At 38.0% G+C, this 72,089-nt stretch overlaps 1 protein-coding gene and 1 pseudogene across 1 annotated transcript; both read left to right on the top strand.

Annotated features, from left to right (window-relative positions):
• Positions 1 to 22,955: 22,955 nt before the first annotated feature.
• LOC110290157 (olfactory receptor 8H1-like) lies at positions 22,956 to 23,899 on the top strand (annotated as a pseudogene).
• Positions 23,900 to 42,613: 18,714 nt separating this feature from the next.
• Positions 42,614 to 43,561, top strand: LOC110290510 (olfactory receptor 8H1-like). Its single transcript, XM_085830160.1, has one exon. The coding sequence runs from the start codon at positions 42,614 to 42,616 to the stop codon at positions 43,559 to 43,561; it is 948 nt and encodes a 315-aa protein (XP_085686286.1).
• The last annotated feature ends 28,528 nt before the right edge of the window (positions 43,562 to 72,089 follow it).

A 72,089-nucleotide genomic window follows, 5' to 3' on the forward strand; every position in this document is an offset into this window, starting at 1 on the left:
ATCCCTGTCTTGAAAACAAACAAACAAAAAAAAAAAAACAAAAAAAATGTCTAAGTAAAATATTTCCAAGGTGATCTGGCCATAATATGTGTACTGAGGTGAGATACATATGGAAAGCCAATCTTAACTTTTCAGTCATCTGAAAAAATCAAGGTCACCAATTTGTCAAATACTTGGTTGCTGGTTTATATAAACTGCCTTGTCTGTCAATGATACATAATATTTACTGGGCAAATATCAATGGACACATGAAGTCCTTTGCAGATGCAATACGTATAGAATAATTGACTTTATCTGGTACAGTAAATAATCTCCTGAAATTCTATGGTATGTGGATGTCCTTAGGAAAGAGTCCCTGACATATGGAGATGTAGTTGATTTACTCACAAATTTTGATTTAAAAAATTTTAGATGGGTGGGTGTCCCCATCCCTCCACTAGGGACCATGTTTATCTACTGAAAGTTGTCTCTTCAGGTTCTATCTCCTTGCTACTGGGTTTTTCTGTTAATGTCATCCCCACTGGAACCTGGGAACCTCTACTACCCCTGGCTTCTGGAATTTTCCAGTGGTTCCCCAAGTCCCCCCCCCCACCACCACTGCTACTTATTTCTATTCATTCTCCTTGCCCATTAGATTTCTCTCCTGTCTTTTCATATGCCTGGTCCTGCCTGCCTTTTTTCCATCCCATCACTTATCCCACACAGGTCGCTACATTCCTCTGTCTCCTCTAATTATTTTGTTTCCCCTTCTAAGTGAGTTTGAGGCATCCACACTTTGGTTTTCCTTCTTGTTAAGCCTCATGTGGTCTTTCAGTTGTATCATGGGTATTTTGAGCTTTGAGGCTAATATCCATTTATCAGTGAGTACATAGCATGTGTGTTCTTTTAGGCCTGGGTTAACTCACTCAGGATATTTTCTAATCCCATCTACTTGCATACAAAGTTCGTGAAGTTGTCATTTTTAATAGTTGAACGGTATTCTGTTGTGTAAATACCACATTTTCTGTATCCATTTTACTATTTAGGGACATTGTTTCCAGCTCCTGCCTATTAGAAATAAGGCTGCTGGGAACATAGTTGAACATGTGTCCATGTTATATATTGGAACATATTTTCCAGAGCTATTTCAAATTTTCTGAATATTTTGCATGATTGATTTGCAAATTCTTTGTACCAGCTTACAATCCCATAATCAATGGAGGAATGTTCCTCTTTATCCACATCCTTGCCAGCATCAACTGTTGCCTGAGTTTTTTTATCTTAGCCATTCTTATTGGTGTGATGTGGAATATCATGATTGATTTGACTTGCATTTCCCTGATGACTAAGGAAGTTAAGCATTTCTTTAGGTGCTTCTCTTTCATTCCAGATTCCTCAGTACTTCTTTCATAGGATTTTTGATGTTGCTCATGTATACTATCTAGTGATAACTTGACTACTTCCTTTCCAATTTATATCCCTTTGACCTACTTTTGTTGTCTAATTGCTCTAGTTAGAACTTCAACTACTATATTGAATTAATAGGAAGAGGGTGGGCAGCCTTGTCTTGTTTGATTTTAGTGGGATTGTATCACATTTCTCTTCATGTAATTTCATGTTAGCTGTTGGTTTGCTGTATATGGTTCTTAATATGTTTAGTTATGTGTCTTGGCTTTCTGATCTTTCCAAGACTTTTAACATGAAAGTGTGTTGTATTTTCTTGAAGGCTTTTTCAGCATCTAATGAGAGTACCATGTGATTTGTTTTCTGAGTTTGTTTATATAGTGGATTATGTTGAAAGACTTTTGTATGTTGAACCATTCCTGCATTCCTGGGTTGAAGATTCTTGATGGTGGAGAGTACTCATTTTGATGTGTACTTGAATTCTGTTTGCAAGAATTTTATTGAGTATTTTTGCAACGATATTCATAAGTGAAATTTGTCTGAAGTTCTCTTTCTTTGTTGGGTTGTTGTATGTCTTAGGTATCAGAATGACTGTGTTTTCATAGAGTGTATTAGGTAGTATTCCTTCTGTTTCTATTTTGTGGAATAGTTTGACAACTATTGGCATTAGGTCTTCTTTGAAGTTCTGCACTAAAACCAGTGATCTTGGGCTTTGGGGGAGGGGGCTTTTTAATGAATTCTTTCATTTCCTTAAGTGTTAAGAGATGGTTTATCTAGTTTATCTGATACTGATCTAGCTTTTGTACCTGGTATCTGCCTAGAAAATTCTCGATTTCATTTAGATTTTCCTGTTTGGTTGAGTATATGCTATTGTAGTAGGATCTAATGATTTTTTAATTTCCTCAGTATCTGTTGTTGTTCTGATTTTGTTAATTTGGATACCTGTCTCCATGCCCTTGAGTTAGATTGGCTAGGGGTTTATCTATCTTGTAGATTTTCTCAAAGAATCAGATCTTAGTTTTGTTGATTCTTTGTATAGTTCTCTTTGTTTCTAATTGGTTGATTTCTGATAGGAGTTTGATTGTTTACTGTTGTCTATTTTTATTGGGTGTGTTTGTTTCTTTTTCTTCTAGAGCTTTTAGATGTGTTCTTAAGTTTCTAGTTTTGGATCTCTCCAATATCTTTCTGAGGTTACTCAGTGATTTGAATTTTCCACTTAGCATGGTTTTCATTGTGTACCATAAGTTTACTTATGGTATTCCTAATTATTTGTTAAATTCTAGAATGTCTTTAATTTTTTTTTCAATGTGACTTTTTCTTTATTGTAATATAGAATAATGAAAATCTCCAAAGAACTGGAAAAATGTGTAAATGTTCCCACTGCTCCCTCTGTGGTATATCAGAAATGTTTTTAAAATGTGAAAACATTGCAAAAATTTAAAAGCAAGAACTGGTTTAAAATATTAAAATATTGTCACAATTTGAAAGCTGCAAATACAGTATAAGAAATGATGACCCAGAATTACAAATCTGTAGATTTTTCAGCTTTTATTTTTATTTTTTTATCTTTTTTATTACGTATTTTCCTCAATTACATTTCCAATGCTATCCCAAAAGTCCCCCATACACCCCCCCAATTCCCTACCCACTCATTCCCATTCTTTTGGCCCTGGCGTTCTCCTGTATTGGGGCATATAAAGTTTGCAAGTCCAATGGGCCTCTCTTTCCAGTGATGGCCAACTAGGCCATCTTTCGATACATATGCAGCTAGAGAAAAGAGCTCCGGGGTACTGGTTAGTTCATCATGTTGTTCCCCCTATAGGGTTGCAGATCCCTTTAACTCCTTGGGTACTATCTCTAGCTTCTCCATTGGGAGCCCTGTGAACCATCCAATAGCTGACTGTGAGCATCTACTTCTGTGTTTGCTAGGCCCCGGCATAGTCTCACAAGAGACAGCTATATCTGAGTCCTTTCAGCAAAATCTTGCTAGTGTATGCAATGGTGTCAGCGTTTGGAAGCTGATTATGGGATGGATCCCTGGATATGGCAGTCTCTAGATGGTCCATCCTTTCATCACAGCTCCAAACTTTGTCTCTGTAACTCCTTCCATGGGTGTTTTGTTCCCAATTCTAAGAAGGGGCACAGTGTCCACACTTTGGTCTTCATTCTTCTTGAGTTTCATGCGTTTAGCAAATTGTATCTTATATCTTGGGTATCCTAAGATTTGGGCTAATATCCACTTATCAGTGAATACATATTGTGTGAGTTCCTTTGTGATTGTGTTACCTCACTCAAGATGATGACCTCCAGGTCCATCCATTTGGCTAGGAATTTCATAAATTCATTCTTTTTAATAGCTGAGTAGTACTCCATTGTGTAAATGTACCATAATTTCTGTATCCATTTCTCTGTTGAGGGGCATCTGGGTTCTTTCCAGCTTCTGGCTATTATAAATAGGGCTGCTATGAACATAGTGGAGCATGTGTCCTTCTTACCGGTTGGGACATCTTCTGGATATATGCCCAGGAGAGGTATTGCTGGATCCTCCGGTAGTACTATGTCCAATTTTCTGAGGAACCGCCAGACTGATTTACAGAGTGGTTGTACAAGCTTGCAATCCCACCAACAATGGAGGAGTGTTCCTCTTTCTCCACATCCTCGCCAGCATCTGCTGTCACCTGAATTTTTGATCTTAGCTATTCTGACTGGTGTGAGGTGGAATCTCAGGGTTGTTTTGATTTGCATTTCCCTGATGATTAAGGATGTTGAACATTTTTTCAGGTGCTTCTCTGCCTTTCGGTATTCCTCAGGTGAGAATTCTTTGTTCAGTTCTGAGCCCCATTTTTTATTCGGGTTATTTGTTTTTCTGGAGTCCACCTTCTTGAATTCTTTATATATATTGGATATTAGTCCCTTATCTGATTTAGGATAGGTAAAGATCCTTTCCCAATCTGTTGGTGTTTTTTTTTTTTTTTTTTTTTTTTGTCTTATTGATGGTGTCTTTTGCTTTGCAGAAGCTTTGCAGTTTCATGAGGTCCCACTTATCAATTCTTGATCTTACAGCACAAGCCATTGCTGTTCTATTCAAGAATGTTTCCCCTGTGCCCATATCTTCAAGTCTTTTCCCCATTTTCTCCTCTATAAGTTTCAGTGTCTCTGGTTTTATGTGGAGTTCCTTGATCCACTTAGACTTGACCTTAGTACAAGGAGATAGGAATGGATCAATTCGCATTCTTTTACATGATTATAGCCAGTTGTGCCAGCACCATTTGTTGAAAATGCTGTCTCTTTTCAACTGGATGGTTTTAGCTCCCTTGTCAAAGATCAAGTGACCATAGGTGTGTGGGTTCATTTCTGGGTCTTCAATTTTATTCCACTGGTCTACTTGTCTGTCACTATACAAGTATCACACAGTTTTTATCACAATTGCTCTGTAGTAAAGCTTTCAGTCAGGCATGGTTATTCCACCAGAGGTTCTTTTATCCTTGAGAAGAGTTTTTGCTATCCTAGGTTTTTTCTTAGTCCAGATGAATTTGCAGATTGCACTTTCTAATTCGTTAAAGAATTGAGTTGGAATTTTGATGGGGATTGCATTGAATCTGTAGATTGCTTTTGGCAAGATAGCCATTTTTACAATGTTGATCCTGCCAATCCATGAGCATGGGAGATCTTTCCATCTTCTGAGATCTTCTATAATTTCTTTCTTCAGAGACTTGAAGTTTTTATTATACAGATCTTTCACTTCCTTAGTTAGAGTCACGCCAAGATATTTTATATTATTTGTGACTATTGAGAAGGGTGTTGTTTCCCTAATTTCTTTCTCAGCCTGTTTATTTTTTGTGTAGAGAAAGGCCATTGATTTGTTTGAGTTAATTTTATATCCAGCTACTTCACTGAAGCTGTTTATCAGGTTTAAGTGTTCTCTGGTGGAATTTTTAGGGTCACTTATGTATACTATCATATCATCTGCAAAAAGTGATATTTTGACTTCATCTTTTCCAATTTGTATCCCTTTGATCTCCTTTTGTTGTCGAATTGCTCTGGCTAGGATTTCAAGTACAATGTTGAATAGGTATGGCGAAAGTGGACAGCCTTGTCTAGTCCCTGATTTTAGTGGGATTGTTTCAAGCTTCTCACCATTTACTTTGATGTTGGCTACTGGTTTGCTGTAGATTGCTTTTATCATGTTTAGGTATGGGCCTTGAATTCCTGATCTTTCCAAGACTTTTATCATGAATGGGTGTTGGATCTTGTCAAATGCTTTTTCAGCATCTAACTAGATGATCATGTGGTTTTTGTCGTTTAGTTTGTTTATATACTGGATTACGTTGATGGATTACTGTATTTTGAACCATCCTTGCATCCCTGGGATGAAACCTACTTGGTCAGGATGGATGATTGTTTTGATGTGTTCTTGGATTCGGTTAGCAATAACTTTATTGAGGATTTTTGCATCAATATTCATAAAGGATATTGGTCTGAAGTTTTCTATCTTTGTTGGGTCTTTTTGTGGTTTAGGTATCAGAGTAATTGTGGCTTCATAGAATGAGTTGGGTAGAGTACCTTCTGTTTCTATTTTGTGAAATAGTTTGTGAAGAACTGGGATTAGATCTTCTTTGAAGGTCTGATAGAACTCTGCACTAAACCCATCTGGTCCTGGGCTTTTTTTGGTTGGGAAACTATTAATGACTGCTTCTATTTCTTTGGGGGATATAGGGCTGTTTAGATCATTAACCTGATCTTGATTCTGAAAGAAGAAAAGCTGAACTCTTCCTGAACCCTTCAACTCAAAGTCCTCTAGTCCTCTTACCCCTCCCATCCAGAGACTGTTCTCGGAACACTCCTGAACTTCTCACCCCAGAAGTCCGACCCCCTCCCAATTGAAAACTGTTCCAAGAACATTTTTTTTAGATAAGAGTCTCCTGGAATAAACCCAGTCCAAAACCCTCCCAACTTAGGACTGTGCCAGGAACATTTTTAAGATAAAGTTTTGAACAAACCTCAGAATACTCCAATAAATCAATATACATTGCCAAAATATAGGACACGACCCCTTGGTTGCGAAAAGGCCCTTAGAAAGTCCCTGGAAATAACCTTTGGCAGAACTCTTTAATGACGCACATTTGTACTTTCCCTGCCCTGTTCCCCCCTTACCCTTCTCCTATAAAAGCCTGTGACAAGTCTGGGCCAATTGTCGATTCTCCTCTGCACCTTGCTTGGTGTAAGAGTTTCGACCCCAGAGCTCTGGTTCATGTATTTGCTTGCTGTTGCTTTATAAAATCTTACTCTCTACATCTTAAGTTCGGTCTCAGTGTCTTCTTGGGTGCGCGGCTGTCCCGAGGCTTAAGTGAGTGTCTCCCTTTGGGAGTCTTAGAGTCTTTCATTTGGTGCGTTGGCCAGGAATCAGCGCGACCACCCAGAAGTCCTGAACCCACTCAGAGGTAAGATTTTCTATTCTGCTATTCTGTTGCGGTCTGGTGTCTGTGTTCTGTTTGTTTCTGAGAGGCCAGGTAGGCTATTCTGCAACTGGTGCGATCGCAGTTTCGGTTTTGCAGACGCTCAGTGTGCAATGTGCACAGTGAGACCGCGCTCTGGGTAGGAGCGTAGGGTGTGGACAAGGACAGACGTGTCCACGTGTCCACCGTCTGTGCGCCCTGGGAGATGTCCCAGGAGGACAAGGGGAGGACCAGATACGTCTGGTGAACCCCTCTGGAGACCGGGTGGGTCTCAATTTGGTGCGAGATCGTGGGTTCGAGTCCCACCTCGTGCCTCGAGTTGCGAGATCGTGGGTTCGAGTCCCACCTCGTGCTTTGGTTTTCTCTTTGTCTGTCCAGTCTCGTGTCTGCTCTTGTCGTGTCTGCCATTATTCTAGAAATGGGACAATCTACCTCCTCTCCCCTATCTCTAACCTTGGTGCATTGGGGAGAGGTGAGGGAAGGGGCTCACAACCAGTCGGTGGAGGTTAAGAAGGGTCCTTGGCAGACCTTCTGCACCTCCGAGTGGCCGACATTTGGAGTGGGCTGGCCACCAGAGGGTGCTTTTGACTTGTCACTAATCGCTGCCGTCAGGCAAATTGTTTTTCAGGAAGAAGGAGGTCACCCTGATCAGATCCCTTACATTGTGACTTGGCAGAGCCTTGTTCAGTTTCCACCTCCGTGGGTCAAGCCTTGGATTCCAAATTCTTCGAAACTGACGGTCGCAGTTGCCCAGTCCAATGCAGCCGAAAAATCCAGTCCCTCAGCACCCCCCAAGATTTATCCAGAGGTTGACGACCTCCTCTGGATGGACTCCCAACCTCCCCCTTATCCCCCACCCCAGCAGCCGCCTGCAGCTGCCCCGCCGCAGGGACCAGCGGGGGGAACTAGGAGCCGCAGGGGCAGAAGCCCTGGGGAGGAGGGGGGGCCAGATTCAACAGTCGCCTTGCCACTTAGAGCACATGTGGGAGGGCCAACGCCTGGACCTAATGACCTCGTTCCTTTACAGTACTGGCCTTTTTCCTCTTCTGACTTATACAATTGGAAAACTAACCACCCTCCTTTCTCAGAAAACCCCTCTGGGCTCATTGGGCTTCTTGAATCACTTATGTTCTCCCATCAACCCACTTGGGATGATTGTCAGCAGCTCTTGCAGGTCCTCTTCACCACGGAGGAGAGAGAGAGAATTCTGCTGGAAGCCAGGAAGAATGTCCTGGGACAAGACGGGACCCCCACTAGCCTCCCCAATCTCATAGATGAATCCTTTCCTTTGACTCGTCCTAATTGGGACTATAACACTGCGGAAGGTAGGGAGCGTCTCACGGTCTACCGTCGGACTCTAGTGGCGGGGCTCAAAGGGGCTGCAAGGCGACCTACTAATTTGGCCAAGGTAAGAGAGGTCCTTCAGGGACCAGCGGAGCCGCCCTCTGTTTTCTTAGAACGACTAATGGAGGCTTATAGGAGATATACACCGTTTGATCCCTCTTCAGAGGGTCAGAAAGCAGCTGTGGCTATGGCTTTCATTGGTCAGTCTGCTTCTGATATTAAGAGAAGGTTACAGAGACTAGAGGGGCTCCAAGACTATACTTTGCAGGATTTAGTAAAAGAAGCTGAAAAAGTGTATCATAAGAGGGAGACAGAGGAAGAAAAGCAAGAGAGAGAAAAGAGGGAGCTTGAAGAAAGGGAGAATCGGCGTGATCGCCGACAAGAGAGAAACTTAACCAAGATTTTGGCCATAGTAGCAGGTGCAAAAGGGGCAGAAAGAGGACAGTCAGGGTACCTGGGCAACAAGGCAAGAAGACTTCCAAGAGAACAGAAACTCCAACTTGAAAGAGATCAGTGTGCATGCTGTAAAGAGAAAGGACATTGGGCTAGAGATTGCCCCAAAAGGAAGCCAAAAGAACCCAAGGTGTTGACTATGAAAGAAGACTAGGGAAGTCGGGACTCAGATCCCCTCCCTGAGCCTAGGGTAACACTTTTGGTGGAGGGGACTCCTGTTAATTTTTTAATAGACACAGGAGCAGAACACTCAGTTTTGACTAAACCGTTAGGACAATTAGGAAGCAAAAAGACTATGGTAATAGGAGCTACTGGCAGTAAATTTTACCCCTGGACTACTAAGAGAGTTTTGGAAGTAGGAAAAAATCAAGTAACTCACTCTTTTCTTGTGATTCCTGAATGCCCTGCGCCCCTTCTGGGACGAGACTTGTTGACCAAACTTAAAGCTCAAGTCCAGTTCACCTCAAAGGGACCAGAAATCACCTGGGGAGAGACTCCTATAGCATGTTTGGTTTTAAATTTAGAGGAAGAGTATCGCCTCCATGAGCAGGGTCCCAAACAATTGCCAGACCCTGAATGGCTATCCACTTTTTCTGGAGTATGGGCTGAGCAGGCAGGGATGGGATTAGCTAAACAAGTGCCTCCGGTCGTGGTGGAGTTAAAAGCCGATGCCTCCCCCGTCTCGATCAAGCAGTACCCTATGAGTAAGGAAGCTAAAGAAGGCATCCGGCCGCATATTCAGAGACTGATAGAGCAAGGAATTTTGGTGCCTTGCCAATCTCCTTGGAACACTCCTCTCCTGCCAGTGCGGAAGCCTGGGACTAATGATTATCGACCAGTGCAAGATTTAAGAGAGGTTAATAAGAGAGTGCAGGACATTCACCCTACTGTTCCAAATCCTTACAACTTATTAAGTTCCCTCCCACCAGAGCGGACTTGGTACACTGTTCTGGACTTAAAAGATGCCTTTTTCTGCCTCCGATTACACCCTAATAGCCAGCCACTGTTCGCTTTTGAGTGGAGGGACCCAGAAGGAGGATATACAGGTCAGCTAACTTGGACCAGGTTGCCCCAAGGATTCAAGAACTCTCCTACTCTTTTTGATGAAGCACTCCACCGTGACCTTGCGTCTTTTAGGGCGCAGAATCCTCAGATTTCTCTCTTACAGTATGTAGATGACTTGCTGATTGCAGCCTCAACTCAGGAACTGTGCCTTGAAGGAACCAAGAGGCTCCTGAATGAACTGGGTGAGTTGGGGTATCGGGTATCGGCTAAGAAAGCCCAGCTATGTCGCACTGAGGTGACCTACCTAGGGTACACCCTCCGGGAAGGAAAGCGGTGGCTCACCGAGGCCAGAAAACAAACTGTGATGCTGATCCCAACCCCTACCACCCCGCGCCAAGTACGTGAGTTTCTGGGGACAGCGGGCTTCTGCAGACTCTGGATACCAGGGTTCGCAACACTGGCAGCCCCTCTATATCCACTTACTAAAGAAAAAGTCCCATTCACTTGGACTGAGGAACACCAAAAAGCCTTTGACAACATAAAGGCAGCCCTGCTTGCAGCCCCCGCTCTGGCTTTGCCAGATCTGACTAAGCCTTTCACCCTATATGTTGATGAGCGGGCTGGAATAGCCCGTGGGGTTTTGACTCAGACTCTGGGGCCCTGGAAGCGACCAGTGGCCTACTTATCTAAAAAGCTCGACCCAGTTGCCTGCGGCTGGCCCTCCTGTTTGAAAGCCATTGCCACAGTGGCCCTGCTTGTTAAAGAAGCTGACAAGCTTACTCTGGGTCAGCATGTGACTGTAATTGCCCCTCATGCTCTGGAGAGTATTGTACGTCAGCCCCCTGACCGGTGGATGACTAATGCCCAGATGACCCACTACCAGAGTTTGTTGCTAAATGATCGAGTAACTTTTGCTCCACCTGCCATCCTCAATCCTGCTACCCTCCTCCCCTTGGCGGACGACTCCACTCCTGTACATCAATGTGCTGATGTCCTGGCTGAAGAAATTGGAACGAGGAGAGATCTAACTGATCAGCCTTGGCCGGGAGTGCCTGCCTGGTACACAGATGGCAGCAGCTTTGTGGTGGAGGGAAAGAGAAAAGCAGGAGCAGCGGTAGTAGATGGAAAACAGGTAATTTGGGCGAGTGGTCTTCCAGAAGGGACTTCGGCTCAAAAGGCTGAACTTGTGGCACTAACCCAAGCCCTGCGGTTGGCTGAAGGTAAGGCGATTAACATTTACACTGACAGCCGTTATGCTTTTGCTACAGCCCATATCCATGGGGCCATCTACCAACAGAGGGGGCTACTTACCTCGGCAGGGAAAGACATTAAAAACAAAGAAGAAATTCTAGCCCTTTTAGAGGCTATACATATGCCAAAAAAGGTGGCTATTATCCATTGTCCGGGCCACCAAAAAGGGCAGGATCCTGTGGCCCAAGGAAATCAGATGGCTGATGTAGCAGCAAAGCAGGCAGCCCAGGGGGTGATGGCTTTGGCAGGAAAGAGTGGGCCTTTGTCAGGACCCTCACCAGTGACTCATCCTAATTGTAATTGTATATTCTGTCAGAAGCAAGCTGCTCTAGAAAATGCAGTCTTGGTGGAGGGAGGTGAGCCCACGCCAGAACCTCGTCAAGAGGCACGCCAGGACCAAAAAGAAGAATATGATATCAGGGAGCTCATCTGGACTGTGGACCAGCTTCCCTATTTTTCCCAAGCGCGTATCAAGCTACCTGCCAAAGAGGGAAGAGAATTTGTCCAGAAACTGCATCAATTCACCCATTTAAGGGTTGACAAACTCCTGAAACTTATTAAAAATTCCAGATATCAGATCCAAGAATTAAATAAGGTGGTGCAACAGGTAGTAGAGTCCTGTCGAGCTTGTGCGCTCACTAATGCTGCCCGGCCTTATAAAGAACAAGGAAAGAGACAACAGGGGGATCGCCCAGGAGTTTACTGGGAAGTAGATTTTACTGAAATTAAACCAGGAATGTATGGTAACAAGTACCTGCTGGTATTTGTAGACACTTTTTCAGGGTGGGTAGAGGCCTTTCCCACCAAGTCTGAAACTGCCAAGGTAGTGACTAAGAAGATCCTTGAAGAAATCCTACCCCGGTTTGGGATCCCTAAGGTAATTGGCTCAGACAACGGGCCCGCATTTGTTGCCCAGGTAAGTCAGGGATTGGCCACACAATTGGGGACTGATTGGAAATTACACTGTGCTTATAGACCCCAAAGCTCAGGACAGGTAGAAAGAATGAATAGAACTCTAAAAGAGACCCTAACTAAATTAGCTATTGAGACCGGCGGTAAGGACTGGGTGACCCTCCTTCCCTTTGCGCTCCTTAGGGTCCGAAACACACCTGGACACACACCTTACTCCTTATGAAATTCTACATGGGGGACCACCCCCCTTAACTGAGTCTGGCGGGACATTGGATCCCTGTGTTGACTCTTCCTCACCCTCTGCTCTGTTTACCCATTTAAAGGCCTTGGAGGTTGTCAGAACACAGATCTGGGACCAGATCAAAGAAGCTTATGCACCGGGGACTACAACAGTGCCCCACGGGTTCCAGGTTGGAGATTCGGTCCTCGTCAGACAACATCGAGCCGGCACTCTCGAGCCTCGGTGGAAAGGACCATATCTGGTGCTGTTAACAACCCCCACAGCAGTAAAGGTAGACGGAATCGCCGCCTGGATCCATGCCTCCCATGTCAAGAAGGCTCCTAGCCAGGAAAGAGGCAACCATGAAGACAACTGGACGGTGGCAACTACTGACAATCCTCTTAAACTTCGCTTGTGTCGCAGGCGCCACCCTAAGCCTAGGGAACCACAACCCTCATGCCCCAGTTCAGCAGTCTTGGGAAGTGCTTAATGGGGAGGGAAACATTGTATGGGCAATCACTGCAGTCCTTCCCCCTTGGACTTGGTGGCCTGATCTCACTCCTGACATCTGTAGATTAGCAGCAGGATCTCCCAATTGGGACCTTCCCGATCATACTGATCTTGTTAAACCACCCCCTGAACAGCAGTGCGTTCCGAGTGGGATAGGGAGCAACTATGGATGTTCAGGGCAGTTCTACCGAGCTAATCTTAGAGCTGCACATTTTTATGTTTGCCCTGGTCAGGGTCGGAACAGAAGGCTTCAACAAGAATGTGGAGGGGCATCAGATTATTTTTGTGGTAAATGGACATGTGAAACGACAGGGGATGCCTACTGGAAGCCTTCCTCTGACTGGGACCTGATCACAGTAAAACGAGGTAGTGGTTATGATAGGCCGGACCAAGGAGAAAGGAACTCCTATAAATATCCAGAGAGTGGGTGCGCTCTTAAAAACAGCCCCCCAGGACCATGCAAGGGTAAATACTGCAACCCCTTACTTATAAAATTCACCGAAAAAGGGAAACAAAATCGGTTAAGTTGGTTTAAAGGAAATAGGTGGGGTTTGCGCATATACATTCCACCAAGAGACCCTGGGTTCATTTTTACAATCAGGTTGACAGTAAAAGAATTGGCAGTAACCCCCATAGGGCCCAATAAAGTCCTTACAGAACAGGGTCCCCCAATAGTACCAGCTCCCCCACAAGTCCCGGCTGTACCAGTTCCACCAACTCCACAGCCCAACACAGCAAGACCTTCCCTAGGAACTAATACTTCCCTCATGAGGACGACCTTAGTTTCCCCATCGTCCCTAGACACAGAAAGCCGTCTGGTCAGTCTAGTCCAAGGAGCTTTTTTGGTGTTGAATAGGACTAATCCTAATATGACTCAATCATGTTGGTTATGCTATGCCTCTAGGCCCCCTTATTATGAAGGAATTGCTCAGATCAGGACTTATAATACTACTTCAGATCATTCTCAATGCCTATGGGGGGAAAACAGAAAGCTGACTCTGGAAGCAGTTTCAGGAAGTGGGCTCTGTTTAGGCCAGGCGCCTCAGGATAACCGGCACCTTTGTAATCAGACCCAGAACATCCAGCCTAGCAAAAGTGGTCAGTACCTGGTGCCCCCCATAGACACAGTATGGGCTTGCAATACCGGTCTCACTCCTTGTGTATCTATATCTGTTTTTAATAGTTCCAAAGATTTCTGCATTTTAGTTCAGCTTATTCCTAGACTCCTGTATCATGATGATAGCTCCTTTTTAGATAAGTTTGATCATCGGGTCCGCTGGAAAAGAGAGCCCATTACCTTAACTCTGGCAGTACTTTTAGGATTGGGAGTAGCAGCGGGAGTTGGTACAGGGACCGCTGCCTTAATTCAGACTCCCCAATATTATGAAGAACTACGTACGGCTATGGATATTGATCTTAGCACTATAGAACAGTCTATAACCAAATTAGAAGAATCTTTAACTTCCCTGTCTGAAGTAGTACTGCAAAATAGGAGGGGATTAGACTTATTATTCCTTAAAGAAGGAGGACTTTGTGCTGCCCTAAAAGAAGAGTGTTGTTTTTATGTTGATCATTCAGGAGTAATCAAAGACTCTATGGCCAAACTTAGAGAACGCCTAGATATGCATAAAAGAGAAAGAGAAAGCCAACAAGGATGGTTCGAAAGCTGGTTTAATAAGTCCCCTTGGCTCACCACCCTCCTCTCCACCATAGCAGGACCCTTAATTACACTTATGCTTTTGCTCACTTTTGGCCCCTGCATTCTTAATAAGTTAGTGGCTTTTATCAGAGAAAGAATAAATGCAGTACAAGTTATGGTATTAAGGCAACAATATCGAGTTCTCCAGGAGACCGGTACCCAGCTCTAAGATTAGAGCTTTGTACTAAAAGAAGGGGGGAATGAAAGAAGAAAAGCTGAACTCTTCCTGAACCCTTCAACTCAAAGTCCTCTATCTAGTCCTCTTACCCCTCCCATCCAGAGACTGTTCTCGGAACACTCCTGAACTTCTCACCCCAGAAGTCCGACCCCCTCCCAATTGAAAACTGTTCCAAGAACATTTTTTTTAGATAAGGGTCTCCTGGAATAAACCCAGTCCAAAACCCTCCCAACTTAGGACTGTGCCAGGAACATTTTTAAGATAAAGGTTTGAACAAACCTCAGAATACTCCAATAAATCAATATACATTGCCAAAATATAGGACACGACCCCTTGGTTGCGAAAAGGCCCTTAGAAAGTCCCTGGAAATAACCTTTGGCAGAACTCTTTAATGACGCACATTTGTACTTTCCCTGCCCTGTTCCCCCCTTACCCTTCTCCTATAAAAGCCTGTGACAAGTCTGGGCCAATTGTCGATTCTCCTCTGCACCTTGCTTGGTGTAAGAGTTTCGACCCCAGAGCTCTGGTTCATGTATTTGCTTGCTGTTGCTTTATAAAATCTTACTCTCTACATCTTAAGTTCGGTCTCAGTGTCTTCTTGGGTGCGCGGCTGTCCTGAGGCTTAAGTGAGTGTCTCCTTTGGGAGTCTTAGAGTCTTTCAATTCAACTTTGGTACCTGGTATCTGTCTAGGAACTTCTCCATTTCATCCAGGTTCTCCAGTTTCGTTGAGTATAGCCTTTTGTAGAAGGATCTGATGGTGTTTTGGATGTCTTCAGGATCTGTTGTTATGTCTCCTTTTTCATTTCTGATTTTGTTAATTAGAATGCTTTCCCTGTGCCCTCTAGTGAGTCTGGCTAAGGGTTTATCAATCTTGTTGATTTTCTCAAAGAACCAGCTCCTTGATTGGTTGATTCTTTGAATAGTTCTTGTTTCCACTTGGTTGATTTCGCCCCTGAGTTTGATTATTTCCTGCTGGCTACTCCTCTTGGGTGAATTTGCTTCCTTTTATTCTAGTTCTTTTAGGTGTGTTGTCAAGCTGCAAATGTGTGATCTCTCTAGTTTCTTTTTGGAGGCACTCAGAGCTATGAGTTTTCCTCTTAGAAATGCTTTCATTGTGTCCCATAAGTTTGGGTATGTTGTGGCTTCTTTTTCATTGAACTCTAAAAAGTCCTTAATTTCTTTCTTTATTCCATCCTTGACCAAGGTATCATTGAGCACAGTGTTGTTCAGTTTCCAACTGAATGTTGGCTTTCTATTATTTATTTTGTTATTGAAGATTAGCCTTAGTCCATGGTGATCTGATAGGATGCATGGGACAATTTCAATATTTTTGTATCTGTTGAGGCCTGTGTTGTGACCAATTATGTGGTCAATTTTGGAGAAGGTACCATGAGGTGCTGAGAAGAAGGTATATCCTTTTGTTTTAGGATAGAATGTTCTGTAGATATCTGCCAGATCCATTTGATTCATAACTTCTGTTAGTTACAACTGTGTCCCTGCTTAGTTTCTGTTTCCATGATCTGTCCATTGGTGAAAGTGGTGTGTTGAAGTCTCCCACTATTATTGTATGAGGTGCAATGTGTGCTTTGAGCTTTACTAAAGTTTCTTTAATGAATGTGGCTGCCTTTGTATTTGGAGCATAGATATTCGGAATTGATAGTTCCTCTTGGATTTTACCTTTGGTGAGTATGAAGTGCCCCTCCCTGTCTTTTTTGATGACTTTGGGTTGGAAGTCAATCTTATCAGATATTAGAATGGCTACTCCAGCTTGTTTCTTCATACCATTTGCTTGGAAAATTGTTTTCCAGCCTTTCATTCTGAGGTAGTTTCTATCTTTTTCTCTGAGATGAGTTTCCTGTAAGCAGCAAAATGTTGGGTCTTGTTTGTGTAGCCAGTTTGTTAGTCTATGTCTTTTTATTGGGGAGTTGAGTCCATTGATATTAAGAGATATTAAGGAAAAGTAATTGTTGCTTCCTGTTATTTTTGTTGTTAAAGTTGGCATTCTCTTCTTGCGGCTGTCTTCTTTTAGGTTTGTTGAGGGATTACCTTCTTGTTTTTTCTAGGGCTTGGTTCCCGTCCTTGTATTGTTTTTTTTTTTTTTTTTTTTCTGTTATTATCCTTTGCAGGGCTGGATTCGTGGAGAGATAATGTGTGAATTTGGTTTTGTCGTGGAATTCTTTGGTTTCTCCATCTATGTTAATTGAGAGTTTGGCCGAGTATAATAGCCTGGGCTGGAATTTGTGTTCTTTTATTGTCTGTATAACATCTGTCCAGGATCTTCTGGCTTTCATAGTCTCTGGTGAAAAATCTGGTGTAATTCTGATAGGCTTGCCTTTATATGTTACTTGGCTTTTTTCTCTTACTGCTTTTAGTATGCTATCTTTATGTAGTGCATTTGTTGTTCTCATTATTATGTGTCGGGAGGTATTTCTTTTCTGGTCCAGTCTATTTGGAGTTCTGTAGGCTTCTTGTATGTTCATGGGCATCTCTTTCTTTAGATTTGGGAAGTTTTCTTCTATAATTTTGTTGAAGATATTTGCTGGTCCTTTGAGTTTAAAATCTTCATTCTCATCCACTCCTATTATCCGTAGGTTTGGTCTTCTCATTGTGTCCTGGATTTCCTGGATGTTTTGAGTTAGGATCTTTTTGCATTTTCCATTTTCCTTGATTGTTGTGCCGATGTTCTCTATGGAATCTTCTGCACCTGAGATTCTCTCTTCCATCTCTTGTGTTCTGTTGCTGATGTTCGCATCTATGGTTCCAGATTTTTTTCCTAGGGTTTCTATCTCCTGTGTTGCCTCATTTTGGGTTTTCTTTATTGTGTCTACTTCCCTTTTTAGGTCTAGTATGGTTTTGTTCATTTCCATCATCTGTTTGGATGTGTTTTCCTGTTTTTCTTTAAGGACATCTACCTGTTTGGTTGTGTTATCCTGTTTTTCTTTAAGGACTTGTAACTCTTTAGCAATGTTTTCCTGCAATTCTTTAAGTGAGTTATTAAAGTCCTTCTTGATGTCCTCTACCATCATCATGAAATATGCTTTTAAATCCAGGTCTAGCTTTTCAGGTGTGTTGGGGTGCCCTGTACTGGGCGAAGTGGGAGTGCTGGGTTCTGCTGATGATTAGTGGTCTTGGTTTCTGTTAGTAAGATTCTTACGTTTACCTCTCGCCATCTGGTAATCTCTGGAGTTGTTATAGTTGTCTCTGTTTAGAGATTGTTCTTCTGGTGATTCTGATTACCGTCTATCAGCAGACCTGGGAGACAGGCTCTCTCCTCTGAGTTTCAGTGGTTAGAGCACTCTCTGCTGACAAGTTCTCCTCTTACAGGGAAGGTACACAGATATCTCGTGTTTAGACCTCCTCCTGGCCGAAGAAGAAGGCCCAAAACAGGACCTTTCCCAGATGCTGTGTTGCTTTGGCAGGTCACAGAAGCTGTCAGCTTCTGTGGTGCACACTCTCACCTGTGCAGACTAAGTTCCTAAGTTTGGGGGAGTCCCGGATCCAAGATTGAGCTCTCTTCTCATGAGGTAGAGGGCTCCGTGCAGGGTGGGACCACTGTCCTTCGGTTGGGAGGGTGCTAGATGTCTGCGGCCCCAGAAGGGTGCTGCCTCAGTGGCTCTGTGGCTCCCACCTGTCCCAGAAGCTGTCTGCCTCTGTGGTGCACACTCTCACCTGTGCAGACTAAGTTCCTATGTTTGGAGGAGTCCCGGATCCAAGATGGCACTCCCTTCTCCTGAGGCAGAGGACTCCTGTGCAGGGCGGGCCACTGTCCTCCAGCTGGGAGGGTACCGGATGTCTGTGACCCCAAAAGGGTGCTGGCTCAGTGGCTCTGTGGCTCCCACCTGTCCCAGAAGCTGTCTGCCTCTGTGGTGCACACTCTCACCTGTGCAGACTAAGTTCCTAAGTTCGGAGGAGTCCTGGCATCAAGATGGTGCTCCCTTCTCCTCACGCAGAGGGCTCCTGTGCAGGGCGGGGCACTGTCCTCTGGCTGCCCTCTTTTATTTTTTTTAATTTGCATTTTTATTGGGTATTTCATTCACTCATAATTCAAAAGCCATCCTCTTTCCTGATTTGCCCCCAAGAAACCCTCTATCCCATCCCCATCCCCCTGCCTCTTTGACAGTGTGCCCCTACCCACTCACCCAACTACTCCTGCCTCCCCGCCCTTACATTCCCCCACACTGGAGCATTGAGCTTTCACAGGACCAAGGGCCTCCTCTCCCATTGATGCCCAACAAGGCTATCCTCTGCTACACATATAGTTAGAGCCATTGGTCCCTACATGTGTAATCCATGGTAGGTGGTTTAAACCCTGGGAGCTTTGATTGGTTGACATTGCTGTTCTTCCCATGGCACACCAAACCCCCTCAGCTCCCTCAGTCCTTTCTCTAACTCATTTATTGGAGACCCCATGATCAGTTCAATGGTTGGCTGCAATCATCTGCCTCTGTATATGTCAGCCTCTCGTAGAGTCTCTCAGGATACATTGATATCAGGCTCCTGTCAGCATGTACTTCTTGGCATCCACAATAGTGTCTGCATTTAGTGACTGTATATGGGATGGATACACAGGCAGAGCAGTCTCTGGGTGGCCTTTTCTTCAGTTTTTGCTCCATACTTTGTCTCTGTATTTGCTTCCATGAGCATTTTGTTCCCCCTTCTAAGAAGAATTGAAGCACCCACACTTGGATCTTCCTTCTTCTTGTGCTTCATGTGGTCTATGAATTGTATCTTTAATTTATTTCTTCATTTCTTCCATGACAAAGTTATCTTTGAGTAGAGAGTTATTCAATTTCCATGGGTATGTGGGCTTTCTTTTGATTTTGTTGTTATGAAGATCAACCTTAGTTCATAGTGTTCTGATAGAAAGCATCAGATTAGTTCAATCTTCTTTGGTATGTTGAGGCTTATTTATTGAGGACTTACATAATCAATTTTGGAGAAGGTACCATAAGGTGCTGAGAATAAAGTATATATATTTGTTTTAGGGTGAAATGTTCTGTAGATATATTAGTTTCACTGAGTCTACCCATTGTTGAGAGTTGGGTGGTGATGTTTCCCAGTATTACTGTATGAGGACCAATGTGTATTTGAGCTTTAGTAAAGTGTCTTTTACAAATTTGCGTGCCCTTGCATTTGGGGCATAGATGGTCAGACTTGAGAGTTCATCTTGGTGGACTTTGCATTTGATGAGTAAGAAGTGGTTTCAAAAATTTTGGTTGAAACTCTTTTTAACTGGATATTACAATGGCTACTTCACCTTGTTTCTTGGGACCCTTTACTTGGAAAAGTTATTCCAGCCTTTTATTTTGAGGAAGTGTCTGTTTTTGTCACTGATGTGTGTTTCCTGCATGCAATGACATGCTGGGTCCTGTTTATGTATCCAGTCTGCTAACTTATGTCTTTTTATTGGTGAATTGAATTCATTGATGTTGAGAGATATTAAATACCAATGATTGTTGTCTCCTATTTTCATTGTTTGTGGTGTTATATTGTTTGTTCGTTTCTCCTCTTTTGGATTTGTTGTGTGATGTCGGATGTTTAGATTTATTGGCGTTTCATGGTTTATGTTGTAGTTTTCCTTCTCTTACCCTCTGTAGGGCTGATTAGTGAAAAGATAACATATAAAGTTGGTTTTCTCACAAAATATTTTGGTGTCTCCATCAATGGTGACTGAGAGTTTTGCTAGGAAAAGTAGCCTACACTGATATTTGTGTTCTCTTATGGTCTGAATAATATCTATCCAAGATCTGGATTTTAGAATCTCGGTTGAAAAGTCTGGAGTAATTCTACCTTTATATGTTACTTGGCATTTTCCCCTTATGTTTTCAATATTCTTTCCTTGTTCTGTGCATTTAGTGTTTTGATTATTATGTGACAGGAGGAATTTCTTTTCTAGTTAAATATATTTGCTATTTTGTAGGATTCTTGTATGGTTGTGACCACCTATTTCTTTAGGATAGGGAAGTTTTCTTCTATGATTTTGTTGAAGATGTTTTCTGACCCCTTGCATTGGTAATCTTCTCTCTCTTCTACTCCTATTATTCTTAGGCTTGATCTTGTTATTGTTCCCTGATTTTCTTGGATGTTTTGGGTTGGCAGCTTTTTGCACTTTGTATTTTCTTTGACTGTTGTCTCAATATCTTCTATAGTCTCTTCCACACTCAGATTCTCTCTTCTGTACTTGTATTCCGTTGGTGATGCTTGCATATGTTATTCCTGATCTCTTTCCTAGGTTTTCCATCTCCAGGGTTGCTTCACTTTGTGATTTCTTAATTGCTTCTATTTCCATTTTTAGATCTTGGACTCTTTTGTTCAATTCCTTCACCTGTTTGATTGTATTTTTCTGTACTTCTTTAAGGGATTCATGTTTTTCTTCTTGATGGGTTTCTACCTGCTTACCTGTCTTATCCTGTATTTCTTTAAGGGAGTTATTTATATCGTCCTTAAGATCCTGTTTGATATTGATGTAATGGTATTTTAGGTTGGAGTCTTGCTTTTCAGGTATATCCACGGTTTGCTGTAGTAAGAGAACTAGGTTCTGATGAAGTCACATAACATTGTTTTCTCTTGCATATGTGTTTATACTTGCCTATTGCTATCTGTTTATCTCAAGTGTTTACTGGCCTTGCTGTCTGTGACTAAATTCTGTTCCTCCTGTGAGCCTGTGAACCTGTGAGCCTGGTTGTAAAGGAGATTCTCTCTGACAAGCTGTCTCTGCCTGTGGGAGGGGGTGTGCACCACTGGCTCTGCCCAGGGTCAAATTGTGGGCTAGAGGAAAGATGTGTCTCTGCTGGGCAGGGCAGATAGTGTCCACCTCTGCTGGGTCCCATGGGGGTCTCATCAAGTATTGGGGCAGGTTTCTGTGTCTCTTCTATGAGCCTGGTTGTGTCAGAGCATATGGAAGTCAAGCTGTCTTGATGTGGGAGGGGTCTGGAGCTCTGTCTTTGCCCTGAGCTATCCACTGTAGGTTTTGTAGTGGTTACTAATTTTAAACTTTGTGTCTCACCTGTCATGTTTAAGGAACTGAAAAATAAAATATAAAATAAAATAAAACAAATTAAAAATAAAGTCTAAAACATAACTAAGCTGAGATTTTCTTGTATAGTTTATTGTTTATAATGCATGCATCTTATTATTATAGAATCATTCTTCTCAAGATAAATTATATCTCATTAAAACCTTATAAATGCAATATTGAGAATATAACTGATAAACACAAATACCTTTTAAAATTTCCACTCTTCTGAACTAATAAAAATAAGTGCACATACAACTCTACAATGCAATTATATCATTAGAAGGAAAGATTTGGTCATTCTATTCACTGTGGGGCTTAGAAAAGGAAATCTCTGGCTCAATTATTCCTGGAACTTTGGTTCTCAACAGCATGCCAATCTTTCTTAGAAATTAGTCTCTAAGGATGACCACAGGTTTGATTATGCTCAGCACCCTTATGCAAATTTGTCTAGAATTATTAGGTTAAAAAAGACATAGACTACTCTACTTGGACTTATAGACGGTACTAGAACTCATTTGACTAATAGCTACTGTGGGACCTTGTACTCCAACAAGATCTGAATAATACCTTTTGGCTGATGTGTTTTATCTTTCTATTTTAAGAAAATGAATACACAGATATTTGGAAATAACAAGGAAATCCATACTTCAGAAACATTCAGATCCTTAAACCTATGTCCTCTTTTATTTTTGAAAAAAATTCAAAGTTGTCAAAATTTTAGGCCTATGATATTAAAAGGTCTATGATTGCTGTTTCCTAAAACAAACAAACAACAACAAAAAATTGGCCCACAGTAAGTATTGTGAAGGTAGAAGGTCTTAGAAGAGTTAAAAATAACACAAGGTGTTTACCCTAAGACTGTTTATACACACTGAGTTTGCAGATTTGTCAAGAACTGTCAGGATTTCTGACAAAAATGTGTTAATAACATGAGATTCTAAAAGTTATTGTTATATTTTAAAAGTGAATTTTAAAAGAAAGATAATCTCAAGCCCCAACTGAGATTATCTTTGCATCATAAATTGGCACATATTTTACAGGAGCCAATGGGACTTCTGTAAAAAATGATATAAATTACATTTGAAGAAAAAGAAGAGCAAATGTTAACATTAAAATGGTTTTCTAAATTTCTTTTTCTGTTTATTAAGTATTTTGATTAAGTTTCAAAAGCTAATTATAGAGAGCAATGCAGGATCACAAATATGCTTCTGCAGTGAAATTATGTATATATACAATCAAGAAGTATTTGAAATAGTAATTTAATACTTCTCATTAGTAATTAGTATTTTTGTACCTTGTTTCTCTTTGAAAATGAAATAATTCTATTGAAAATATAAAAGATCTATGATTTTTCTTACATAGTAATTAAGTATCATACTTCTATTTTGGAATTAGTTTTTAGTAACAATGTAGAAATAATATTTTTGACAACAGAAATTAATTATAAAAATAAAGAAATATGCATAAAATATTTTATTGAGATTTACTTAAGTATCATTTTAATTTCATTTTAGGGTAGTTTGCAATGAATACCTTGAATTATACATTTAAGCCTGATTTCATTCTCATGGGACTGACTGATTCCAAGGAGGTTCAACTGGTCCTATCTGTGCTTTTTTTCCTGATATACCTGGTCACTGTTCTGGGGAACATAGGCATGATACTGATCATCCGTCTAGATGTCCAGCTTCATACTCCAATGTATTTTTTTCTCACCCACTTGTCATTCCTTGACCTGAGTTACTCTACTGTCATCACACCTAAAACTTTAGAAAACTTGCGGACTTCCACTAAGAATATTTCTTTCATCGGCTGCTTCACTCAAATGTACTTTTTTGTCCTTCTGGCAGCTACTGAGTGTTTCCTTCTGTCTTCAATGGCCTATGATCGGTATGTAGCTATCTGCAAACCTCTACATTATTCAGTCATTATGTCCAAAAGATTCTGTAGTGCCCTCCTTACTGGGTCATATGTGTTTGGAGCTGTAGATTCTACTGTCAATATGTTATGCATGGGTACACTGGATTTCTGCAACTCCAATGTCATCCATGACTTTTTTTGTGACACATCCCCACTTTAGCCCTCTCATGCAGCAACACACATGATATTGAATTCATTATATTCATTTTTGCTGGTTCCACTCTACTGTTATCCCTTATCACAATATCTGCATCTTATATGTCTATTCTCTCTACCATTTTGAAGATCAGTTCCACTTCAGGAAAGCAAAAGGCCTTCTCAACTTGTGCCTCTCATATCCTGGCAGTTACCATATTTTATGGCACTATGATCTTCACTCATTTAAAATCAAATAAGTCTTTCTCTTTGGGAAAGGATCAAGTGGCTTCTGTGTTTTATACCATTGTGATTCCCATGCTTAACCCACTCATTTATAGTCTCAGAAACAAAGAAGTAAAATGTGCTATTGATAGAATTATAAAGAAAAGAGAAAAAGATCTCTACTATTAAGGCAACAATTATGCCAAAGGTCAAATTTCCTTTGTTCACATTATCCCCTTGGCTTCTATGCCTTAACAATAAGAAAACATTTGCATCTTCTTATATTTGGAAAGTTTACATTACACAGAACTCAATTGAAATTATTAGATTTAATTTTGTATAGTCTATATAATAAGACACCCATTTGATTATTATCAAAGTGACCACTATGCCAGATAAAATCCTCTTATAACATAAAATAACAAAGTTCACTGGGTATTTAATCACTAATTCTTCAGCAACAGAGAATAAGAATTCCAGAACAATGTGGTAAGATTATGTATAAAATTATTTGAGAATATAATAATAAAAGTCATCACTTAATACTGCAAAACTTGCATTTTTGCCATATATTAATGCACATTACTTTACATGAAACAATCCTTACTTTTATGCGAAAGCTATAGATTGATGTTTTAAAAATTATTTTCAGTTAAACTGAATAACAAACATAAATATCTGAAAAAAATCAGTACTTCTAAAGTTTAAATTCCAAATAAATTATTAAAATAGAATTAAGTTATAGCCAAGTATTGTTTGCAACTAAAAACTGACATTTTTACCAATAGTCACACTGTAATAATTATTGACATTCTAACACATGTTCTTCTTAGTCTAATAATGTGAATACACACATTTGTATGACAAAGATGCATAGTTTTGCTATTTTCTCCATACTTTGATTCAGCATTTTCATTTATCTAAATGATGTATGTACTATTGGAAGTACTATGCAATTTAATATAAAAATGTCAATTATTTTATTATCTCTTAGGCAATTCACATTGTCAGTGAATGTGTAATCAGTACACTATTCTCATCTTGCATTGCTTCAAATATGATATATTGTAAATTTATCATGTCACAAATCTGCATAATCTAAATTCTTTGTATGTGTTTCTGGTGTTTTAGAAACACAATCACTTTGATAAATATCAAAAATTTACTTGCTCATTGTCCTTGTTCTGTTTAATTTTTCGTTATTTAAAATAAAATTTTAAGATAAGAGAAAATCTGTGAAATGCAATTTTATAGATAAAATACAGTTGTTGAGACCACAAAATAACAGCTTTTAATATCTACACTGGATCTGTCATTGGATGATCCCCTCAAATTCCAAACATGAAGAAAGAAATTGCTGAGAGGGCCCTAACCTTCATTGCTAAAGAATTTGGTTTTGATAAAGTTAGGAAGGGGAGATCTAATGCCGTGAATTTAATACACACTTGTAAAGCTAAAAACTGCAATGTATTGACCCAATCTAGCTGTCATGACATGACTTTAATTAAAGATAATTAGATATATCTATAGATAGATAGATGATAGGTAGATAGATAGATAGATCGATAGATAGATAGATATCTGTATGTGTGTGTGTGCACGCGCCAATGAAATTTTTTAAAAATTGAAAATTTTGAAAACTGAAAGCATGTAATATAATGAGTAGTATACCTTTTATTAAATTTAGTTAAGATATTTTTGACACAGAATTGACACAGAATATATATTTGATTACATGTCATAGATATTTTCTTATATTTTCTTTTATTATTATAAATTTATCTTCATAAACTCTAACTACAGTGAAAATTGTCTTTCTTTTATCTAAATATTATTTCAGAAATAGTTCCAGATTCCAAATATTTCATTTTTGTTTGTAATCTTTTGTATTGAATACCTTAAAGCTTTTTTAAGCCACTAGATATAACTTATGAATCATTGAATTGTGTGTCATTGTTGGCTATTAATGTAAAATTATATTTAGGTTTTTTTCTAAATTGCTCTATGTATTTTAATCTATGTGAAAGTATTCTACTTTAATGGATAATACTCTTACAATTTTTCATGTGTTCCAACTACCACCATTTAATTAAATCTCCTAAATATCTATATATTCATACAATTATCTCTTATAAATGTTGGCTTTCGCCTATATCAATCACATAGGAAAGTATTATTAATTTCTTTCTTTGGTATCTGTGTTGTCCAGGATCTACACATAATTTTACTCTAATTTGTTCATGTCTATGATTAGAAATACAAATTAAATTAATTAATTTGTTGTTTACTCGTTAGTTTGGCTTATCACTAATTACCAATATGCTGTCTGTCTTTTTATTTTTCCTCTATTTTTTTTAATATGTCATGTCTCACTGATCCTATAACTCACCAGTAACCCTGGGATCACTAGCTTTCTTCCTATCTCTGATTCACTAATGTGTAGATAAACATACACATACCTGGCACAATGTTTTACATGGTAGTAGGACTTATTAGTCCTTCATGGTTACATGGAAAGCAGTTCACAGATAAATACATATGCTGTGCCCTCATATATGATATATTTGAGCTAGCATTACTTTATTGTCAATATTTAGGGAACTTATATCATCCATTTGTTTATTATATCTAACTTGAGGAAATTGATAAGCTCTAGTTGAAATAAAATTATCTTCTAGTCTTTATAATATATGACAACCCATTTTTAATGTGATTATAAAATTATAATTACTGCTCTATTTGAATACTTCTATTTGTCCTGTAATTTCATTATTGTATTCTTGCATGTTCTACTCATATTAGATGCTGAAATAGTCTTAGTATAAAAGTTTTTATCACTCAGGATTGTTCTAGATACCCTGGATTTTCTTGTTTTTCAATATAAAGATGAGAATTGTTCTTTCAAGATCTGTAAAATATTGTGTTGGAACTTTAGAAGTAATTGAATGGAATCGGCATATTGCTTTGGTAAGATGGCCACAATTTACTATGTTAATCTCTGACTGTTTCTCATTTGTATATAGGAGGGCTACTGAAATTTTTGATTAACTTTTTACCCAGCCACTTTACTGAATCTGTTTATCACTTGTAGGAGGTCTCTGGTAGACTATTTGGTGTCATTTATGCGTACTATTTCATCATCTGCAAATATCAATACTTTGGAATAAAGCCTGCTTTATCATGGTGGATGATGTCTTTGATGTGCCTTAGATTCTGTTTAAGAGTATTTTACTGAGGTTATTTTACATAATTGGTCATAGGGGAGATTGATTTGAAATTATCTTTCTTGGTTGAATCTTTGTGTGGTTGAGTATCAGAGTCAATATAGCCTCATAGACTGAATTTTGCAGTATTCCTTCTATTTGTCTAACCACAATAAGAGAAAACGCACCTAGTCATACTGAAACTTGATATCCAAAATTATGAAGACTTCCCTAGGATGCGTTCTCTTTTCTGAACAGAAATAAGGAACTGATGGACTGGGGTTGGGGTGTGAAAAGGACATAATTGGAGGAAAGGGAAGAAAGGAAGCTGTTTTTAGCATGTAAATTAAGTAGATGAATTAACTTAAAAAATAAAAGAAAAAGAAAATAACTCAGTTGTGCAAGCCTAAGCCCTCCCATATCCCGATATTGAGACAGGAGATGAGAAGTAAATGCCAACATTGCTATGGAGTTACTGGCAATTATTAGCTTATGGGACAAGGGAAGTCATTTTCTGTAAGCGCATGATCCCTGGTAGGTCAAACAAGACTCCACTGGAAAACTATGCATGCAAGAACATTTGAGCATCAAAAATTGTTCTTGGCGTGTTATTTTTTAAAAAGACACACGGGAAAATGGTAAAGGGTGAGTGGATTTAGGAAGACTTGCAAAGGGCCGAGTATGATCAAAACACTCGTACAAAATTCTTAAAGAACTAATAAACTTATTTCTAAATATAGCTCTGATAGAACACTGGTAAATGGTAAAAATCCCACTCAAAATAATTAAAAACAGATTTACAGCACTTCATTGAAGTGAATTTAAATATAGTAAAATAAAAATAAAAAGTTTATATCATGATTCTTTGTGAACCAGGGAAACATGTGGCTCCTTGGACCTAATGGGGATGACTTTAGCTGAATGCTTAGAGAAGGAGGGGATAGAACCTGTCGAGACCCCCTTCAGTAGATAGGCACAAAGCCTGGTTGAGGGATGGGGCCACCTATCCATCTCAAAGTTTTTAACCCAGAATTGTTCCTGTACAAAAGAAAAACAGGGACAAAACATGGAACAGAGACTGAAGGAAGGGCCAACAGGGGTCTGTCCCACCTGGGGATCCATCATGCTTGCAGACACCAAGCTGTGGTCAAGAGGCACTTGTTGACAGGAGCCTAAAGTGGCTGTTCCTTGGGAGGCCTGGCCAGCAACTGACCAATACAGATGTGGATGCTTGGAATCAACAATTAGGGTGAGCTCAGGGAACCTGGTGGGGGATCTGGAGGAGCTGAGGGGAATTGCAACCCCATTCAAAGAACAATAAAAACTGGCTTGACTACCCAGTTCTTCCAGAGTCTAGACCACCAACCACAGAATGTACCTGGAGAAATCCATGTCTCCAGATACATATGAAGCAGAAGATGATCTTAACTGACAGCAACGGTAGGGAAGGCCCTTGGTCCTGGGGAGGACTGATGTCCCAATGTAGGGGCAATGCTGAAGCGGTAGGGCAGGAGAGTGTGGGTAGGTCTGGGATAACCCTCATGCAGGCAAAGGGGAGTGGAGAGAGTGGATGTGGGATTGGGATATCATCTGAGATGTAAACAAATGGAATGATTAATATATATATTAATATATATTATATAATAATATTATATAAAATATATAATAATATTTTATATATTATATAATAATATATAAAAATTAATATATATATATATGCTTAATTTTTAGAGAGACTTTAATGTATTTGGAAAAACGTTGTTGCTTCAAAAATTCCTGTACTAGTTGGATGTGGTATGATATGTTTGTAATCCTAGCACTTATACTTCTGAGGAAGGAGGATTCTCACTCATATGACAATATTCTAGAAAACTTAAAGACCAAAAGGACAGATTGCACAGAGAAAGTACATGTCTTAAAAATAATAAGTAGTAATAATACAAAAGTCAAGCAAAAGAAAAGAAGTTGATGACTAGATAATCATTTAAAAATGTATTTGGAGGACTGGCATTGAGGCTTAGAAAGTAAAAGTGCTTCGAAGCAGATGAAGGGGTCTGCAACCCGATAGGTGGGACAACAATGTGAACTAACCAGTACCCCCAGAGCTCATGTCTCTAGCCCCAATACAGGGGAACGCCAGGGCCAAAAAGTAGGAGTGGGTGGGTAGGGGAGCAGGGTGGGGGAAGGTATAGGGAACTTTCAGGATAGCATTTGAAATGTAAATAAAGAAAATATCTAATAAAAAATGAATCCATGAAAATAAATAAATACATAAATAAAGCCTTCAAACCTAAAAACAAAACAAAGCAAAAACAAAAACAAAAAAACAAAAAGTGCTTATCACTGATACTCTTGACCCACAAGATTGTGAAAAGTTTACACTGACATATATCATGCCATGACCATCATATGCAGGATGCTGTGTGATCCTGTATACCTCCTTCCTCATACTGAAAATGTAGCAAAAACATGGAGCAGGAAAATGGGAAAATACGAAATAGTATATACTGTTAAGGGGTGTACTAATGTTTCCATAATTGGAATATGAGCATAGGTTAATCAAGAAAAAGAAAATTATAACATAGTCATAGTATATGAGAGCTAGATATTACCTAAATCCAACAGTCATCAACGTCCATAACCAAGTACTGAAACCGTCCTATGAGTGGGTGAAAGTCTGGCATAACATACAGAGGAGTGTTCTTTAGATGGTAGATGGCCAAATCAATTTTTCCTATAAAAGAATGCAAGAAGATTTAAAAATATATGTTATATAGTAAAGTGATCAAAAGTAATCTCTAGTATACCAAAAATATCAGAATACAGATAGTATTGTGTGCTCAATATGATGTAATTTTAGAGATAAACATGTTAAAAGGAGTTTAGCAACAGTTTTAGTTTTGTTTGAACTTTGCATGCATTTTATTATTTTAATGAATACATTTGATATAATCATGTTTTGATTTAAAAATTTCTTGATGACAAATTCCCTGCTCCATTTTTGATTGTCACTGAAAATGTAACTATGTTTATGTTAGAAAAACTGCTCTCTTCCACTCTAGTCCAATATGCTAATTTGATAAGTATATACCATTAATCTTATATTCCATATATTCTTGTAGTTGCTGCCAAGGTATATTTTGTCTCAACCTACCACACCAGGAAAGATGACAGAATGATCATGTACTGTATATTTATGCTCTAGACAAAAGTAGATACCCTGAATTATCCCTTGAACTCTGATTTTTGTGTAAGGATACATAATTCACCCAAAAGTTATATCTCAGACTCAAATAGTATGCAACAAGTATGAGTGCATATTCTGCAGAAATCTATCATGAGAATTCTACCATTTGTTGAGATGGAGACAGATGTGTAAGCATTTCTTGTTCAGTTTAAAGCCTGTTAAGGAAGTAGTGGGTAGCCGTTGTCTTTCTTTTTCCTGATGTGTTGGTTTTTATCTCCAGGAGTATGGATGCCTTCATGATTGGTGAAGGGGATTTTGGGATCTTTCCAGAACTGATGCTGATAGCTATACTTGGCTCAGGCTAGGTGGGGGGCAGTGCAGCTTGTGCAAGCTCCTAATTGGCTGCCTTTGAGTGGATTTTGCTTGTTTTTTTCTTTTTCTGGATTAACTTGTTTGGGACTTCTTCAGTTCAGGTGGAAATAAACCTCAGGCTTAGTCTTCTGAAATACCAATTTTAAGTCTGACACCGAATCAGCCTGACTCTGGCTAACTCAGTACTCTCATGTGAAATCATGCCATATCATTGTTTAAGAATTGGCTCCTGAGGATATCCACAGGTATCATGATGCTCAAGGCCCATCATACATGAGAAACTCTGAAGGAATCAGGCAGAGAGGGAAAGCCAGGTTAAATGCAGAGATGCTTGTGGGCCATATCCTCCTAGGAATTTCCATTTGACCAAGATTTGCATAACATTTCTAGGGCAACTTGTTTTACCAATTAAAAATAATTGCACAGAATAGTAATATTAACCTATAAAATGATTGCAATAATACAACATTTTGTTATATCTTTAAATAGATTTTCTCCTATATTGAGATGAAACATTGGCAATTGATGCATTGTTTAGGCTTGTGAGTTATGAATATGCTCATAGTCAATATTCTTGCACTTAGAGTGTTTTAGATCAGTTAAAGTAACAACATGAGATTAATTAACTAATACATGTACACATAGTACATTTAGTATTATACAATTAATATCAGGGTTTGCAAGAGAGAAGAGTTTCCTAGCAATGATCATGCTTTTGGTAATTTACTTAAGTAGAAATTTTGTTTTATTGATCAGGTAAGCAAAAGTGCAAAAATTCCTTAAATAGCTTTATGTCCTAGCGCCACCAACTATGGTCTTGAAAAGTTAAGCTTATTTATATGTAATCTAAATGTATTACAAACAAATGAAAAGTAAATTATATATTTAAGTTTTCCTTTATTTATCATATATCGAGCATCATGTTTGGTTTTAGTAAATTTCTCATAAATGAGATTGTAGTCATATGAACTTGTTCTATGGGTCCAAAATAATGAAGCAAGTATAGAGTCAGCATGTGTGTGCAGTAAAATCAATGTTACCAGAATGTTATATCCTATTTAATACATCTAATTTAAGTGGCTAATGATAATATATGAAATGCAGCCCTATACCTGTACTAAACATGAAATTATTTATGAAATTAATTAAACCCTGACTATGTTTACCATAATAACATATTCAAATATCATCTTAGAATTTTTAAAAAAAATGTTTACAGTCAAACACTGTTCAACATGTGTATGTGATTATTTAATCCCTGGAATGTACATATAAATAAAACCCTTTAGAAATACTTAAAAATATTTACGACTCTTTATTTCTCAACAGTTTAGGAGCATTCACCATGAATGCCTCGACTTACAAATATAAACCTAAATTTATCCTTACAGGAATAAAAAATTTGCATGAGATCCAATTGAATGGTTTCTTAATGCTTCAGTAGCCTATGATAGTTATGCTGCCATCTTCAATCCTCTGCACCATTCAATTATTATATCAAAGAGACGACTTTCTTCTCCACATTGGATCATACATGATATCTCTATGAATTCTGTCAATGTATTTGTATGAACAATTGTTCATCTCTAACTCTAATATCACCCAAAAAATTTATTTCAACTATCCTGCAGTCTCGAATTACTAAATTATGCATTCCTTTATTGGCTACATACCAAGGGAAGGTCTTAGAATTTGTTCCCATGTTCTAAAGGGTATAGGTCAGATTAAATTTATGTAGCAGTAGGAGAGTTTTTAACTTGACCAGATGTGGTAGAAATTGAGCTTGCCATCATACACTACTAAAGGAAATTTGAACACAGTTAATTTACACAGAGGTCTGTAGCCAGTAAGATGAGATTGATGATTAGAGACCCTAATGGGGAACCTACACAGATTAGATATTATTCTAATGTAAACCTAGTATTGGCAGTGATTTGATTCAGGGAGAACTTCGTTAAGATACTTAAAATCACAGTTAAAATGTAAGTTTGCAGTTAATATGGAGAAAGGAGCTATTAATGATTGACAAGGTTAGAATAAAACTAAAACTGCATTCATAAAAATAGATTGCATTTTTTTTCTAGGTCCTGGGTTGTTGGGACCCATCAACCACCAGTTTGGATTTGTTGTTACAAAAGAAGTATTATTTCAGGAAGAGGGCACACACCCGATTCTTATCAGTAGTCAATTTTAGACCTCTTATTTTTGAAGTACAAGAGCAAGCAAAGAATTGTGATATACCTGAAGTGTGTTAAGCATTGTGAAACCTCATGTTCTCTGAGAGCTAGTGAAACAACTCTCAGAAACAGTTAACATCTCTCTGATGGGACTCTGATTTGAACCTAGGAAGTTCTTATACATGCCTTTCTGAGGTCATATGAATAAGTCCTTTTGTGTTTAGAAGTCAATGTTGATATAGTGAAACAATTAACTGATGCAAACAAGCCTAAGTACAATTTTATTAGAATCAGAAAAAATTTAAGAGTATTAGAAAAATACTCACAATTGCAAGAGAATGGAGGAGTTGGGTTCCCCATTACTTCCCCTTTAAAAAAAATTAAAAGGTTCAGGGCAACAAATACCTTTCATCTTCTTAAAATTTACAAAAAGAAAAATGTACAAAGTATACCAGTTTTCTCAAAGATGTTCCTCTAAGGGCCATGATAACACTTAATAGATGGAAAAATCCAGAATACATGAGATTGTGGTATATACCTTTTGAGTGTGTTATGAGTGTAGGTAGCATTTGCAACATAGAAAAATTGTGAGACTATTACTAACAATATAATTCCTAACAATTTGGTACTTAGGAAAATAGGAGAGTTTTGCCATTACTGGAGAATGACAATTAGCAAGAAAATAATTCAAAAAGTCCTTCACAGACTTTTACCTTTGTGTTATGAATACTGATGATTCCCCAGCTTTCATTGTCTGTTATAAAATATAAAGCCATTGGTTTGGTAGAAAAGCTTTAAACATTTTACATTAGGCTCCGTGAGTTCGGAATCAGCCAATGCATCTCCTCTATTACAAACATGTGGGAAACTTTAAGAAATAAAGTCAATGAGAAAATTAGTTTTATTAAATTTTTTTTCACGCAGTCTATTCTGAACAAGGGTTCCTATTCCACAACTTGTAACTGATCCACCTCAACACTCATAGAATTCCATGCCTTTATTTCTCTCTTAAAAATGAATAAATGGGAAAGCAAAAGCAAACAATTCAGAATAAAGAACAAAGATAACAACAAAGATAAAACAAAACACCCACAGGCAAAAAACAATACTTATAAAACACAAAGTCATAAACCATAAAAAGAGTAGTAAGATTCCCAAAGAAAGTGACAGGAAATATAATACAAAAATTACCATTGATTTCCTCTTGTGTTGACCATCTACTAGGTATGGCAATCTGTAAAATATGGTTAATACTTTCTAATGAGATCCCAATTCAAGATAGCCTCTTGGTTAGGAATAAGAGAACATGTCCATGTTACCCATCTCTCTGATGGGATTCTGATTTGAACCAATGAAGGTCCTATTCATGTCTCTCTGAGGTCATATGCATTAGTCCTTCTATGTCTAGAAGTCAATGTTTCTTTGGTGTCACACATTCCCACTGTCTCTTATGAATTTCTGTCTCCTCATTTTTTATGATACCTAGAGTACTGAGGGATGGGTTCAATGAGGGCATTATATTTAGCTCTGAATGTTCCAGGGACACTTATTTTCCTCACATTGCACAGATATGACTTTCTGTGTTAGTTTCTATTTCCCATAAGAAGAAGTTTCTCTGAGGTTGACTGCTTGAGAAATTTATCATATTTATAGCAGAATACCAGTTGGAATTATTTAGTTGTTTCATTCCTGTAGCATTACAGAAATAGCAGGTGGTCTTCCTTTAGCTCTGTAGTTCTCAACCTGTGGGGAGCAACTCCATTGGGCTTGATTAAGACTCTTATAGCGTTTGCATATCAGATATCCTACATATCAAATATTTGAATTGCAATTCATCACAGTAGCAAAATTACATTTACAAAGTAGGAACAAAATATTTTTATGGTTGGAGGTAACTACATCATGAAGAACTGTAGTAAAGTCTTACAATATTCTGAAGGTTGTCGAACATGACCTATCTATTCTCTGTTCCTTGGCAACTCATATTGTCTGACATGAGTTCTATCAAATGGACTGGATGTTGAATGTAATCATAGAGTGTTTGTTTACTCCCAATGTTAACACATTGAGCTACTGTAATACCACTGTATTATGCACACAGATCACCTTTGTAGATCACAGGGTTTGCAGTTGACTTGATGGTTATATCTTTCTCTACTGGTACCATGAGGAGTTCCTTCTTGTAATATGAACACTAGTCTGTAGGATAAAAGCTATACAATCTCTATATATTTATGTTAAATGAGAAATTTAGCTGTCTTCAGTAATAGGACATACCATAGATTTGTGAAGAGGAAGCAAAAAGTTAGAAACAGTATAGCTTGTTTATATACTTCCATACCCCATTCTTTGTTTAATGACTCAACGAGATGTAACCCATTCATATCAGGGAATATTTCATTTAGTTTCCAAGACATCCACTATGGGCATCATCTTCCCCATTATATAATAACTCCATTGAGATTTATTTCATAAATATGTGTATTTTAAGAAGCTTTTACAGTAGAAGGTCTACAAAGACCCTCAAAAATCCTTAGTATGCATTGTCCCCAACCCATTATTTTCCCTTCATGCCTGGTAATACATATAGATCTTCATACATTCCTCTACATGTAGAGTCACAGTTTGGCCAGCACCTTTGTTGGAAATGTTGTTTGTCTTCCAGTGAAATTTTTGGAGTCTTCATCAAAATTTAGTTCCAATAGGTATCTGAACTTATGTCTGGGTCTTTATTTTGATTACCTTGATCCATGTAACAATTTACATGCCAATGCCATGCCATTTTATTTTTTTTAGTATATGTATGCAGTACCTCTTGAAATTAGTTTTGGTTTAAAGTCTATTTTTTTAGATATTTAAACGTCTATACAATATTGCTTCTTTAATCTATTTACTTGAGATAACTTTTACATCATTTTATCATAAAGTAATATCTACCCTTGATTTTAAGGTGTGTTTTCTGAATGGAATAGAAGAATGGATCATGCTTTCAAATCAAATCCCTTAGGCTGAATCTTTTTATTGTGAGAATTGTGTTCATTGATACTAAGAGTTCAATAAATAGTTTTTGTTTATTCCTATTTGGAGGGGGGTGTGTGATTTCTACCCTTCTTATCATTTGATGTTTTCAATGGTTGAAGGAGCTAGAGAAAGTACCCAAGGAACTAAAGGGGTCTGCAACCCTATAGGTAGGACAACAATATGAAATAACCAGTACTGCCCCAGAGCTCGTGTCTCTAGCTCCATATGTATCAGAAGATGGCCTAGTCGCCCTTCATTGGAAAGAGAGGCCCATTGGTTTTGCAAACTTTATATGCCTCAGTACAGGGGAACGCCAGGGCCAAGAAGTGGGAGTGGGTGGGTAGGGGAGTGGCGGGGAGGGTATGCGGGACTTTTGGGATAGCATTGGAAACGTAAATGAAGAAAATAACTAATTTTTTAAAAGTAAAAAAAAAAAATCATTCTTGTGATATTTTGGTGAAGAATGTGGCTGCCTTTTGCCCTTGTCTGAAGAATCAGCTGGAGGGTCAGGTGAACAGATTCAAATTAATTTCATTGAAAAAGGAAGGCTGCCATATCCTGGGATCCATCCCATAATCAGCTTCCAAACGCTGACACCATGGCATACACTAGCAAGATTTTGCTGAAAGGACCCAGATATAGCGGTCTCTTGTGAGACTATGCTGGGGCCTAGCAAACACAGGAGTGGATGTTCACAGTCAGCTATTGGATGTATCACAGGGCTCCCAATGGAGAAGCTAGAGAAAGTACCCAAGGAGCTAAAGGGATCTGCAACCCTATAGTTGGAACAACATGATGAACTAACCAGTACCCCGGAGCTCTTGTCTCTACCTGCATATGTATCGAAAGATGGCCTATTCGGCCATCACTGGAGAGGCCCATTGGACTTGCAAACTTTATATGCCCCAATACAGGGGAATGCCAGGGCCTAAAGAATGGGAATGGGTGGGTAGGGAAGTGGGGGGGGGGTATGGGGGACTTTTGGGATAGCATTGGAAATGTAATTGAGGAAAATACGTAATAAAAATAATTAAAAAAATGATGAGACAACATCATGATGGTATTATTGAAACTAGCAAGAGTTTTTACTCTTTCCTCTGTTCACAATAAAAACTAGTAGTGGATATTAAAAAAAAAAAAAAGAAAGAAAGAAAAAGGAAGGCTCTAAAACCCCAGAGTAGACTTTGTCCTGTGGTATAGTCTTATGAGCACCATTTTATCAAGCATATCAACTTAGAAAGAAAAATAGAACGTATATGTTTCAAATATTAAATGGGCACCAGGAAGTGGATGGAAGGTAAATCTTGTGTTCAAGGATATTGCATGTAATTAAGCGTATGGAACCCCAGGGCAAGATCCCACCAAACAAAGCTGAGTGTTTATGTTTTTTCAGTAGAACAAGGGATAGTTATATTAATTAAGGCGTCATTATGACCTGTTCATTGTTTTTATTTGTACTTTTAATCTGGAAGGAACTACAACCCAGAAAGATATGGCATACATGTGATACAGCTATTGAGTCATAATGGCTATGCTTATAAAGATTATGTGAAAAAGAATCAAAGAAACTCTTAGGTCCAGGAATGATGGTATATGCATTTAATTCCAGGATTCAGGCAAGCATATCTTTGAGTTCAAGACCAGGCAAGTACAGAAAAAGTTTTAGGTAAAAAAGCATAAGTGAAGGCATGGTAGTACACAATTTTAATCCAAGTGCTAAGTAGAGAGAGGCATGCAGATATCTGAGTTCAAGGTCAGTTTACAGAGTAAGTTCCAAGACATCCAAACTGAGACAATGAATGAAGTAATAGAACAAGGGGGGAGGAGTCATGTTCCAGCTCCTGGCTTGAAACTGAGAGAAGTCAGGAAAGAACAACAGTGAAGGTACAGCTTCAGTTGCAGTTGACATTCCAAGACTGAGGGGAATCATGAAAATAAGTTGAGTCTTGGTATCATGAAGAAAGCCTATATAAGTCTACTCGTGAAGTCTAATTGAGTAGAATATACCAGTGTATTGGAAATGCCATTACTATGTGATAACCACCAAAAGAGCAGCAGCAGACAAGTAGCATCAGCCACATCCTAGAGTACTACAGAGGGTAGAGCTGGGGAAGTGATTCAAGGCCCTTGGTAAAGCCCAGAAAATCATGTGTAGATCCGACATTTGAAAAAGAAACTACATAGTTTAAGGTGCCTTGGATATTCCAGATGTTACAGAGCCAAAGCTGTGGTACACCAGCCTGAGAAATGGGTTAACAGAGAGTGGAACCAGGCTCAGAAAAAGAAGTTTGTTGTAGTCAAGAAAAATGAAAAGCATTAAATAGTTGAAGTGATATCAGACATGGTGATACAGAGATAGGAATTTGCCCATCTGTATTCCTGTCATAATTTGGCCTGTTGTTTCCTAACTAAGAAATTTTAGAATGGTAGTATATGTCCTGAGATATTTAAAAAAGATTATAGAAAAAAGTTTGCATTTATCCGAGAAAAGACTTTTGAACTTTGGACTTTTAAACATTATTGAGACTGATAGAATATAGGGACTTTTGAAGTTGAATTACATGCATTTTGCATTATGCTATGCCTAGGTATGGCCCCTATAGGCTCATGTTTTTGTACAAGATTATATCAGCCAGGCTGTGGAATACAATGATTTAACTATGCTTAACCCATAGGCAGTGGCACTGTTAGCAGGTGTAGGGATAGGTGTGACTTGGTTTGAGGCATTGTATCACTATATAAGTGGGTTTTGAGGACTCCAAGTGCTCTTAATGTCTTGTTGCACAAGCCACTCTCCTCCTGAATGTCTTTGGATCAAGCTATAGAGATTTTCTTACTGCATGTGTGCCTGGATGCTGCTATGCTTCCCACTATGTTCATAATGACCTGAACCTCTGAACCTGTAATACAGCCCCAAATAAATATTGTTCTTTATAAATGTCTTGAATATTGTATCTCTTCAGAGCAATGGAAACCATATCTAAAATACTATATATTTGGTTTGGACATAATCTTAATTTAAGTTGCTGCTATCTGGTCTTGTATTTGTTTGGTAAGTGTTTGATTCCTTGGATTTTGTTTTACTTTCTGGTTCTTAGGATGGTGTGGTAGTTGTGGGTTGCTTGGTAGACAAGGCATAAGGCATATAAGATCCTTTTAGGTGTGGCTACTGGGGATCCTGGATAAAAAGTGTTTCTATTTATTGGCAGCTGTCACTATTGAGTGGGACAGGCTAAGAGGGGAGTTGGCTGAGAGCATCAACAGGAGGGAAGAAACTGGGTGCATCACTTGGATCTGTTTAAAGTAATGAAAATGGGGACAGATAGCAAAAAGATTACAGAACAGTTTAGTCTACTAAAGGGATAAGAATAAGACTGAGCAAATGGAGGTAAAGGGTGAGAGTAAAAGTGAATGTAATCTACCTTATTCCCTGGCAAAATAGGTTAGCAGGTCTCTATACCCCGTTCCCAAATGAAAAGTTACAGGCTCTAAGACATGGAGATAAGTATTGTCATGATTTAGTTAACAATAAGATGTTCAACATCCTTAGCCATTTAGGAAATGCAAATTAAAACATCTGTGAGATTCAATCTTTCACCAGTCAATCACTAAGAAAATACAAACATGAGAGCTAGTGAGGATGTGTAGCAAGGGGAACACTCTGCCAATGTTGGTGGGAGTGTAAACTTGTGCAGCCACTTTGGAAATCAACATGCCATTTTCTCATATAATTGGGAAACAATTCTATCTCAATGCTGAGTCATATCACTACTGGGCACTTATAAAAGGAGACTCCATCCTATAATGAAAACATTTGCTCATGTCCCCACATGATATTAAAACATAAAACATATTCTTAAATATTCCTCTGTGTTTTGAAGAAACCAAAATTCCCAAATTCTAACTACAGTTTGCATATGGTTGTCATCTGGTACATGGTTTTTTAGATTTGAAATTGTGTTCTAAGAATCAGTATCCTTCTTAACCACTGAGTATTTCTCCAGCCCTGGAGTTCCTATTTTATTTTATGATTATAATTAGGAATTTGAAATTTCTTTATACTACATTCATTTTCCATCTTTTATCCTGAATTTCTTATACTTAATCATGTGATCTTTCACTGTATAATCTGACTATATGAGTGTTTTAGACAGATCATGTCGAACAGATAACTTCTTATGACACTATTTCTTATTTCCATCTCTTACATTCTTTCTGCCAACTTCTTGGGTATTTTGTGATCCCAAAAGGGAGATATTATAGGTGTCTAGTGTAGGGCTAATCATTTAACAGTTACATACTCTTAGTACTTTTACGAGATAGGAGTCTCACCATCAACTGTAAAAGAAGTTTCTCTGACCAAGCCTTAGAAGAATAACTACAATATTTACTGTACAATTTAATAAAGATGTATATTACTAATTGATAAAACATTCCTACATAATGTAAAATTATAGGTCATTTGAGGAATACAATTACTGAAGATTTTTTTCCACAAATTTGGTAATTCTAACATATTTTACATTCATTTGATAGATATTAATTCTATACATAAATAAGTAGCTTTCCTTCAAACTAATAACACATCCAAATATGTAGGAAAATCAAATTAAATCTGTGGTGAGAATCATTCCCTCCATGTCATATTGGCTGCTATTAAAATATTAAACATCACGTATTCGGTGAATGGGAGAATTTAGGACCCTTATGAACAACAGTTTGGAATACCAATTAGTTCAGTTATGTTAGGAGTTAATATATAGTTTCCCTATAAAAAATAAAGACAATTACCTCACTATCAACTTTACTACTGCTATATACACAAAAGAGATCATAGACATTATACAGCACAGAGAGTGGCACACCTAGGCACTAGTCAAATTGTGAAGCCATGAATGTAACTTCAGTGTTTAGCTATAGACGAGAGAGTAAAGAAATCTGGCACATGTAGCACCCTACTATTTAGACATTTGATGGACCAAAACGGATGAAGATGGGTGATTATCACATAAAGTGAATACAACATAAAATGAGACATTTTTCTATCATATGTCAATAGTAGAATGAATAAAATTTAAAGTGTACAAGGGAACTATGATCAAGGACGAAGATGACTACTAAGACAGAAGATACAGGACTAGAGATGAAATTAAGAAGTGCTAACATAATCAAAGTACTTTATATACATGTGTGAAAATGTCTCATAATTATTATTCTTATTGTATACAATAAATATATAGTAGTGAAATTAAATGTAAACTAAAATAAAAAGAGAACCAAAACATTTGAAAAATTCAGGTTAAAAAAATTCAGAGATAAAAAATAGAGGGAACAAGAAAAAGTATAGCAATGACAGAGCAATGACAGAGAAAGAGAGAGAGAGAGAGAGAGAGAGAACAAAGCTATAAATGCAAATTATAATATATGGAAAGGTAGTAAATAATGTGTATTCGTGTTTAAATATAAATGTATGTACAGTTGTACAGTATTGGGTTACTGCTGTGACACCACAGTGTTCAATACTGCATACCCATTTTGAAAACTTCTACAATATATCAATTCTGACACTGTAAAAAAACTAGTAATGTTACTGATAAAGTAGCTAATGTATCACAGAAAACTACATTTATTTCTATAGGGGATAAAATATATGTACTAGTTCACTGTACTATGCAAATGGTAAGTCATGAAAATATTTAGCAATTGAGTCAATTCAATAGTATATATAAACATATTCACATATATTGAATTTGGTGAACAAGAAAAAAAATTAATCATTCTTTTCCTGGCTTAATTTAATCTTAAAGCTTGTTTCTGATACTGTGCCAAGTAAACTTGCTTCAAATTGGCTCCTGCACATGACAACATATTGCGTGATGCTCAATGTCCTTACATGAGGAACCCTAGAATAATAAAGCAAGGGGAAAGGCATGAACTGGCCTGCTGATAGCATAATCGTTTCTGGAATCTTTTCAGTCAAAATGCCTTCAAACTAAGACCTGCATACAATTTTTTTGGTGATTAAATTTATATTCCAAGTAAAAATAGTGAATTCAGAGATACAGTGATGGATATGTAAATGAAAAATGCTGTAGTACAAACATTTTCATATCCTTGAGTAGATTTCCTCTATTATTTTTAGAAAAATTGACAGTTGAAAAATTTGGGCATAAATTCTTAACAGCAATTTTGGCTTGCTTTTTCCTAACTTTGGATCACAGTAAGTATTCTTAAAATTTGAAGGCAGACATAGTTCTGTTAAAGTGTATCTGTGAACATGTATCATTTGATAATTTTACAAGTAATTCAGAATTATTATAAATGGGATTGATGGAACAAAAATAAATCATCATAATTTGAAGTTGTAGTTTTAGAAATCATTGATTTTGGATTTTCAGGAAATAAAAATATCTTTTCTTATTTAATAGTTACGTATCTTTTTAGAGTCTACAATATTCTCTTTAAAAAGTGAAAACATTTATTTGTGATTATATTTAACATCATTAAGAATAAATAATTAATGATTATTGTTTTTTTTTGAAGTTTTGTGGACCATAAGTACAATATTTTAAATTGGGTTTGCTCAATAAATAAAATGATTAAAAAAAGAATTATAAATAGACATTGGGGTCAAAATCTTATCATGTACTCATAACTCAACTGTAATAATTCCTCTTACTTAATTTGTTCTTTTTGTTCTATTTGCCTAATCTGAAATAAACAGATAATAGTACTTTTGTAAATTAGATCATAGTCAAGTAATGTTATATAAATCCATCTATTCGATCAGTTACATTTCCTACAACTGCAAACTATAAAATAATATGAAGTTTAAGAGATAAAACAATTATTAGAAGGCCTTTAAACACTTATGTACAAATACCTTTCTGAAATTCAGGCTAAGTATTCCATTTAACTTCTCCACATTTTAGGACTGTTCACTATGAGTGCCTGTAATCCTACAAATGAACCTGAGTTCATGCTTGTGGGACTGACAGATTCCAAGGAGATTCAGCTGGTACTCTCTGTTTTGTTCCTCCTGATATACATGCTCACTGTCTTGGGAAACATAGTTATGATACTGATCATTCATCTAGATGTCCAGCTCCACACTCCGATGTACTTTTTCCTCACCCACTTGTCATTCCTTGACCTCAGTTACTCAACTGTAATCACACCTAAAACCTTACAGAACCTGCTGACCTCCGTAAAAAATATTTCCTTCATGGGATGCTTCACCCAGTTGTTTTTCTTTGCCTTCTTAGCAGGTTCTGAATGTTTTATACTTTCGTCAATGGCCTATGACTGCTATGTAGCTATCTGCAACCCTCTACACTATCCAGTTATTATGTCCCCTAGGCGCTCCTATGCTCTCATCACTGTGTCCTACATGATTGGAGTTTTGGGTTCCTCTGTCACTGTCTTTTGCTTAAGCACACTGGATTTCTGCAACTCCACGGTAATTCATCACTTCTTTTGTGACACATTCCCAATTTTAGCTCTGTCCTGCAGTGATACCTCTAATGCAGAAGCAACTATATTCGTTTTAGCTGGTTCCACTCTATTGCTGTCGCTCATCATGATATCCTCATCCTATGTATCTATTATCTCTACAATTCTAAAGATAAATTCTTCTTCAGGAAAGCACAAAGCCTTCTCTACATGTGCCTCACATCTTATAGGAGTAACTGTTTTTTATGGTACAATGATCTTTACTTATTTAAAAACAAGTAAGTCCTACTCCTTGGGAAAGGATCAAGTAGCCTCTGTTTTTTATACTATAGTTATCCCCATGCTGAATCCACTTATCTATAGTCTCAGGAACAACGAAGTGAAAAGTGCTGTTGTTAGAGTTATGAAGAAGAGGGAGTGCGCCCAGAAATTAAAGTAATACAGTTGCTAAATATTTAATTTTTTTTCTTTCTATTGAGTTCTTTAGCTTCTCTCTTGGCACAAAACTGAAGACTTGTTTCTTCTTTCTAGTTGTGTGGAACTTCCCCTAGAAAAATATAGCTTGGGCATATCTCAGAATGGGACTTTAAAAGTCTATGTCATAATTGGATATTAAGACATGCACATGAAACCAATGTTTTAAATAATTCTGTTCAATGTAATATCAAAAATATATACTTCTAATTCTTAAGCTTATATAGAATTTAATGTTATGAAACATCAGTTACTGGTTTCAGGAAACATATCTGTGGAATAGTAACAATTTCTAAAGTCATCTTTTGTATAATATGAATAGCTCATTATATGTCCTCCCTGTAGCAAGTGAGTAAAATTTAAATCTGTTTGATCATTTGCACAAAACAAATAGTAAGTCCATGTCAATGTGATAACAAAAAGGATGTGAGAATGAGGAAACTGAAAGTCTCTGCTGATTAATATGTAAAGATATTGCTAAACCTTTTTGCATAATATGCTTGAAGGTTACTCACAAATATTCAACTGTTTTTTTCAATTAATTTAATCACACTTAAATAGCTTTAAAGAAATAAAATCAGTATTCCTCAAACTTGGTCTTATATTAAATTAGTGAAGGAAACTAAATAATAGAAAAATGGTATATTGTAATATTAGAGACAATATGAAAAATAAAGTTATTAAAGAAATGACATACTGTTATGATTATTTATATCTGTGCCCATGTTCATCTTAATTAATGATTTCATTGCACATATGATAATGTATGAAAAATGCATGAATGTTTCCCCTTCATATTCCTTTGCAACATTCTTCACTCACTTAAAATCCTAATATTTGATCATATTTGTCATTACAAGTTGTGAGTTGAGTGTACTCTCAGTTTATGCACAAGATGTTACTTCTTAACTTACATTACATTAGAGCTCATATCTCATAAACACATTAAGTTAGAAGTCTGAAAGCAGCAATAACCCCTGTATGTAACTGTTAAACTTCTAACAGTTGGATCATTTCTGATAAAGCAAGGAGTATTTATTTTCTATGCTGTTGCTCTGTCTTTATCTTATTACTTAACATTTATAACTTTTTGAATTAATTGATTGACAGAGATTTCTGTGCATTATAGAAAAGAAATACTCTAGGGCATGATATTAACAATGAATTCATGTTTTCTTGCAATCAAGAACATTTTCAAATAAAGTAATAAATTTAGTTTATTTTTATACTTATATCAATATATCATACAATTTTGTTCAATGTATCTTTCTTTAATTTAAACTTCATTTAATAAAATGTAGTTCAGTGCCTGGAAATATGACTCAGTGGTTAATAGCACTGCCTGCTCTTCCAAAGGACACAAGTTCAATTCATAGTGCATCATATGGCAACTCAAAACTGTGGTGCAGGTTCCTTTTGATCTAACAATGGCACAGTCTTATAGCCAGGCAAAACATCAATGCACACTGAAAAAAAATTTTTTAAATGAGGAATAATGAATATGTAATTCTAAACATTTAACTTTTTTGTTGATCTCTTATAATTATGTAAGTATGATTATACATTCATATATTTTTCCTGAAATATACATATTATTAATTTACAAGTATATTGATTATCATTAATATTAAAGACTTTTTAGTTTTACAAACTTTAACTCTCCAGTTTATTCAAATATTGAAGACATGTATATTTTCTTATTTTTATATTTTTAAACAGTGACATAATATTATATCAACAGTCCATAAAAATATTATTGTCTTTTTGTCTCCAGTTATTGTGCTGTCTGCAATCTATATTTTTACTTTTATTGATTTATATTCATGCTTAGTAATAAGACTTGATTAAACATTTATAATTAAATTTTTGTTCTTTGTTTATTTTAAAATTTTACTATGCCTCATTCCATATATTTTCTTAATAATCACTTCATTTTTATTATTGGTATTTACTATGAATTAATTTTGAACAAAATTTTGTCATTATATTATGCGTGCAGATTTAACTCAATGGTTTGTAGTAGTATAATACATTGATAGGAATGTGACTCTATTACCACATTCAACTTTAAAATAACTTCTCCAGATTTTACTCGTGTGTTCAATATTTATATTTACACATAGAACAAGTGCTGCTCTCATATTTGGTCAGGGAAACCTCTGTCCTCTATGGGGCAACAGTTAATGCAGAGTTGGTGACTACAGCATGCTCATTCCTAAAGTGCATATCTACAATGTATTCAGCATACTGAGACTGCAATTGTATTCCCTCTGCCAACACTTCTTTGTACTTTCCTGCTCTTTCCTTAATCCCAGCTAGCTCCTATTTTCCTACGAGTGTACCCTCTGTGTGTGTATATGTGTTTGTATGTTTCAGGTCTTGTGAAAGTTGCCACAGCTATTGTCTGCTCATGATTGTGATACTCATGACACAAGCAAACATGTGTTTCACATTACTCTTCTAAATCCCACAATGTTGCCTGTCTTCTACAACATTACCTGGGCCTCGTAGGGCACTCCTACGAGTCTTATTTAGGACTTCCTATTGAAGTCTTATTTAGGACTGTGTACTCAACTATTACTCTGACTACTGTGTAGTTTAGAACCTCTGAATTAACTGTCACCTAATGGAATAAGAAGCTTCATTGATGAAAGCTGAGTGGCACTAATCAAGGTGAATAAATAATCATACATCTCTAGAAGGCAGCTGTCCTGTCATATTTACTTTATAGATTTACCTTACTTTAGTCCCGTGTATTTTTATAACTAGAAAACTTACACTGTATGTGTTAGCAAAAGTAGTCAAAAATTTTGTAACTCCGTGTACCCTATTTTTTTCATTAACTTACTTATGTATTCACTTTATATCCTGATCATTGCTCCCCTCTCACCGTCTACCCCTCACACAGTCCCTTCTCCTATTCCCCTCCGCTTCTCCTCTGAGAAGGTAGAGACCTCCCTGGGTATTCCCCACCCTGGCACATCAAGTCTCTGCAAGGCTAGGTATATCCTCTCCCACTGAAGCCATACAAGGCAGCTCAGTTAGGGGAATGTATTCCACAAATAGACAATAGCTTTAGATACAGCCCCCACTACAATTTATGGGGAAACCACAAGAAAACTGACCTGCACATCTGCTACATATGTGTGGGGAGGCCTAGGTTCAATGTGTGTTCTTTGATTAGTCTTTCAATCTCTGAAAGCTCCCAAAGGTCCAAATTAGTTGACTCTCTTGGTCTACCTATAGAGTTCCTATGCTGTTTTGGGACCTCAATTGTTCCCCCAATCTTGCCATAAGAGTTCCCAAGCTCCATTCACTGTTTGGCTGTGGGTCTCTGCATCTCTTTCAGTCAGCTGCTGGATGGAGCTTCCCAAATGTGTACACTATTTTTAAAAGTGTTATATGTAGTCATGTAGCAGATGTGTAGATTGGCGTTCATGTGGGTCCCATAAAAACTGCACTTATCTGACTTGCAGGGCAGTTTGGAACCGAGGTAAAGTAGGTGGTACTCGGTGATCTAGATGAAATGTGAACAAATAAATTAATTAATGAAAAAAAAAGATTGCTACAGATAAATTCACACCAGAGCCCATAACAACCTCAGTTGCTTCTAAGATGACCCACTGCACATTTAATAGATGGGAGTTCAGAGGAAGCTGATTTGAAACATCAATCCTGAAGTAACAGATATTAATTTTAACAAGTGAAAGACGTGAGACTATAAAGAATGAACAATTACATATGTGGCTCTCTCTTTCTTTTTCTTTCTAATAAACCCATATGTTATGACTCAATTGAGAGATTAAAAAAAAAAAAACTCTAGCATTGTGGACAACAAAAAATTGTGAATATTATTTATTCTTACTTTATCTGTCTAGTTTATAACAAATGATTGAAACATTTACATAATACAATTACATAAGAAAATCTACTCCGGGACTCTGCCGAACTTAGTCTGCAGAGGTGAGAGTGAGGACCACAGAGGCAGACAGCTTCTGGGAAAGGCGGGAGCCACAGAGCCGCTGAGGCAGCACCCTTTTGGGGCTGCAGACGTCCGGCACCCTCCCAGCTGGAAGACTGTATTCTGCCCTGCAAAGGAGCCCTCTGCCTCAGGAGCAGGGAGCACATCTAGGATCCAGGACTCCTCTGAACTTAGGAACGTAGTCTGCACAGATGAGAGTGTGCACCACAGAAGCTGACAGCTTCTGTGACCTGTCAAAGCAACACAGCATCTGGGAAAGGTCCTGTTTTTGACCTTCTTCTTCAGCCAGGAGAAGGTCCAAATGCCAGATATCTGTACACCTTCCCTTTAAGAGGAAAGCTTGTCAGAAGGGAGTGCTCTAACAACTGAAACTCAGAGGAGAGAGCCTGTCTCCCAGGTCTGCTGACAGACGATACTCAGAATCACCAGAAGAACAACCTCTGAACAGAGACAACTATAACAACTCCAGAGATTACCAGATGGCGAGAGGTAAACGTGAGAATCTTACTAACAGAAACCAAAGCCGGGCGTGGTGGCGCACTCCTTTAATCCCAGCGCTTGGGAGGCAGAGGCAGGCGGATTTCCGAGTTCGAGGCCAGCCTGGCCTACAAAGTGAGTTCCAGGAGAGCCAGGGCTACACAGAGAAACACTGTCTCGAAAAACCAAAAAAAAAAAAAAAAAAAAAAAAAAAAAAAAAAAAAAAAAAAAGGAACCAAGACCACTCACCATCATCAGGACCAAGCACTCCCACTTCGCCCAGTCCAGGGCACCCCAACACACCTGAAAAGCTAGACCTGGAAAGCATATCTCATGATGATGATAGAGGACATCAAGAAGGACTTTAAAGAACTACAGGGGAACATGGCTAAAGAGTTACAAGTCCTTAAAGAAAAACAGGAAAACACAACCAAACTGGTAGAATTCCTTAAAGAGAAACAGGAAAACACAACCAATCAGATGATCGAAATGAACAAAACCATACTAGACCTAAAAAGGGAAGTAGAAATAATGAAGAAAACCCAAAATAAGGCAACACTGGAGATAGAAACCCTAGGAAAGAAATCTGGGACCACAGATGCGAGCATCAGCAACAGAATACAAGAGATGGAAGAGAGAATCTCAGGTGCAGAAGATTGCATAGAGAACATCAGCACAACAATCAAGGAAAATGGAAAATGCAAAAAGATCCTAACTCAAAACATCCAGGAAATACAGGACACAATGAGAAGACCAAACCTAAGGATAATAGGAGTGGATGAGAATGAAGATTTTCAACTCAAAGGACCAGTAAATATCTTCAACAAAATTATAGAAGAAAATTTCCCAAACCTAAAGAAAGAGATGCCCATGAACATACAAGAAGCCTACAGAACTCCAAATAGGCTGGGCCAGAAAAGAAATACCTCCCGACACATAATAATCAGAACAACAAATGCACTAAATAAAGATAGAATACTAAAAGCAGTAAGAGAAAAAGGCCAAGTAACATATAAAGGCAAGCCTATCAGAATTTCACCAGATTTTCACTAGAGACTATGAAAGCCAGAAGATCCTGGACAGATGTTATACAGACAATAAAAGAACACAAATTTCAGCCCAGGCTACTATACCCAGCCAAACTCTTAATTAACATAGATGGAGAAACCAAAGTATTCCACGACAAAACCAAATTCACACATTATCTCTCCACGAATCCAGCCCTTCAAAGGATAATAACAGGAAAAAACCAATACAAGGACCGGAACCACGCCCTAGAAACAACAAGAAGGTAATCCCTCAACAAACCTAAAAGAAGACAGCCACAAGAACAGAATGCCAACTTTAACAACAAAAATAACAGGAAACAACAATTACATTTCCTTAATATCTCTTAATATCAATGGTCTCAACTCCCCGATAAAAAGATATAGACTAACAAACTGGCTACACAAACAAGACCCAACATTTTGCTGCTTACAGGAAACTCATCTCAGAGAAAAAGATAGACACTACCTCAGAATGAAAGGCTGGAAAACAATTTTCCAAGCAAATGGTATGAAGAAACAAGGTGGAGTAGCCATTCTAATATGTGATAACATTTACTTCCAACCCAAAGTCATCAAAAGAGACAGGGAGGGGCACTTCATACTCATCAAAGGTAAAATCCTCCAAGAGGAACTATCAATCCTGAATATCTATGCTCCAAATAAAAAGGCAGCCTCATTCATTAAAGAAACTTTAGTAAATCTCAAAGCACACATTGCACCTCATACAATAATAGTGGGAGACTTCAACACACCACTTTCACCAATGGACAGATCATGGAAACAGAAATTAAACAGGGACACAGTTGTAACTAACGGAAGTTATGGATCAAATGGATCTGGCAGATATCTACAGAACATTTTACCCTAAAACAAAAGGATATACCTTCTTCTCAGCACCTCATGGTACCTTCTCCAAAATTGACCACGTAGTTGGTCACAAAACAGGCCTCAACAGATACAAATATATTGAAATTGTCCCATGCATCCTATCAGATCACCATGGACTAAGGCTGATCTTCAATAACAAAATAAATAATAGAAAGCCAACATTCACGTGGAAAATGAACAACACTCTTCTCAATGATACCTTTGTCAAGGAAGGAATAAAGAAAGAAATAAAGGACTTTTTAGAGTTCAATGAAAATGAAGCCACAACATCCCCAAACGTATGGGACACAATGAAAGCATTTCTAAGAGGAAAACTCATAGCTCTGAGTGCCTCCAAAAAAAAACTAGAAAGAGCACACATTAGCAGCTTGACAACACACCTAAAAGCACTAGAAAAAAAGGAAGCAAATTCACCCAAAAGGAGTAGACGGCAGGAAATAATCAAACTCAGGGGCGAAATCAATCAAGTGGAAACAAGAAGAACTATTCAAACAATCAAACAATCAAGGAGCTGGTTCTTTGAGAAAATCAACAAGATAGATAAACCCTTAGCCAGACTCACTAGAGGACACAGGGAAAGCATTCTAATTAACAAAATCAGAAATGAAAAAGGAGACATAACAACAGATCCTGAAGACATCCAAAACACCATCAGATCCTTCTACCAAAGGCTATACTCAACAAAACTGGAGAACCTGGATGTATTGGAGAAGTTCCTAGACAGGTACCAGGTACCAAAGTTGAACCAATATCAGGTTAATGATCTAAACAGCCCTATATCCCCCAAAGAAATAGAAGCAGTCATTAATAGTCTCCCAACCAAAAAAAGCCCAGGACCAGATGGGTTTAGTGCAGAGTTCTATCAGACCTTCAAAGAAGATCTAATCCCAGTTCTTCACAAACTATTCCACAAAATAGAAACAGAAGGTACTCTACCCAACTCATTCTATGAAGCCATAATTACTCTGATACCTAAACCACAAAAAGACCCAACAAAGATAGAAAACTTCAGACCAATATCCCTTATGAATATTGATGCAAAAATCCTCAATAAAGTTTTTGCTAACGGAATCCAAGAACACATCAAAACAATCATCCATCCTGACCAAGTAGGTTTCATCCCAGGGATGCAGGGATGGTTCAATATACGAAAATCCATCAACGTAATCCAGTATATAAACAAACTCAAAGACAAAAACCACATGGTCATCTCATTAGATGCTGAAAAAGCATTTGACAAGATTCAACACCCATTCATGATAATAGTCTTGGAAAGATCAGGAATTCAAGGCCCATACCTAAACATGATAAAAGCAATCTACAGCAAACCAGTAGCCAACATCAAAGTAAATGGTGAGAAGCTTGAAGCAATCCCTCTAAAATCAGGGACTAGACAAGGCTGTCACTTTCTCCATACCTATTCAACATAGTACTTGAAGTCCTAGCCAGAGCAATTCGACAACAAAAGGAGATCAAAGGGATACAAATTGGAAAAGATGAAGTCAAAATATCACTTTTTGCAGATGATATGATAGTATATATAAGTGACCCTAAAAATTCCACCAGAGAACTCCTAAGCCTGATAAACAGCTTCGGTGAAGTAGCTGGATATAAAATTAACTCAAACAAATCAATGGCCTTTCTCTACACAAAGAATAAACAGGCTGAGAAAGAAATTAGGGAAACAACACCCTTCTCAATAGTCACAAATAATATAAAATATCTTGGCGTGACTCTAACTAAGGAAGTGAAAGATCTGTATAATAAAAACTTCAAGTCTCTGAAGAAAGAAATTATAGAAGATCTCAGAAGATGGAAAGATCTCCCATGCTCATAGATTGGCAGGATCAACATTGTAAAAATGGCTATCTTACCAAAAGCAATCTACAGATTCAATGCAATCTCCATCAAAATTCCAACTCAATTCTTCAACGAATTAGAAAGTGCAATCTGCAAATTCATCTGGAATAACAAAAAACCTAGGATAGCAAAAACTCTTCTCAAGGATGAAAGAACCTCTGGTGGAATCACCATGCCAGACCTAAAGCTTTACTACAGAGCAATTGTGATACAAACGGCATGGTACTGGTATAGTGACAGACAAATAGACCAATGGAATAGAATTGAAGACCCAGATATGAACCCACACACCTATGGTGACTTGATCTTCGACAAGGGAGCTAAAACCATCCAGTGGAAGAAAGACAGCATTTTCAACAAATGGTGCTGGCACAACTGGTTGTTTTCATGTAGAAGAATGTGAATTGATCCATTCCTATCTCCTTGTACTAAGGTCAAGTCTAAGTGGATCAAGGAACTTCACATAAAACCAGAGACACTGAAACTTATAGAGGAGAAAGTGGGGAAAAGCCTTGAAGATATGGGCACAGGGGAAAAATTCTTGAATAGAACAGCAATGGCTTGTGCTGTAAGATCGAGAATTGACAAGTGGGACCTCATGAAACTGCAAAGCTTCTGCAAGGCAAAAGACACCATCAATAAGACAAAAAAAAAAAAAAAACACCAACAGATTGGGAAAGGATCTTTACCTATCCTAAATAAGATAGGGGACTAATATCCAATATATATAAGGAACTCAAGAAGGTGGACTCCAGAAAGTCAAATAACCACATTAAAAATGGGGCTCAGAACTGAACAAAGAATTCTCACCTGAAGAATACCAAATGGCAGAGAAGCACCTGAAAAAATGTTCAACATCCTTAATCATCGGGGAAATGCAAATCAAAACAACCCTGAGATTCCACCTCACACCAGTCAGAATGGCTAAGATCAAAAATTCAGGTGACAGCAGATGCTGGCGAGGATGTGGAGAAAGAGGAACACTCCTCCATTGTTGGTGGGATTGCAAGCTTGTACAACTACTCTGGAAATCAGTCTGGCGGTTCCTCAGAAAATTGGACATAGTACTACCGGAGGATCCAGCAATACCTCTCCTGGGCATATATCCAGAAGATGTCCCAACCGGTAAGAAGGACACATGCTCCACTATGTTCATAGCAGCCCTATTTATAATAGCCAGAAGCTGGAAAGAACCCAGATGTCCCTCAACAGAGGAATGGATACAGAAATTATGGTACATCTACACAATGGAGTACTACTCAGCTATTAAAAAGAATGAATTTATGAAATTCCTAGCCAAATGGATGGACCTGGAGGGCATCATCTTGAGTGAGGTAACACAATCACAAAGGAACTCACACAATATGTATTCACTGATAAGTGGATATTAGCCCAAAACTTAGGATATCCAAGATATAAGATACAATTTGCTAAACGCATGAAACTCAAGAAGAATGAAGACCAAAATGTGGACACTGTGCCCCTTCTTAGAATTGGGAACAAAACACCCATGGAAGGAGTTACAGAGAAAAAGCTTGGAGCTGTGATGAAAGGATGGACCATCTAGAGACTGCCGTATCCAGGGATCCATCCCATAATCAGCCTCTAAACGCGGACACCATTGCATACACTAGCAAGATTTTGCTGAAAGGACCCAAAGAGAGCTGTCTCTTGTGAGACTATGCAGGGGCCTAGCAAACACAGGAGTGGATGCTCACAGTCAGCTATTGGATGTATCACAGGGCTCCCAATCGAGAAGCTAGAGAAAGTACCCAAGGAGCTAAAGGGATCTGCAACCCTATAGTTGTAACAACATCATGAACTAACCAGTACCCCGGAGCTCTTGTCTCTAGCTGCATATGTATCGAAAGATGGCCTATTCGGCCATCACTGGAAAGAGAGGCCCATTGGACTTGCAAACTTTATATGCCCCAATATAGGGGAATGCCAGGGCCAAAAGAATGGGAATGGGTGGGTAGGGAAGTGGGGGGACGCTATGGGGGACTTTTGGGATAGCATTGGAAATGTAATTGAGGATAATATGTAATAAATATAAAAAAAAAAGAAAATCTATACTGCACGTGAAATAGTGTATGTATATGTGCTATATAATATAATTTCTATATACTTACATATTATATCTTCCCAGGATATTATCCTTTAATACCTTAGCCAACTGAGTAGAAATGTGATCACACAGTATACTGAGGTCACAACTAATATTTTTTTTTCATTTTTATTTAGATATCTTCTTTTTTTTTTTATTTTTTTAATATTTTTATTACATATTTTCCTCAATTACGTTTCCAATGCTATCCCAAAAGTCCCCCATAGCGCCCCCCACTTCCCTACCCACCCATTCCCATTCTTTTGGCCCTGGCATTCCCCTATATTGGGGCATATAAAGTTTGCAAGTCCAATGGGCCTCTCTTTCCATTGATGGCTGACTAGGCCATCTTTCGATACATATGCAGCTAGAGACAAGAGCTCCGGGGTTCTGGTTAGTACATCATGTTGTTCCAACAATAGGGTTGCAGATCCCTTTAGCTCCTTGGGTACTTTCTCTAGCTTCTCCATTGGGAGCCCTGTGATACATCCAATAGCTGACTGTGAACATCCACTCCTGTGTTTGCTAGGCCCCAGCATCGTCTCACAAGAGACAGTTATATTTGGGTCCTTTCAGCAAAATCTTGCAAGTGTATGCAATGGTGTCAGCGTTTAGAAGTTGATTATGGGATGGATCCCTGGATACGGCAGTCTCTAAATGGTCCATCCTTTCATCACCGCTACGAACTTTGTCTCTGTAACTCCTTCCCTGGGTGTTTTGTTCCCAATTCTAAGAAGGTGCACAGTGTCCACACTTTGGTCTTCCTTCTTCTTGAGTTTCATGCGTTTAGCAAATTGTATCTTAAATCTTGGGTATCCTAAGTTTTGGGCTAATATCCACTTATCATTGAATACATATTGTGTGAGTTCTTTTGTGATTGTGTTACTTCACTCAAGAAGATGCCCTCCAGGTCCATCCATTTGGCTAGGAATTTCATGAATTCATTCTTTTTAATAGCTGAGTAGTACTCCATTGTGTAAATGTACCATAATTTCTGTATCCATTCCTCTGTTGAGGGACATCTGGGTTCTTTCCAGCTTCTGGCTATTATAAATAGGGCTGCTATGAACATAGTGGAACATGTGTCCTTTTTACCGGTTGGGACATCTTCTGGATATATGCCCAGGAGAGGTATTGCTGGATCCTCCAGTAGTACTATGTCCAATTTTCTGAGGAACCGCCAGACTGATTTCCAGAGTGGTTGTACAAGCTTGCAATCCCACCAACAATGGAGGAGTGTTCCTCTTTCTCCACATCCTCGCCAGCAACTGCTGTCACCTGAATTTTTGATCTTAGCCATTCTGACTGGTGTGAGGTGGAATCTCAGGGTTGTTTTGATTTGCATTTCCCTGATGATTAAGGATGTTGAACATTTTTTCAGGTGTTTCTCTGCCATTCGGTATTCCTCAGGTGAGAATTCTTTGTTCAGATCTGAGCCCCATTTTTTAATGGGGTTATTTGACTTTCTGGAGTCCACCTTCTTGAGTTCTTTATATATATTGGATATTAGTCCCTTATCTGATTTAGGATAGGTGAAGATCCTTTCCCAATCTGTTGGTGGTTTTTTTGTCTTATTGATGGTGTCTTTAGCCTTGCAGAAGGTTTGTAGTTTCATGAGGTCCCACTTGTCAATTCTCGATCTTACAGCACAAGCCATTACTGTTCTATTCAGGAATTTTTCCCCTGTGCCCATATCTTCAAGGCTTTTCCCCACTTTCTCCTCTATAAGTTTCAGTGTCTCTGGTTTTATGTGAAGTTCCTTGATCCACTTAGACTTGACCTTAGTAAAAGGAGATAGGAATGGATCGATTCGCATTCTTCTACATGTTAACAACCAGTTGTGCCAGCACCATTTGTTGAAAATGCTGTCTTTCTTCCACTGGATGTTTTTAGCTCCCTTGTCGAAGATCAAGTGACCATAGGTGTGTGGGTTCATTTCTGGGTCTTCAATTCTATTCCATTGGTCTATTTGTCTGTCACTATACCAGTACCATGCAGTTTTTATCACAATTGCTCTGTAGTAGAGCTTTAGGTCCGGCATGGTGATTCCACCAGAGGTTCTTTTATCCTTGAGAAGAGTTTTTGCTATCCTAGGTTTTTTGTTATTCCAGATGAATTTGCAGATTGCACTTTCTAATTCGTTGAAGAATTGATTTGGAATTTTGATGGGGATTGCATTGAATCTGTAGATTGCTTTTGGCAAGATAGCCATTTTTACAATGTTGATCCTGCCAATCCATGAGCATGGGAGATCTTTCCATCTTCTGAGATCTTCTATAATTTCTTTCTTCAGAGACTTGAAGTTTTTATTATACAGATCTTTCACTTCCTTAGTTAGAGTCACGCCAAGATATTTTATATTATTTGTGACTATTGAGAAGGGTGTTGTTTCCCTAATTTCTTTCTCAGCCTGTTTATTCTTTGTGTAGAGAAAGGCCATTGATTTGTTTGAGTTAATTTTATATCCAGCTACTTCACCGAAGCTGTTTATCAGGCTTAGGAGTTCTCTGGTGGAATTTTTAGGGTCACTTATATATACTATCATATCATCTGCAAAGAGTGATATTTTGACTTCATCTTTTCCAATTTGTATCCCTTTGATCTCCTTTTGTTGTCGAATTGCTCTGTCTAGGACTTCAAGTACAATGTTGAATAGGTATGGAGAAAGTGGACAGCCTTGTCTAGTCCCTGATTTTAGAGGGATTGCTTCAAGCTTCTCACCATTTACTTTGATGTTGGCTACTGGTTTGCTGTAGATTGCTTTTATCATGTTTAGGTATGGGCCTTGAATTCCTGATCTTTCCAAGACTTTTATCATGAATGGGTGTTGGATCTGGTCAAATGCTTTTTCCGCATCTAACGAGATGACCATGTGGTTTTTGTCTTTGAGTTTGTTTATATACTGGATTACGTTGATGGATTTCCGTATATTGAACCATCCCTGCATCCCTGGGATGAAACCTACTTGGTCAGGATGGATGATTGTTTTGATGTGTTCTTGGATTCGGTTAGCAAGAATTTTATTGAGGATTTTTGCATCAATATTCATAAGGGATATTGGTCTGAAGTTTTGTATCTTTGTTGGGTCTTTTTGTGGTTTAGGTATCAGAGTAATTGTGGCTTCATAGAATGAGTTGGGTAGAGTACCTTCTGTTTCTATTTTGTGGAATAGTTTGTGAAGAACTGGGATTAGATCTTCTTTGAAGGTCTGATAGAACTCTGCACTAAACCCATCTGGTCCTGGGCTTTTTTTTGGTTGGGAGACTATTAATGACTGCTTCTATTTCTTTGGGGGATATAGGGCTGTTTAGATCATTAACCTGATCTTGATTCAACTTTGGTACCTGGTATCTGTCTAGGAACTTCTCCATTTCATCCAGGTTCTCCAGTTTTGTTAAGTATAGCCTTTGGTAGAAGGATCTGATGGTGTTTTGGATGTCTTCAGGATCTGTTGTTATGTCTCCTTTTTCATTTCTGATTTTGTTAATTAGGATGCTTTCCCTGTGCCCTCTAGTGAGTCTGGCTAAGGGTTTATCTATCTTGTTGATTTTCTCAAAGAACCAGCTCCTTGATTGGTTGATTCTTTGAATAGTTTTTCTTGTTTCCACTTGGTTGATTTCACCCCTGAGTTTGATTATTTCCTGCCGTCTACTCCTCTTGGGTGAATTTGCTTCCTTTTGTTCTAGTGCTTTTAGGTGTGTTGTCAAGCTGCTAATGTGTGCTCTCTCTAGTTTCCTTTTGGAGGCATTCAGAGCTATGAGTTTTCCTCTTAGAAATGCTTTCATTGCGTCCCATAAGTTTGGGTATGTTGTGGCTTCATTTTCATTGAACTCTAAAAAGTCCTTAATTTCTTTCTTTATTCCTTCCTTGTCCAAGGTATCATTGAGAAGAGTGTTGTTCAGTTTCCACGTGAAGGTTGGTTTTCTATTATTTATTTTGTTATTGAAGATCAGCTTTAGTCCATGGTGATCTGATAGGATGCATGGGACAATTTCAATGTTTTTGTATCTGTTGAGGCCTGTTTTGTGCCCAATTACGTGGTCAATTTTGGAGAAGGTACCATGAGGTGCTGAGAAGAAGGTGTATCCTTTTGTTTTAGGGTAAAATGTTCTGTAGATATCTGCCAGATCCATTTGATCCATAACTTCTGTTAGTTTCACTGTGTCCCTGTTTAGTTTCTGTTTCCATGATCTGTCCATTGGTGAAAGTGGTGTGTTGAAGTCTCCCACTATTATTGTATGAGGTGCAATGTGTGCTTTGAGATTTACTAAAGTTTCTTTAATGAATGAGGCTGCCTTTGTATTTGGAGCATAGATATTCAGGATTGATAGTTCCTCTTGGAGGATTTTACCTTTGATGAGTATGAAGTGCCCCTCCCTGTCTTTTTTGATGACTTTGGGTTGGAAGTCAATCTTATCTGATATTAGAATGGCTACTCCAGCTTGTTTCTTCAGACCATTTGCTTGGAAAATTGTTTTCCAGCCTTTCATTCTGAGGTAGTGTCTATCTTTTTCTCTGAGATGAGTTTCCTGTAAGCAGCAAAATGTTGGGTCTTGTTTGTGTAGCCAGTTTGTTAGTCTATGTCTTTTTATCGGGGAGTTGAGTCCATTGATATTAAGAGATATTAAGGAAAAGTAATTGTTGTTTCCTGTTATTTTTGTTGTTAAAGTTGGCATTCTGTTCTTGTGGCTGTCTTCTTTTAGGTTTGTTGAGGGATTACCTTCTTGTTGTTTCTAGGGCGTGGTTCCTGTCCTTGTATTGGTTTTTTTCTGTTATTATCCTTTGAAGGGCTGGATTCGTGGAGAGATAATGTGTGAATTTGGTTTTGTCGTGGAATACTTTGGTTTCTCCATCTATGTTAATTGAGAGTTTGGCTGGGTATAGTAGCCTGGGCTGGAATTTGTGTTCTTTTAGTGTCTGTATAACATCTGTCCAGGATCTTCTGGCTTTCATAGTCTCTGGTGAAAAATCTGGTGTAATTCTGATAGGCTTGCCTTTATATGTTACTTGGCCTTTTTCTCTTACTGCTTTTAGTATTCTATCTTTATTTAGTGCATTTGTTGTTCTGATTATTATGTGTCGGGAGGTATTTCTTTTCTGGTCCAGCCTATTTGGAGTTCTGTAGGCTTCTTGTATGTTCATGGGCATCTCTTTCTTTAGATTTGGGAAGTTTTCTTCTATAATTTTGTTGAAGATGTTTGCTGGTCCTTTGAGTTGAAAATCTTCATTCTCATCCACTCCTATTATCCGTAGGTTTGGTCTTCTCATTGTGTCCTGGATTTCCTGGATGTTTTGAGTTAGGATCTTTTTGCATTTTCCATTTTCCTTGATTGTTGTGCCCATGTTCTCTATGGAATCTTCTGCACCTGAGATTCTCTCTTCCATCTCTTGTATTCTGTTGCTGATGCTTGCATCTATGGTTCCAGATTTCTTTCCTAGGGTTTCTATCTCCAGTGTTGCCTCATTTTGGGTTTTCTTTATTGTGTCTACTTCCCTTTTTAGGTCTAGTATGGTTTTGTTCATTTCCATCATCTGATTGGATGTGTTTTCCTGTTTCTCTTTAAGGACTTCTACCAGTTTGGTTGTGTTTTCCTGTTTTTCTTTAAGGACTTGTAACTCTTTAGCCATGTTCTCCTGTAGTTCTTTAAAGTCCTTCTTGATGTCCTCTACCATCATCATGAGATATGCTTTTAAATCCAGGTCTAGTTTTTCAGGTGTGTTGGGGTGCCCTGGACTGGGCGAAGTGGGAGTGCTGGGTCCTGATGATGGTGAGTGGTCTTGGTTTCTGTTAGTAAGATTCTTACCTTTACCTCTCGCCATGTGGTAATCTCTGGAGTTGTTATAGTTGTCTCTGTTCAGAGGTTGTTCTTCTGGGGATTCTGAGTATCCTCTGTCAGCAGACCTGGGAGACAGGCTCTCTCCTCTGAGTTTCAGTGGTTAGAGCACTCCCTGCTGACAAGCTTTCCTCTTAAAGGGAAGGTGTACAGATATCTGGGGTTTGGACCTCCTCCTGGCCGAAGAAGAAGGCGGAAAACAGGACCTTTCCCAGATGCTGTGTTGCTTTGGCAGGTCACAGAAGCTGTAGGCTTCTGTGGTACACACTCTCAGCTGTGCAGACTAAATTCCTAAGTTCAGTGGAGTCCTGGATCCAAGATGTGCTCCCTGCTCCTGAGGCAGAGGGCTCCTGTGCAGGGCAGACCACTGTCTTCCAGCTAGGAGGGTGCTGGATGTCTGTGGCCCCAAAAGGGTGCTGCCTCAGCAGCTCTGTGGCTCCCGCCTGTCCCAGAAGCTGTCTGCCTCTGTGGTCCTCACTCTAACCTGTAGACTAAGTTCGGCGGAGTCCCGGAGCCAAGATGGTGCTCTCTGCAGGGCAGGTCTCTGTCCTCCGGCTGGGAGGGTGCCGGAAGTCTGCGGCCCCAAAAGGGTGCTGCCTCAGCGGCTCTGTGGCTCCCGCCTGTCCCAGAAGCTGTCTGCCTCTGTGGTCCCCACTCTGACCTGTACAGACTAAGTTCGGCGGAGTCCCGGAGCCAAGATGGCGCTCCCTGCAGGGCAGGTCACTGTCCTCCGACTGGGAGGGTGCCGGATGTCTGCGGCCCCTAAAGGGTGCTGCCTCAGCAGCTCTGTGGCTCCCGCCTGTCCCAGAAGCCGTCTGCCCCCGTGGTCCCCACTCTGACCTGTACAGACTAAGCTAGGCGGAGTCCCGGAGCCAAGATGGCGCTCCCTGCAGGGCAGGTCACTGTCCTCCGACTGGGCTAGATATCTTCTTTAGTTACATTTCGAATTTTATCCCCTTTCCTCATTTCACCTCCCAAAACCTCCCTATCCCATTCCCCTCCCCCTGCTCACTAAACCACCCAATCCTGCATTGCCCCACACTGGGACACTGAGTACAAGGCCAAGAGAAACTCCTCTCACTGATGTCCTATAAGGCCATCTTTTTCTACAAATGCAGATGAACTCTTGAGTGCCTCCTTGTGTACTCTTTTGTTGGTGGTGTATTCCTTGGTAGCTCTGGAGTTACTGGTTAGTTCATATTGTTGTTCCTCCTATGGGGCTGCAAACCCCTTCGGCTCATTGGGTCCTCTCTCTACCTCATTAATTGGAGACCATGTGCTCAGTCCAATGGATGGCTGTGAGCCTCCATTCTGACCTGCAGGTCAGTCAACAAGGACATGGTGAGCACATAGAAGAGAATGAAGAACAGGAAACTGACAGCAATTCAAGAGGTCTGATTAAGCTGACAATTTTTTTTCACATAAAGTCTATATAATCATAGGAGCAGGAATGAGCATGGAATGGGTTCTCTTTTTCTCTTAGTAATGTTCCTATTCCCAGCAACAGGATATGGACTGCATAAACAGTTCAACAGGAAGATCAGAACAGAATGGGTAATTAGGTACCTATTCATGAGATTTATAGCTATTTATTCTCCACTGACTTCAACATCTATGTATATTTATACTGACCTGGGCTAGTACTTTCCCACAGAGGCCAAGACTTTGTGCCAGCAAGCACTTAAGGCAGTAAATGTTCAAACAAGGTCACTCCTAACAAGCTTCCACTTCTGAGTTGTCAGGCACAGGCAGAGTCTCTCAAGAAACAGCTATATCAGGCTCCTGTCAGCAAGCACTTGTTCACATCCAAAATAGTGTCTGGGTTTGGTAACTCTGTATAGGATGTATCCTAGGAGGGACAGTCACTAGATGACCTTCCCTTCAGTATCTGCTCCAAATTTTGTCTCTGTAACTCCTCCCATGGGTATTTTGGTCACCCTTCTAAGAAGTATCCACACTGTGGTCTTCCTCCTCCTTGAGCTTCATATGGTCTATGAATTGTATCTTGGCTATTCCGAACTTCTGGGCTAAAGAACCAACATTTTATCTCTTCATTCTAATCAAATTGTGTTTCATTAGAAGTTTAAAACAGGGGAATTTTGCAACTGTAATGATAGTTTCTTGGGTCATGATGCTAATATAAAAGGTTTAAAAATATAGATTGAATTGAATCTACAACACAAATCATATTGTGTGAAATAACCAGATTACCACTCACTTATTTTCTAAATAGGGATTTCAACATAGAGACTTGGACATATGGAAGATGCTCTGTTTTTGACCTAAACTTTTTTTCTTTTATTTTGAGTAATTGCTACAGTTTGGCTTGACATTTCATTCCCCTCATCTTATCTTCTTGAGAATCTTGAGTTATAAACCTGAAGCAAGATGCTAAACATTTATTTGTATTTTTCATATTTTAAATGTATAAGATTTTTGACTATGTGTATGTTTGTACTAAATATGTAAGGAACAAAAGGAGATTAGAAGAGGGAGATAACCAGGAATAGACTTTATAGATGTTTGTAGTCTACCATGTATGTACTCAGAGCTATTTTAGCTTTCAGGAAGGTCAGAACTTAACCACAGAGCTATTTTAGCAAAAAAAAAAACAAAACAAAACAAAACAAAAACTTCTTGTGTCTCTTGTATTGCTTCCACTGACTTAATTAATGCCTACAATATTTCCTACAGCATTGTCTGGAGATTGAATACTGCAGAGGGAAAACTCCTTTCTTTTCACTTCGGTATCATAAACTTAGAATATGAGGTTTGGCAATCATGAAAGTTATCTTTCTACATTGAAGCAAATATTTTCAAATATGTAGCATTGAGTCCAGCCATGCTAGTAGTTGCTTTTAATCTGATCACTCTGGATGCAGATGAAGGGGCAGGCAGACCTCTGTGAGTTTGAAGGCAGCTTGCTCTACAAAGCAAGATCCAGAATAGCCAAGGCTATTATATACAGATATTCTGTCTTTTGGGGAAAAATAAAACAAAAGAAAAAAGAAAAGAAAAAAAGAAAAAAAAAGAAAAAAGAGAATTCTGTACAAAGTAATTTGTGTACTGTTTTATTTTCTGTATAAAATGGTGATACTATAGATATTTCTTGAAAGTTTATGAGACCTAAATGAAATTGTATATGCAAATGATGTGCTCAATATCTAGTATACTGCATATAAGTATGTATTGTTTATTGCAAAGGAGGACTGTTTTTTCAACGCCCATGAGATCATGAATTATTTGAAAATAAAACTGCAATGACAGTTTAACTGCCAAAACCTCCAACATCATTTTAGATTTTATGTGATATTTACATAGTTTTCATGGTTTTTGATGAAGATGAACATGAAAGGGCTTGTGATTAGATGAACAATTATGATTGAATCATGGTCGGCAGACAAACACATCACAATCTTTATCTGCTCAGATTCTCCTGTGCCTGTCTGGATAGGAACACAGTTCTTGAGGAAAAACAGGGATTTTTTGAGAACTCAGAGGAAACATTTTCAGGAAGTAGAAAAGAACATTTCTTTATGACCATCTGCCTAGAATGTAGCTATATCAAGGTGATCATCCTAGTTCCCATTTTTTTTTTTTTTTTTTTTTGGATAGGGAAGAATAGTACTACTTTCATAGCTTTATGTTAGACAAAAACATTTCTGTAGTTGTGTGTGAGAAAAGTTTAGTAATTGAGCATTTGAGCATAATAGACAATTCTTAAATTTTATCAGAATTTCAACTTATCTACAGCATGTACACATGTCCACGATCAAAATGCAAATAAAATCATATTAAGATTTAATGTTATTTATTGAGAACAGCCATTAGTATGAAATGAAACATCAAAGAAATTTGGGCAGGTTGAATGCCAATACTAATGCTTGCTTATGTGTGTATGTGTGTGTGTATGTGTGTTGTAATATACAACAGTGAAGTTAAATTTCTTTCTATGTAGGTTCCTCAGAAGGCAAGAATTGTCCTACACCAGATACATGAATATACGTAAGGAAAGAGTCAGATATATGTTAAGAGAGGTATATTCATTTAACACATCACAATAATCAAAGATTAGAATCAGTCTAGGTACTCATCAATAGGAGTTTGATTAAAGAAAATATGTCTCATATACAGTGTGTGATATTATTCAGAAATTAAATGGTCAAATGCCATGGGTTGTTTACAATTTTGTATGAATTGGGTTCATTATACTAAGTGAAATTAGCCAGCCAAAAAAAGCAAGTATTATTTTTTTTTTACTTACATATGAAATCTGAAAAAAAAACTTTCAGGAGTTATTATTTATAAAGAGAAACAAGAAAACCCAGGTTGAGGAGTGAGACTGAGACTGGAAAATGGAGAGTTGATATTATTCAAGTAAAATACATACTACTATAAAATAATGATCAATTATGTGAAAACTAAGTAAAAGAAAAGGATAATTTTTCTGCTTCCTAAGGAGTGAAAGAAAAAGTAATTTTAAACTAATACCAAACAAAATTCAGGAGAGGAGGAAAAAGAAAGAAAAAGCAGGTAAGTAAATGACATAGACAGATAATAGATAGACAGATGATAGATAGATAGATAGATAGATAGATAGATAGATAGATAGATAGATAGATAGATAGATAGATAGAAAAACACACAGACAGACAGACAGACAGATAGATGATAGATGGATAAATAGAAGATAGATGATAGATAACTAGATGATACAGAGATAGATAGATAGATATAGATAGATAGATAGATAGATAGATAGATAGATAGATAGATAGATAGATAATAGATAGATGATAGAGATTATATAGAGAGAGACAGACAAAGGTACAGAGACAGTGAAAGTAAGTTGTAAGTAACAGTGTAAATATGCTGAGCTATGGGCTTTATTGTTTTTGAAGGTCATAATGAGTTAAGATTTGTAAATAGACTTACATTTCTGTTGACACTACTAAGTACAATACGTGGCTTGTCAACATGAAATAATTTAAATATGATCAACATTGAGATATATTAAGAAAAATATCGACCACATATCCATTGTTCAATGTGAGTAGATGATTACAATGTCTTTTGGAGTTAAACTAATATAGAAGATCAGTGATTGCGTTCTTTCTATTTTTTTCTCTCTCTCTTTGTGAATTTAATTTTAGTTGTAATTCATTTTTTACCTTCTATATTCCATTCTCTGTTCCTCCCCATACACCCTCTGACTTTTCCACATCCCACATCTCTCTCCACTCCATCCTGTTTCCATGTGAGTACCTCCACTCCCCATACCACCTGGCTTCTAAACCCCTTGGGCCTTCCAGTCTCTTGAGGGTTAGGTACATCATCTCTGAATGAACACAGACCAAGGAGACCTCCATTGTATATGTGTTCGGGGGCCTCATATCAGCTGGTGTTTATTGCATGGTTGGTGGTCCAGTGTTTGAGAGATCTCAAGGTTCCAGATTAATTGAGACTGCTGGTCCTCCTACTGGATCATCCTTCTCCTCAGCTTCTTTCAGCCTTCCCTAATTCAAGAACAGGGGTCAGCTTCTTCTGTCCATTGGTTTGGTGCAAATATCTGCATCTGACTCTTTCAGCTGCTTGTTGGTTTTATCAGAGGGCAATCATGATAGAAACTTTTTGTGAGCACTCCATAGCCCAAGTAATAGCCAGGCCTTGGGACCTACCTTTGAGCTAGACCCCACTATGGGACTGTTGCTGGACTTTCTTTTTCTCAGGCTGCTCTCCATTTCCATCCCTGTAAGAATTATGAGTCAGAGGTGTGGCAGTGGGATGGCAACTTCATCCCTCACTTGAGATCCTGTATTTCTGCTGGAGGTGAGCTCTCTAAGTTCCCTCTCCCTACTGTCTGCATTTTATCAAAGGTACCTCCCTGTGAGTCCTTGGATTCTCTCACCTCCCAGGTCTTCGGTACATTTTGGGGGTCCCTCAATCCCCCTATTTTCCTGAGGTTACCTGTTTACATTCTTTCTGTAAGCCCTCAAGCCTTCAGTCCTTTTCCCTCATTCATTTGATACATCTCAAGTAAAGTTTCCCTTCCCTCCACTCTCTTCTCACACCATCATCCCTTTCCTATAGATGAACTTCCCTTTACCTCCTTTCAGGTAAAAAAAAAAAAAAAAAAAAAAAAAAAAAAAAAGCCTTTCTAGGGGAATCAGCTAAATATGCAATAAGAAGCTGCTATAAGATTAAAAACATATTCTCACATTAAGGCTAGATGAAGCAATTCAGTAGGAAGAAAGCATCTCAAAAGTAAAGAATACAAGAGTCTGAGACAGCCCCTAACTCCACTGTTAGGAATCCCCCAAGAACACTGGATTATACAATCATAATTTATGTGCAGAGTACCTAATTCAGAACCAAACAGATTCCGATATCTGTGAATCCATTTGAGTCCAGGTTAGTTGATTATGTGTCATGTTCTTGATCCCTCTGTCTCCTTCAATCCTGCTTCCAGCTCCTCCACAGGACTCCATGAGCTCTGCCTAATATTTGAACTTAGAACACTGTATCTGCTCTTATCAGTCACTGGAGAAAGTCTCTCTGACATCTTTACTATATTCCAGTTCCAATATGTCCTTCAGGCATGGCAAAACTAGGTTTTGTAGCTGGGTTGGTATCCCAATCTCTCCTACTTGAGGCCATCCCTGGCTATAGATGATTGTAGCTTCAAGTTTCATATCCTCCATTGCTAGGAATTTTACGAGTGTAACCCTCATAGATTCCATGGAGCTTCCATTTTACTAAGTTTCTACTTCACTTCAGAAATACTCACCCATCCCACTTGTCTGTCCCAGTATTCATTTCCCCCATACAGGTGATCCTCCTGTTCCTATTTCCACCCCTAGCAATATCTAGTATATTTTCCTTTACCAGTAAGACCACTGCTTTCCCATTGAAGTTTGCCTTGTTACTTATTGGCTCTGGGTCTTTGGACTGTAACATGATTATCCTTTACAGCTAATATCAACTTACAAGTGAATACATACCATGTATTTCTTTCTGAGTCTTAATAACCTCAATTAGGATGGTACTTTTTTTTTCTTTATTTCTATACATTTTATAAATCCACTATTAAAAAAAATCCATTCTTTGGTTGAAAGACATCTAGTTACCTTCAGTTTCTGGCTGTTATAAATCTAGCTGCTTTAGCATAGTTGAGCAAGTGTTTTCATTTTAGGATAGGTAAATGCCCAGGAGTGATATGACTCACATTTAAGATAGAATTGTTTCCCAATTATATAAGAAAGTATCACATTATTTTCCAAAGTGGCTGCACAAGTTTACACTCCCACCAGCATTGGCAGAGTGTTCCCCTTGTTACACATCCTCACTAGCTCTTTTGTTTCTATTTTCTTAGTGATTGTCTGGTGAAAGATTGAATCTCACAGATGTTTAGATTTGCATTTCCTAAATCGTTAAGGATGTTGAACATCTTCTTGTTAGCTAAATCATGACATTACTTATCTCCATGTCATGGAGCCTGTAACTTTTCATCTAGGAATGGGGTATTGAGAAGTTTTCCTGTTATCACAGGTTGTTTGTTGTTTTAGAGTTAGCTAAATATCTTCAATTATCACTATCAACTATAAATCTTCTCATGAATTTCATTGTTCGCAGAAAAGGTGAGCAAATGTGTGATTCTGATGGATATGATTCATGTTAAAGTAACATCATTAAGTACACTAGTAAACTATGTCCTCAGATAGAGACATAATCATTCTAAGTAAAGAAATTATAGTTAAATTAATTTCAAATAAATCAAGATTCATAAGAATGTCTTATTCTTGTTTTTCATTTACCTATACTGATTTTGAAAAAAAATATTAAATGAAATATTGTACCTTTTATAAATCCATGGTTTAAGTTAATTTTATTTCTTTCATTTTTAAATTTTTAATATTATTAACTATTAATTTTACTTATACCTTCCAATCATTCCTACACATCAATCCACATATACCTCCTTGCACCTTTTTAAATTCATGACATATTTATTTCAATATTTGTTCGTTCCTGTCTTTTATGCACACACACACACACACACACACACACACATATATATACATGTAAATATATATATGTAAATATTCCTATATACAACTAGTTGAACTTATGATACCTGTATTTATTATTTTTAGAGTTAACTATTCGATATTGGATAAGCAATTGGTGTTTTCTTCCCTATGGAAGACTATTTTCCTTGTTCTCAAAATTATTGAGTTTCATAATACTTAGGTCCATGGGGTCTTTCTCCTGTTCATCTAGGCATGTCGATTGTTCTCCTTGTTCAGTTCATATTTAGAGAGGTTAATCTGATTTTGTCATATGAACTTAGCTTTCATTACTAAGCTAACTCCAATATGTTTATTGATTTCTAACTTATCTTTTATTTGTCATTGTTTTTCAAATATATAAAGCATTAGCATGTTGCAGAAATGTCCCATGCTGACATAGTAAAAAACAGAGCAGAATGAAATATTAGCCATCTCTGGGATGCATTAAATGTGTTTATCATGTTGAGAATATAAGTTCATGTAGTAAAAATGTCCATTAAAGAAATTATAATAAAATTAGAATATTTTTACCATAGTCAGAGATACATAAGAATTGAATACAAAGAATATTGAAAGAGAATCAAAGTGGTACCTTACCCCATTCTTTGTTTAATGACTCAAAGAGATGTAACCCATTCATATCAGTGAATATTTCATTTAGTGTCCAAGACATCTACTATGGGCATCATCTTCCCCATTATATAATAACTCCAATGAGATTTACTTCATATGTTTGTATTTTAAGAAACTTTTACAGTAGGAAGTCTACAAAGTCCCTCTAAAGTACTTTAGGGTGCACTGCCCCAACCCATTTTTTTTCCTTCATGCCTGGTAATACATACAGATCATGATACAATCCTCTACATGTAGAGTCACAGTTTGGCCAGCGTCTTTGTTGTAAATGTTTTAAATTCAGCACCAGTGAAATTATTTGGTGTCTTTATCAAAACTTTGTTCTAATAGGTATCTGAACTTATGTCTGGGTCTTCACTTTGATTACCTTGATCCATGTAACAATTTACATGCCAATGCCATGACATTATTTTTGTACATGTATGAAGTACCTCTTGAAATTACTGACTGTAAAAGCTCTAGTACTGAAACACCTCAGGGTCCATCTTCCTTTTTAGAAGTAGGTAGTGTTCTACCCTCTCTCTTCTGATTAGTTTTGGTTTAAAAGCTATATTTTTAGATATTAAAACATCTATACAATATTGCTTTTTAAATCTATTTACTTGAGATAACTTTTACTTCATTTTATCATAAAGTAATATCTACCCTTGAGTTTAAGGTATGTTTTCTGGATGGAATATAAGAATGGATCATGCGTTCAAATCAAATCTCTCAGTCTGAATCCTTTTATTGTGGGAATTGTGTTCATTGACACTAAGAGTTCAATAAGTAGTTTTTATTCATTCCTATTGGGGGGGAGTGTGATTTCTACCCTTCCTCTCATTTGATGTTTTCAATGGTTGGTTGATATTATTGTTCTGTATTATTTCTTGTTTCTTGGTTTTCTGTTTCAGGTCCTAATTTTTTTTTCCAGTATTTCCTTGGCTTTGATTTTTTAATTTCATTTCACTTTTGTATCGTTACAATTTTCTTCATTTTGTTCTATCATTTTCTGTGTGTGAGCACATGCATATACTCATGTAACCATTTATCACATTGATGAAAATATTCACATGAAATTTAAAGTCTTTTCCTGCATCCATAGAAGCTATTAAAGTTTTTGTTTTTCTGATATTTTATTTTCATGGCCTGCTGTGATAGGATTTCTGGATTTATCTTACACATTTTAAGGTTGGTGTTATAGATCGAATTTTAATAATTATATCTAATGTGGTAATTTGAATATTCTTGGTCTTTGGGTATTATTATGAGGAATAGCCTTGCTGGAAGAGTTGTGGCCTTTTAAGAGGAAATGTTTCATCATGGGTAGGCTCTGAATTCTCTTAGTGCTCATGCTCAGCCTAGGTCAGAAGATACCCTTCTGCTGGCACCCATCATAAACCTGTCTTCTCCTGGTTGACTTTAGAACAAGCTATAGAAATACTTTATAACCATGCCTGCCTGGAAACTGCTATGTTTTCCACTATTTCCACTATTATAATAATGAACTATAAGCCAACCCCAATTAAATGTTGCCCTTGATCATGGTGTCTCTTTACAGCAATGGAAACCCTAACTAAGATAGAAGTTGGTACCTGGTACTGGGGTATTGCTGTAATAAGCCTGACCATGTCTTTTGTTTGGAGAAATGTAGATTTTGGAACTTTGGATTTGGAAAGTAGTGGAATGCTATAAGTGGGGCTTAATAGGTCACTCTGGTAGAACTGTGGAAAACAGGAGTTCTGAGTGTGATATTGGTGTGGGGTTGGCTGAAGAGGTTTCTTTTTTTGTTTGTCAGTTTTTAATCCTTATTGGCTGGATATTCATTTAATTTTCCTTTTTCAAATGTATTGTTGATATAATTAGCCAATAATTTCTCTCATACAAATTGTTCTCAATGTTTTAATCTTAGTAGTCACAAGCTTTGTGATCATCTACTTGCCTGAGGGCAAGACTTATAAGCCTCACCAAGTATAAATATCTCTGGTCCCCACAGGCTTAGGGAGAGTCCATTTGCTCACCATTTGCTAAGGCTAAAAGTGAAGGGAGTACCATAAGACTGAGCCTGTGTTTTCTGAGCATTGTGGCTATTTGCTGTTATGAAGGTGAGTATTATTGATGATTAATCCAGCCACACCTCCTGGTAAGCATGCCTGCTGAAGATGTTTCAAAGGAGGTGAATTTAATATGTTACCTAGAAATCATTCTTGTGATATTTTTATGAAGAATGTGGATGCCTTGTGTCCTTGTCTGAAGAGTCTAGCTGAAGATGAGCTGAAAAGATTCAAATTAATTTCATTGAAAAAGAAAGTCTCTAAATCCCCAGAGTAAACTATGTCCTCTGGTTTACTCTTATGAGCAACATTTTGATCAAACACAGAACTTAGAAAGAAAAAATTGTAAGTATATGTTTAAAACATTAAAGGGGGTACCAGGAAATTGATGGTAGGTAAATCCTGTGTTCAAGGATATAGCATGTAATTAAGGGTATGGAAACCCAGGGCAAGATCCCACCAAACAATGCTTAGTGTTTATGCTTTTGCAGTAGAACAATGGATAGTTATATTACTTAAGGTGTCATTATGACCTGTTCTTTTTTTTTTTTTTTTTTTAATTTGGACTTTTAATCTGGAAGGAACTACAACCCAGAAAGCTATGGCATACATGTGATACAGCTATTGAGGCATAATGGCCATGCTTATAAAGATTATGTGAAAAAGAATCAAAGAAACTCTTAGGTCCAGGCATGATGGTATATGCATTTAATTCCAGGAGACAGAGAATCAGATCTTTGTGTTCAAGACCAGTAAAGTATAGAACAAGTTCCAGGTAAACAAGCAGAAATCCAGGCATGGTAGTATACAATTTTAATCCCAGCACAAAGGAGACAGAGGCATGCAGATCTCTGAGTTCAAGGTCAGTTTCCACAGTAGGCTCCAAGACATCCAAACTGAGAAAATGAATGATGTAATAGAACCAGGGGAAAGAGTCATTTCCAGCTCCTTCAAGTAACAGGCCTTGGCAGTTTTAGTAAAATAGCTCTGGCTTTACAGTCAAGAATAGAAAGGATTTCTGGGACAATTGATGCTGGTTAGCTGGACATAAGAAATTAGCAGTGATTAAGAAGACACCAAGATCACAGAGGTTATATCTTCTAAGAAGAGAGTTTTCACAGCACAAAAAACAACAAAAAACCCTGTATTCCAGAGACAGCTGTAAGTAGACATGGTCATATGTAAATATCACCCAGGTGGGTACTGATTTTGAAGGAATAAATGGGTCATAGAGAACAGCTAAGGGGCTTGAAACTGTAACAGATTAAGAAAGAGTAAAAATGAAGGCACAGCTTCAATTGTAGTTAACATCCTAAGACAAAGGGGAATCACAAAAAGAAGTTGAGGCTTTCTATAATGAAGAAAGCCTATAAAAGTCTACTGGTTAAGCATAATTGAGTAGAAGACACCAGTGTATTAGAAATACCAGTACCATGAAATGATCACAAAATGGCACCAGTAGCAGGGTAGCATGAACAACTGCCTAGAGTACTACAGAGCGCAGAGATGGGGAAGTAAATCAAGGCCTTTGGTAGAACCCCAAAAAAATCATGTGTAGGTC

Source organism: Mus caroli, unplaced genomic scaffold (assembly GCF_978045245.1).
Source record: "Mus caroli unplaced genomic scaffold, Mus_caroli_1 scaffold_2, whole genome shotgun sequence".
Taxonomy (NCBI): Eukaryota; Metazoa; Chordata; class Mammalia; order Rodentia; family Muridae; genus Mus; species Mus caroli.

Coding starts and splice junctions, on each gene's coding strand:
- LOC110290510 (XM_085830160.1), top strand. CDS start 42,614: ATGAGTGCCTGTAATCCTACAAATGAACCTGAGTTCATGCTTGTGGGA.